Source organism: Aegilops tauschii, chromosome 4 (genome assembly GCF_002575655.3).
Source record: "Aegilops tauschii subsp. strangulata cultivar AL8/78 chromosome 4, Aet v6.0, whole genome shotgun sequence".
NCBI classification, from domain to species: Eukaryota; Viridiplantae; Streptophyta; class Magnoliopsida; order Poales; family Poaceae; genus Aegilops; species Aegilops tauschii.
The window spans coordinates 288899592-288971680 of record NC_053038.3 but is presented as its reverse complement, the minus strand read 5'-3'; the positions used below and the strand labels follow the sequence as shown (position 1 = coordinate 288971680).

The 72089-nt window shown below is 51.4% G+C and overlaps 1 long non-coding RNA gene across 1 annotated transcript; it reads left to right on the top strand.

Moving 5' to 3' along the window:
• Positions 1-47782: 47782 nt before the first annotated feature.
• On the top strand, positions 47783-50184 carry LOC120962850 (uncharacterized). Its single transcript, XR_005753951.3, has 2 exons — positions 47783-48173; positions 48473-50184. It is a non-coding gene; the product is annotated as an uncharacterized lncRNA (long non-coding RNA).
• The last annotated feature ends 21905 nt before the right edge of the window (positions 50185-72089 follow it).

Here is a 72089-nt window from a genome sequence, read left to right as displayed (position 1 = left end):
TCCAGAGGCTGATGCGTATCACCCTGGGGCCCTAGATGGGAAGAAATGCCGATGCCTACATCGATGACATCGTCGTCAAGGTTCGCGAAGTGCGCTCCCTCATCGTGGATCTCGACGAAACCTTCGCCAACCTGCACAAGGTCAACCTCAAGCTCAACCCCGACAAGTGCGTCTTCGGAGTCCCCTCAGGCAAGCTACTCGGCTTCTTGGTCTCCCACCGCGACATTGAAGCCAACCCCGAGAAGATCAAGGCCATTGAGGAGATGTGGCCCACGCGGAACCTCAAGGAAATGCAACGCTTGGTAGGATGCATGGCCTAGCTTGGGAGCTTCATCTCCAAGTTTCGCGAGTGAGCCCAACCGTTCTTCAAGCTCATGAATAGATCAGGCCCCTTCAAGTGGACTCCTGAAGTTGATGTAGCCTTTGAGGACCTTTAGAAGTACCTGATGAGCTCTCCTATCATGGTCACCTCGTAGCCTCGTGAGCCCTTGCTCCAATACTTGGCAGCCACCCCCAAACCGCTAGTGCGACCCTCGTGGTGGAACGGGAAGAGCACCTCCCCGCCAAGAAGAAGCCTCCGGCGCCTGCACCTGTCGAGACCACCTTCGAGTTTGCGGAGCCCGCGCTGGCGCCTGCCGAGGCCCCGCCTCCGGAGGCCCCTAGCGAGCCACCTGACGGGCCTCCCAAGGCACAAGCTCCTGCAGCAACATGCCTCGTCGAGCACCATGTATACTTCGTCAGCACGGTGCTGCGAGATGCTCGCGAGCGGTACCCCATGCAGCAGAAGCTTCTCCTCTCGCTCGTCATTGCCTCCAGGAAGCTGCACCACTACTTTCAGGGTCACCCCATCAAGGGGGTCACATCCTTCCTGCTGGAGCCGATTGTCGGTGTCAAAACCAACGGATCTCGGGTAGGGGGTCCCGAACTGTGCGTCTAAGGTTGATGGTAACAGGAGACAGGGGACATGATGTTTACCCAGGTTCGGGCCCTCTCTATGGAGGTAATACCCTACTTCCTGCTTGATTGATCTTGATGAATATGAGTATTACAAGAGTTGATATACCACGAGATCGTCATGGCTAAAACCCTAGGAGTCTAGCCTGTATGATTATGATTGCCTCTACGGACTAAACCCTCCGGTTTATATAGACACCGGAGGGGACTAGGGTTGTACAAAGTCGGTTACAGAGAAAGGAATCTTCATATACGAACGCCAAGCTTGCCATCCACGCCAAGGAGAGTCCTATCCGGACACGGGAGAGAGTCTTCTACCTTGTATCTTCATGGCCCATTAGTATGGCCCATGTCCAATAGGTCGGACGCCCGAGGACCCCTTAATCCAGGACTCCCTCAGTAGCCCCTGAACCAGGCTTCAATGACGAGGTGTCCAGCGCACAGATTGTCTTCGGCATTGCAAGGCGGGTTCCTCCTCCGATTACTCCAAAGTATCATTCGAACGTGTCCGTCTCTGCAAAACAAGTACCACACATTACCGTACAGAGTATAATATTTCACGAGTCCAATCTGCTGACAACTTTTGTAGCATGAAATCACGTCCTTGCCCAGTCATTATTTCAAACAGTTTTTTAGCCTCCCGCTTCCATATTTCAAGATGCGGTTTTATTGGCACGTCTTGTCAAAGCAGAGATCGTGTCCCCTTATTGCGGGATTCTCATCAATACGGGCGTGGGTAACCCAACCATTCCGTTGGCATGATCCCTTGGAAATAGGCAGGCTTTAAGGCCTATGAGGAGACGTTTGATATTCATCGCCTTTATAAAGGGGCACGGACCCGTCTGTCTCCTCTACGCTTACCTCTTCCTCAGCCTTTCCAACCTCAAGTTCTAGCACTCAGGTTTCAACTTAATTGCTCCGTGCCTCCCAGCCATGTCTGGACCCAGCCCTCAAGGCCGGTGGGTAGCCTCCTCTGTCACAGAGGAGGATATCGCGAAGCTCTGGGCGGCAAGATACCTGACCGCAGAAATCCTCCACAGGCTCCCTGCTAAAGGGCAGGTCAGTCCTACTCCCAGATCCGGCGAGAGGATCATATTCATCCCCTACTTCTTCCGGGGGCTAGGGTTCTCTCTCCACCCCTTCGTTCGCGGACTCATGTTCTATTACGGGCTAGACTTTCACGATCTAGCTCCGGACTCCTTTCTTCACATCTCAGCATTCATTGTCATGTGCGAGGCATTTCTCCGCATTCCCCCACACTTCGGCTTATGGCTCAAGACCTTTAATGTGAAGCCGAAGGTAATCGAGGGGAAGCAAGCGGAGTGTGGCGGTGCTACGGTGAGCAAGCTCACCAGTACTCCTTGGCCAAAAGATTCTTTCACGGAAACTTCCAACCTATGGCAGCGGGAGTGGTTTTACATCACCGAACCCCGTGGTACCAAGTGGTCACCTACACCTGCGTTCGATCTGGCCCTCCACTATGGCTCGCATCATGGATTAATAAGGGGCTGGACTGGGGATCAATTGATGAAGTGTAGACGCTACAAAGCTGCATGCGGAGCCTCCTCGAAAAGGACACCGACCTTATCAATGTAATCCAGGTAATGCTAGTCCGCCGGGTCCTACCGTGCCAGCGAAGGCCCCTTCGCATGTGGGAGTTCAATCCGGAAGGACCACGGACCCTTCAGCACTTCTTCGGCATGACGCACAGAGGAATGTGGAAGTTATTCTTCAGGACACGAAAACAGTGGCCGGATACCACCGAAGACATCGGCCTCGACTGCAACCATCCGGATACCACGGTAAGCACTCGACTCCCGAACACAGCTTAGTTAAATATCCCATAATAATAAGATACTGATAAAACAATCTTTGAACAGGGCTGGATAAACAAGGCGGAACGAATTAGGTGTTTGGCCCCTCTTCCCGAAGACTCAGCTGATCCTGTGTTAACAAGGATGCTGGCTCCAGCGCCATATCAAGTGCCGGCGAAGGAGAACAAGGAGGAGAGCAAGAAGGCCAAAGGTGGCGTCCATTCCAAAGGCACACCTGACACTATGTTCAGGGAGATTGGAACTCCCTCTTCAGAAGACAAAACAGAAGAAGAAGCTAACATCCCTTCCCCCTATGGGAAGAAAAGGATCGCCTCCGAAGATTTGGAGGTAAAGGCTCCTAAGCGAGGGAAAATGTCCCTGTCAGGTGGTTCGGGCTCGGAACACGACGTTGTCGCGCAGTTCCTCCGTAAGGACAAGCCCTTAGCCGAATATTAAGTGAACAAGGGTGTCTTAAACATATCCCGTTCCTTTCCGAATACAAGGGTAACATCTAAAATATATGTTTGCAGTCTGGCACGCAGTCTTCCTCAACAGTCTTCCTCCTTGGGGGATCTTCTTCCGAAGATGATGGAAAGCGAGACGCCCCCACAGACCTTCTCGCCCAATAGGGCAGACGACTTCGAGGTGTCGTCCCAGAGGATCTCTTCCGATCCACAAGTGGTGTGAGGGGCGATGAAGACCACGCCCAAAGGTGATACTTCGGTAGTCCAGGGTCCAGGGCGTGCGGCCCCTTCGGGGACCAACATTAAAGGCCCCGAACTATCTGGTTTACAGCTAGAGATGACTCTAGGGTCGAGTGAACATATCCCTTCGAAGGGAGTCCGTACTCCCGCAGCCGCTTCCAGGAATCCGGAGGCGCCGGATACATTGATGGACATGTTGCAACATGCGTCCATCTCAGAGGAACAACGTACCTTAATGGGTACGGTAGTCAAGAGGATTCTATCCGCGAGAAGTGAGTTGAATGAAGCCTGCACGGGCCTCCTAAGAGGCTTCGAGGTATGCAATGTAATATCTTCAATTGCACTGTACGTGCAAAAATGCACCTGTGTATAGATAGTAGCCCCTGAGACTGTGGTTGGCGTCCAAAGGGAGGCGATCAGAGGATCAAAAAAGAAATGTCCAGGAAATAATCTAATTAACTAGAACACAGGTTGTTACATCCATGGCGACTGCCCATGCTACAGAGGTTGCAGGTCTGAAGCAGAAACTTGATGTGGTGGATGACGACATCATGCTAATTAACAGGCGGCTCGACGAGGCGCAAGGTATGTTTTGGGGCAGTCAGTATATGTATCTATAATAACATGAGCACGAAGCTGAGAATTATATACTAAGATATGCATAACTGTAGATAGTGCTGCCGCGGTTGAGACCCTTCGGGCTGAGCTCGCACGAAGCTGAGAATTATATACTAAGCCAGGATGAGTAGTGCGGTTGCCGAGAAGGCAGCTGCTGAGTTAAAGGCCGAGCAGGCTGCTCGGCGCAAGTGCGAGGAGAGAATAACTACCATGGCGCTCGAGCTAAAGGATGCCACTGTCGGATGCTAATTCCTCGATAAGGATAACAAAGCCAAAACGGCCGATATCGACAAGGCCTTAAAAGAGGCGAGAGAAGCACGGTCCGAGTCTAGAGTGGCTCGGGAGGAGATCCGGCAAGCTGGGGAGATAGCAGCTAGTAAGCCCTTCTTATTATAGACTAAATTCGGCGATCCGAAGTATGCCTCACTTAATCAAATGTGGAGTTCTCCAAACGCATTCTTGGATTTGCCAAAGAATGTCTCCGATGCGGCGCAATTTTATCAAGCGCAAGAAGGACATGCAACAGAGAAGCTTTCCTGGTCGCAATTCAGCATGCCAAAGCGTCCACTATTGCTGAACGAACAGATGGCCCAGTGGGCCGAGCTCCACAAGATATCCGGATCTGCCATGAAGGACGTCGTGGTCCGGCTGTGGCCGACTGAGCCAATTCTGAAAAGTTATTTTGGTTTGGTGCAGTGACTTGTTGATGCGGTGCCGCGTATCGACGCTGTTAAGGGGTCAACGTGCATTGAAGGTGCACGGATGGCCCTTGCCCGCGTCAAGACGTACTGGGCGAAGATGAAGGCCACCGATATTGCAGCAAAGAGCCCACCCGGGGGAAAGGACCATCACACGCTGGAGCATTACTTCGAAGATGTCCTAGAGGGTGCCCTCTTGATAGAGGGTCAGTGCTCGAAGGATATGATATTAGAGTGAATGGACCGAAATTGTAAAAACAATATTATGATATATTACAGGCTATGTTTTTTTTCCTGACATTTTTGATTCCTCCTGTGTGGCCGTTTTTTGTATAATCTGAAAGTTTACCAGTCGTCGTCTTCGGCCCCCTCGCATATAATACGGGGGTGTTTGGAAAAGCACGTGACCACTCTTGACCCAACGTCTTGGTCCGTGAAGGAGGTGTGAATGCAGCGAACTAGGCAACCGGACTATAGGGCTTTAACACTTTCACTTAGCCATAGGAGTTTGACGGTTGGTCTATGATATAGCCCCTGGTATGTACGCGGTTATTCGAATACGGTGCGTTACATAGGTGACCAGAAGAATGGTCCTTCGTGTAATACGGAGGGAATCGCAAAAGATTCTGATAAGTCATCAAGTGGTTGACCAGCTCTCGCCGCATCATGACAGCCAGTTTTCGGCTTTCTCTACTGAGGCGCTTGACCAGATGAACCGGAAACGCAATCGCAGTAGTTCTCCCTTTACTACCTTAGCCGATAGGACGGAACGTAAGGTAGTAAGCACAGGAGCCGGGCATCCCAACTATTGACCAAAGACATGATTCAGAACTGATGCATATAAGGCCAATCTCGTGACGCCGACGTGTGCTATAAAGCTGTTTGGAATTGTCGGCAACTCATATGTTGCCAAATCGAGCCCCTGGCAATATGTGCCGAGGTGCATGCATGAAACAGCCGAAGAATCAAAAATCAGTTTTTAGAAAAAGCAAATACTGAATACGGACTATGTTCACTGGAATCTGATTGACACGTCAAACGCGATCTTGCAGATTATAACACTGCTACCCGGGCTATTTAACATGCCTCCTGTCGCACGTCTGCGCTGCCTTGCCTCAGCGAAAGGACTCCTTGGTAGGAATAGCCTTTGATTATCTATACGAAGCCCAACTCAGAAAGAGTCCGTAAGATGACTAGGCTTTGAGTCACCTGTGGTAAAAGATAAAAAATAGTTAGAAAAAGGGGAAAAGGCGATGCAAGTGCGGACCGTATTGTAGGCATGTCCGTATTGTGACTCCGCCGATGACCAGGGTATTTTAAGTGCATAATTATGTATGCGCGGTACAAACTTCGCGGCTGTATGAGGCGAATGACAGAGGCCGAACTGCTAATCCAGCTTTGAGATTGATCGGTCCTGTTTAATAGAGACCGACGGCTTCATGGCCGATGAGATACGCGGCTTGATGAGGCCGCTCTGTGCTTCGGCTGCCGTAGCCGTAGCATGCTCCTCTATACGGAGGGAGCGTTCCGTATTTCCGTTTACCGTGATGACGCCATGTGGACCGGGCATCTTAAGCTTTAGATAGGCGTAGTGTGGGACCGCATTAAAACGAGCAAAAGCGGTACGCCTGAGCAGTGCATGGTAGCTATTGCGGAACAGGATGATATCGAAGGTCAAGCTTTCGCTTCGGAAGTTTTTTAGTGAGCCGAAAATGACTTCCAATGTAATTGAGCCCGTGCAGTGAGCTTCTATGCCGGGTACTGCTCCCTTGAAGGTAGTTGTGGTGGGCTTGGTTCTTGTGGGATGAACGCCCATCTTGCGGACAGTGTCTTGGTAGAGTAGATTGAGGCTACTGCCGTCGTCCATAAGGACTTTTGTGAGATGGAACCCATCGATAATTGGGTCGAGGACCAGAGCTGCCGATCCTTCATGACGGATACTGGCTGGGTGGTACCTGCGATCAAAAGTGATCAGGCAGGCCGCCCATTGGCTAAATTTTGGGGCGACTGACTCTATGGCGTAGGCATCCTGTAGTGCGTGCTTGCGCTCCCCTGTAGGGATGTGCGTCATGTATACGATGTTTACTATTTTTACTTCGGGGGGAAATTGCTTCTGACCCCCGGTGTTCGGTTGGTGTTGAGGATATAGACCTTAGAGTCACCCGCCAGGAGGGGCCGGGTTACTCATAATGGTCATTGCCAGAAGCCCGGCGCCAAGCTTGAAGACGGTGGGCCAAAGATGGGCTTAAGACCCGGATATGGCTTAAGGCCCGTAGTTATAATCATTATTATGGTAGAACTTGTAGTGTAAGGCAAGAATAGTTGAGAGTCCGAGCCGGACACTCTTATGAGCCGGCCGGGACTCTGAGAGCTGCTGGGCGTCAGCCTCCCTATATAAAGGGACGACCTGGCAGCGGTTTAGGGACAAGAAAGATCTAATCAAGAGCCAGGCATAGCAGTTAAGCTCCCTGGTCATCGAAACCCTAATCAATACCACCTCAACTGGACGTAGGCTTTTACCTTCACCGTAAGGGGCCGAACCAGTATAAACCCTCGTGTTCCTTGTCCCGTTAACCCCTTCAAGCTTCCTAGCGGCGATGGCTCCACGACTAAGTCCAAGCTTAAGGACATCTGCCGTGACAATTCCACGACAGTTGGCGCCCATCGTGGGGCCAGCGCACGGTGGATTTGAGTTCTTGAAGGGCAGCTTCGAAGGGCTCAAGGGATACGCTGTGGGCCGGATGACCAAGAGTCGTCGCGGCAAGCTCTACATCGATGATGCAAACTGGGGCCCCGACGCCGGCTCAATTGAGTACGGGTACCGGGTCCCCTTTGGCGGAATTCATGTTTTCATTGGCAAGATTGGTGAGCCGGGCCCTGAGCCAGATCTCTGCGCCGATCTCATCGAGACGGCTCAGCGCGCACGACCCGCCTGGGTCCGGCCTGCCTTAAAGCATGCTTTTGTGGGATGTATCCATGGAGGGCTCTCTGATCGATCTGGATCTTGTGATGAGACGGCCGCCGGCTCCGATGGCGAGTCGTCCATAGATGAGTCAAACTCGTTGTATCAACTTCAAGATGGCAGGCTCATGGGTTGTTCCGATGGTGATAGTATTCCGGACCCGTTTGAGCCGTCAAGTCAGGTTGGAGTCTTTATGGCCGGTGCACAGCCTATTCAAGACCCTGCTGCTGAAGCGGGAAACCCGGTGCCCGCGCCGGCTCAGATGCTGATGGATCTCACGGACAAGATGACGGCCCTGTTAACTGCGGCGGTTGACCCGGCGGATCAAGCTCAGCATGATGCGGAGGTGGCGCAATTAAAGTTAGATCTAGTGAAAGCTAAGGAGGACCTGGCAGCGGAAGGGATCAGGATGGCTGCGGAGAGGGCGGCTCTCGACGCCCAAACTCAGTTGATCCAGGCGCAGTCCTTCCGGCTCACGATGGATCAGAACGCGTCCAATGAGGTCATGAGAAGGAGGCATCAGAAGGCCCAATCTCGGCTCCCTCCGGTTTACGATCCACGAAACCTCTTCAACACGCCAGGCGCAGGGTCTAGTAACCCGCCAAGGGTCATAGTGCCCGGGTCTGGGACCCCTATTCAGCCACAAGTGATGGGGCCTCCCCAGGTGCCCCCTGCCCCGCCTCAGTACGTGCCAATACCACCGGGTCATTATGCTAACCCACTGGAGAACATGGTCGCCGCGGCAGCACGGCTGGCGGCTCTCCCAACTGATGGCGACTCTCCGACGGCTATTGAAACCCGCCGGGTCAGGGAACTCCTTCAGACAGCACTGGCGCAGCAAGAGGCGTACTCCTACAGCCGGGACAGGATCCACTCGACCCCTCGTCCAGGCCAGAGCCTGAGTTACAGCAGACACATGGTCTCAGCGACCGGCTCAAGTAACGTCCGACGCCATGACCCGCCCCCTGGCCATGGCCTGGCTCATAACGGAGCCTTTCACGCAGCAGACCAAGACAGAGCGCGGCAAGAGGCGGATCAGGTGCCTCAGTTGACGGCTTACCAGACTCCCCCGGCTTATCCGACGACGTCCGTCGACGTGGGTATCCCTACCAGGACTGGGGGTGTCCCTTGTTTAGTGCCAGCTATCCGCAATGAACGTCTACCCAAGGACTTCAAAGGCCCTAGGAAGGTGCCTAATTACACGGCCGACTTACAACCCGCGGCCTGGATCGAGAGTTACGAGATGGCCATGGAACTACTGGAGGTCAGTGAAGCGGCAATGGCCAAATACTTCACCATGATGTTGGATGGGACTGCCCGCACTTGGTTGAAAGGGCTACCACCGAATTCCATTGGGTCTTGGGTTGAGCTGAAGGCCCGGTTCATCCAAAACTTCAAGGATACCTGTAGGCAGTCTATGTCAATTGTGGATTTGACTAACTGCAAGCAGCAGGAGGGTGAGTCTACGACACATTGGGTTCGCCGGGTTAAGGAGATAATACATTCCTCTGATAAGATGGATGCCGGCTCTGCAGTCTTAATGTTGGAACAGAATTGTCGTTTTGTGCCCCTGAAGATGAAACTCGGGCGGCTTAAGCGCGACTGCAATGATATGGGTACACTGATGGCGGCTCTTGTCAAGTACGCCGATTCTGATGGTACCAAGGACCCCGCTTCAGATGATGAAAGGACAGGGAAGGGAAAGAAGAACGACAATGGCAAGGGTCCTCAGCATAACCCGGGGAACCAAGGAGGTGGCAAGCGCAAGGCCGATGGCAGCCTAGAGTTCGTAGCCAACGCCAGCTCACAAGGTAATAACCAGCGACGCAAGGGGAGGGGGCCCCCTCCCCGAGCCGGCGGGTCAGGCCCGACGCTGGAGCAGCTGTTGAATGAGCCTTGTCCAAGGCATGGCTCTAGAGAGAAGCCAGCTACCCATCTATGGAAAGATTGTGCAATCATGAAGGCCTTTAAGAATTACAATGTCCCGGGCGGCGGCTCAGGCGCCGGCGGCTTTCATGGCCCGGGCGGCGGCTCAACTTCTAATCCTCAGAATGGTCAAGGGGGCTTCAATCAGCAGTCTGGCCAGGGTCATCAACAGCAGTAGGGGGGTTATCAGACCAATCCAAAGCAGCTTAGCGGTGGACAGTATCATGTGTTTACCACCAGTCTGTGTAAGCGAGATCAGAAGCTTCATAAGAGGGCTGTGAATGCTGTTGAGCCGGCGGTTCCACGCTACTTGCGGTGGTCTGAGCAGCCTATAGTGTGGAGTAGGGAGGATCACCCTCCCCGGGTGGATAACCCGGGTCACTTGGCCTTGGTGGTGGCTCCTCAAGTGGGAGGATATAAGTTCACTAAGGTGCTCATGGATGGAGGCAGCAGCATCAACATCCTCTATTACGAGACTTTCCGTCGTATGGGGTTGATTGATAAGAACCTCAGCCAGTCAAACACTATTTTCCACGGTGTGGTACCTGGTAAGTTGGCTTATCCAGTCGGCAAGATCGAGTTGGAAGTGGCCTTTGGAGATGAGCACAACTACAGGGTGGAAAAATTGACCTTTGAGGTGGTCAAGATACGAAGTCCATACCATGCCATATTTGGGCGGCCGGCTTACGCCAAGTTCATGGCACGGCCGTGTTACGTGTATTTACAGCTCAAGATGCCGGGTCATAATGGGACCATTACGGTTCACGGCAGTCGGAAGGTGGCCCTGGAGTGTGAGGCGGGTGATGCAGCTTATGCAGAATCTGTTTGCGCAACGGAGGAGTTGAAGTTTTACAAAGACAATGTTGACCCAACAGATATGACCTCTCTGAAAAAGCCGACTATGGAGCATGAGCCGGCAATGAAATTTAAGTCGGCTGATGAGACTAAACTTGTTGATTACGTTCCAGGTGACTCATCTCAGCAGTTTAGCATCAGTGCCAATCTGGATCCAAAATAGGAAAGCGCGCTCATCGAGTTCATCCATGAGAATAGGGACATCTTCGCATGGAAACCTTCTGACATGCCAGGTGTACCTAGAGAACTCGCTGAGCACACTCTCAATGTTGATCCGAAATTTAAGCCGGTCAGGCAGTTCCTTCGGCGGTTTAATGAAGAGAGGCGGAAAGCTATTGGTGAAGAGGTGGCCCGGCTCTTGGCGGCCGGGTTTATCGTTGAAGTCTTTCCCCCAGAATGGTTAGCTAACCCAGTTCTCATACTCAAGAAGAACGGCACTTGGCGGATGTGTGTGGACTACACGGACATAAACAAGGCGTGTCCGGCTGACCCTTTTGCCCTTCCCCGTATTGATCAAATTATTGATTCTACGGCGGGTTGTGCGCGCTTAAGTTTCTTGGATGCTTATTCCGGATATCATCAGATTAAAATGGCAGTTAAGGACCAGGAGAAGACGGCGTTCATCACTCCCTTTGGAGCCTTCTGCTATGTGTCTATGCCCTTTGGGCTCAAGTGTGCACAGGCGACTTATCAGCGTTGCGTGCAGAACTGTCTTCATAACCAGATTGGGCGTAATGTTCATGCTTATGTGGACGATATTGTGGTTAAATCCATAAAGGAGGAAACCCTGATAGATGATTTGAGGGAAACCTTTGATAATCTCCGGGTCTACAAGATGATGCTTAACCCAGCCAAGTGTGTTTTTGGTGTTCCTGCAGGCAAACTTTTGGGTTTCTTGGTTTCTGACATAGGCATTGAAGCTAACCCGGAGAAGATCAAGGCCATCACCTCACTGGATAAGGCGGCGTGTTTAAATGACGTTCAACGCTTGGCGGGTCGCATCGCTGCTTTAAGCCGGTTTATAAGCCGTTTGGGTGAGAAGGCCATGCCATTATATCAGTTGATGAAGAAAACTGATAACTTTGTCTGGAATGATGCAGCTAATACTACTTTTGAGGATTTGAAGAAGCAGTTGGCAGAGCCCCCAGTCCTTGCTACTCCGGTTGATAAGGAGCCCTTATTACTATATGTGGCGGCGAACACACGAGCCGTCAGTGTGGCTGTGGTGGTGGAGCGCAAGGAAGAGGGTAAGGAGCATCCGGTTCAGCGGCCGGTTTATTATGTCAGCGAAGTGCTCATCGAGTCCAAACAGCGGTATCCACATTGGCAGAAGCTTGTTTATGGTGTGTTCATGGCTAGCCGGAAGCTTAAGCATTATTTCCAGGGTCATCCCATCACTGTGGTCAGTTTTGCCCCTCTTGGTGATATCATTCAAAACAGAGAGGCCACAGGAAGAGTGGCTAAGTGGGCCATAGAGCTCGGACCTCATGGTCTGAAATATGTGCCACGCACTGCTGTTAAAGCTCAGGCCTTGCTGGATTTCATCAATGATTGGACAGAGTCACAAGTGCCCGAGCAAAAGCCGGATAACACATATTGGACTATTCACTTTGATGGGTCCAGGCAGTTGGAGGGCTCGGGGGCTGGAGTCGTGTTGGCTTCCCCTAAGGGTGATAAGTTCCATTATGTGCTACAATTGATGTTTCCTTGTACCAACAACACAGCTGAATACGAGGCCTTGCTCCACGGTCTTCGGATGGCTAAGGAGATGAGCTTGAGCTAGGTAAGGTGTTTCGGTGACTCAGACGTGGTGGCTCAACAAGTGTCAGGCAAGTGGGACTCTAAGGACCCTCTCATGGCGGCTTATCGCCGCGAAGTTGATGCCATTGCTGGGCACTTTCAGGGTTACCAAGTAGAGCACATTGATTGCAGGAAGAACGAGGCGGCTAATGCTTTAAGCCGGCTGGGCTCTCAGCGAAAGCCGGTGCCGCCTAATACTTTCCTGGATGTCCTGTATAACCCTTCTGTTAAGTTGCCTACAGAGGAAGACTTGGCTGTCCCCGACCCGGAGGCACGACTGGTGGCGGCTCTCCACATCATACCGGACTGGACAATGCCCTATCTGGCTTACATGACCCGGGGAGAGTTGCCTGAGGATGAAACTTTGGCCAGACAAATAACCCGGCGGGCTAAGTCAATGATTGTTATCAATGGCGAGTTGCATCACCGCAGTGTTACGGGAGCATTCCAGTGTTGTGTCTCCCCTGAGGAAGGTCAAGAGATCTTGCGTGAGATTCATGAAGGGGATTGTGGCCATCACGCCGGCTCAAAATCTCTTGTGGCCAAGGCTTTTAGTCATGGTTTTTATTGGCTGACGGCTCATGCTGATGCGGAGGACTTGGTCAGTAAATGTGATGGTTGCCAAAGGTTCTCACGACGGGCTCATGTGCCGGCTCAGGAGCTGAGGATGATCCCAATTACTTGGCCCTTTGCGGTCTGGGGGCTTGATATGGTTGGGCCTTTTAAAAGGTCCAAGGATAAGAAGACCCACCTCTTGGTGGCAGTTGACAAATTTACCAAGTGGGTTGAAGCGGAGCCAGTTAGCAAGTGTGATGCAGCCACGGCGGTTCAATTTATGAAAAAGGTGATTTTTCGCTTTGGCTTTCCGCACAGCATTATAACTGACAATGGCACCATTCTGTCCAAAGGTGCCATGGAAGAGTTTTGTCAACGAGAGCATATCCGACTTGATGTTTCCTCGGTGGCTCATCCTCAATCCAATGGTCAAGCTAAGAGAGCTAATCAGGAGATTCTGAAGGGCATCAAGCCCCGGCTTTTGGTCCCTTTGCAACAGACACCGGGTTGTTGGGTGGAGGAGTTGCCCTCCGTGTTATGGAGCATCAACACTACTCCTAACAGGTCTACAGGTTTCACGCCTTTCTTCATGGTTTATGGGGCAGAAGCAGTCCTCCCCAGTGACATCCGTCATGACTCGCCTCGAGTGGCGGCTTATGTTGAGGCGGATATTGAACAGGCGCGCCAAGATGCTCTTGACTTGTTGGACGAACAGCGTGATGTGGCAGCAGCTCGCTCAGCGATTTACCAACAAGACCTGCGCTGTTATCATAGTCGCCGGGTTAAATCCCGGGTCTTCCAGGAAGGTGATCTCGTGCTCCGGCTCATCCAAGATCAAACCGATGCGCACAAGTTATCTCCACCTTGGGAAGGGCCCTTTGTGGTCAGCAAGAATTTGCACAACGGGTCATATTACCTCATTGACATTCGGGAGCACAAAGATTCACGTAAGTCGGAGGAAGAGACCCGTCGGCCGTGGAACATAGCTCAGCTTCGGCCTTACTACACTTGAGCCACCGGCTCTCATAATGTACATATTTCTCTAAGCCATATATATATTATGATAAGCAATAAAGCAGGACCTCTGTCCTTTTTTCTCCTCCAAATGTGCGCGTGTTGTTTTCATCGCAAGATTACATGATAATTTGAAGGAGGATCCGGCTTATGATCGTATTCGAATCTAGCCGTAGGCAATAAGGTCACTTGGCGGCTTCCTGTTCAAACATAGGTCGTATTCGAACCAAAGAGAGCATAGCTGTCGATACCCATTTGATTGGCAAAGTGCCGAGCTCATTGGGGAATTTTCTTTGATCATATTTGAATATTAGTTTACCCCTTTGGGAACCGACGTGGATCGTATTCGAATCAGCGTCGTTAAACAATTCTTAAAATCACTTGGGGGCTTCCTGTTCAAACATGGGTTGTATTTGAACCAAAGAGAACATAGCTGTCGATACCCTCTTGATTGGCATCGCCACACCCACTAGGGGCTATATGGTCGTATTCGAATCTTAGCATAACCCCTTTGGGACGGGTCTCTGGTCGTATTCGAACTGGAAGCCCCTAAGTTCTTCTGATTTATAGCAAGTTTCTTCTGATTATTTCAAGTATGAACGGCCGGGTCTCACTTTGCCGGCTTAACTTTGATTTAGAGTGCTAGTTGAATACCACCGGTGTCATTAAGACTGGTAAACCGGAATTGAGGTGCCAACCTTATATCCCGGGTGATATAAGCCGGTAGTGTGCTTGCAGGCTGGTAAGTGTGTTGTTATGGTTATATCAAGGGCATAACTGAGGACCAGTCTTTTTTGATTCATATTCCGGGTTATATGTTTAAAACTATGCTTCTCAGTGCGGTAAGCCACCTCGAGACTTGTGATTTGTCCTTTTATGCAGGATAGTTAAGGGCAATTATTTTGAGCTTAAGGAAAATGAGTGATCAACTGTAACCCAGAGACATATGAGGAAGCAACTTTCATAAGGATTCAGCATTCAAAACGTGCACGATGGCACGGCACATTTAAAGTGTTGACCCTATTCTATTACAAGACTCGTTGAGTCCAAAAGGGTGAAGCAGTGTTTCACATAAACCGGCTACAGAGTTACGACGCTTGCTGGGTTGAAGTCTCCGGCTCATCCCTCTCTTCTCCTCCGGCTGTTCCCAAGACCTGGAAAGTCGACGACTTCTAGTCGATGCCGCTTAGAGCTTCAAATTGAGCTTCCTCGTCAATTAACCCCGCCGGGTCAATCTCCGGGGCGAAGGTGTGCTTGCGAGTCGGCGGGATTAAGCTGATGGCTTCATAGCGCGGAGTGGGGATCCTCTGATTCTCTGCATCGTAACCCGGCTGATACTTAGTCAGGTCTGTATCATTGCCAATCAGAGTGGCCACCAGGCGTACGATCTTCACGCAAGCTGCGAAGTCCTTCTGGTCGAAGGCGGTGCCGTCTTCCTTCAAACTGGGGTAGCCCAGAGCGATGTCCGCCGGGTCTAGCTCTGGAAGGAACGCCTTAGCCCGGCTTAGAGCCGCTATGGCTCCGGCTCTTGCAGAGGCCCGTCGCAGCTCTTGGATGCATTGAGGAAGAACGGCGAGCCGGCGAAGAACCTCAGCCAGGTGAGTCGGCATCTCGTTGGATAGGGCCACCACAGCCAGAGCACGCTGTGACCCGGTGTAGAGTTGCTCCACCAGGGTGTACACGGCTTTCAACTTGGTTACCACGCTTTGGTTGAGGTTGGTGCTTCTGGGACCTGTTTAACAGAATAAGATAAACCGCCGACAAGGATGAGTTATGAGATATAAAGATTCTAAACTTGATGAAAGCTAGTGAGATGACTTACCGAAGATTGCGGCAACCATCTGGGACACTTGGCGCTTTAAGCCGGAGAGTTCGGCGGTCTTCTCTGAGAGAGCCTTCTCCGCCTGTTCGGCCCGGCTCACCAGAGTGGCCTTCTCTTCGGCCCAGGCTCTCCGTTCAGCATCAAAGTCTGTCTTCAGCTTTTCTTGCGCGGCAATGCTGGACACAAATTTGGCGTTTGCTTTCCGGGTCTCCGTCTCTTGCGTCTTCAGACGGGTCTTGAGATCAGCGATGTCAGCTTCAAACTTTTTGCCAACAACCTACATAATTTCTGGGTTATAGCATGAACAGTTACTATGCAAATTTAAAAGTCCCAAGCGTTTTCCAAGCAAAGACACTTGGCACTTGGGGGCTAATGCGTATCGAATGTTCCTATCTACAAATTTCCGGTTCATGGAAGTAAGCCGGAACTTAAGTCTACAACATATTCAATCATAAGTCGTCGACTTGGGGGCTAGCATGGTAAAGGTAACTATGCAGTAAGTAAGAAGACAGAAGAGTGATACCTCAGACTTCTGCTGAATCTGGTTCACCATGGCGATCTCTAAGTCCCGGCTCTTGTGCACTTGGTTGATATAGCCGGAGATGACCTCTCCGATGCTCAGATTGGCATAGTCGGTGAGGTCCAGATTGGCCCGGTGGCGCCCTAGCAACTCCTCCTTAGCGGAGCACTTGGCCAGCGCAGTAGGTCTCCCCGGCTCAACCAATTCCGTCCGGGTGATTACCACATCCGGGTCATCTGCTGGTTGAGCCGAGCTGGAGGCCTCCGGGTTAGCAGAAGCTTCTGCTATGGGTTTGTTGGCTGGAGCGGCAGCCTCAGGACCAGAGGCAGCTGGCGGTTCTTGAGCGGCTACCTCCGGCTCAGGCAAGTCCGGCTCATCGGCCGGCTTGTTCTTCTTCGCCCTTTTGCTGAGTTTTGCTTGGGCACTGAAAAGACAGAAAGATTAAGCACAATAGTGTAAATAAAGACAAAGTACAACATGAGATGATCATCATTACCCGGGCACGGTCTTGAAAGCCGGCAGATTCGACTGCATAGAGTCGCCGGAGGAAGGGGATGTTTCCTGATAATTGGAGTCAGAAGAATTGAGCGGTTGACGTATAACACCCGCCAAAGGATGAAAAGGGTACAACTTTGAGATCACCTCTGTCCGGCGTTTCCTCGATGCGTCAGGTAACCCGGAGGAGAGGTCAGTGCCTTTGTTGGTCCGGGTGTGCCGCCGGCTTTCATGAACCTGTCGCTTCAAAATAAATTGAGGATCTTGATAAGCTAAAGGATGTGAAAAGCTTACTTTCCGGGTTACCCTTCGGACTTTCAGCCTTGGCAAGGGCTCCGAGTCGGAGGAAAGTGACATTACCTGTTCAACCACCGGGTTACTTGCGCCGGTGTCATCCTGTTGATGAATAAGTATTGATAAGGTGGACAGAAATAAATAACAGATATAACAAGAGTTTGCAGGTTCAGGGGTTACCTCTGACTCGGAGTTGTCGCTTAGTTGCATCAGCTCTGAAGCAGAAGGCCTACTTCCCTTCTTGCGGGGAGCGGCTCTCTTGGCGGCTTTCTTCGCCTTTCTGGCCTTCTTGGCCGCCTCATGGTCATATTTGACCTTCCAGAATTTATCATCAGCCTGAAAAATACAATGACGATTTCTTAAAGATTCAGATGAAGGTTATCTGCGGACGAAGATAAAATGTTCGAATCAGCGGCTTACTGCTGGGGCTGGGTTGATCATGCAGAAGGGGGCTAACCCGGTCCTCCCGCAGTGTGCCAAGCTCTCGTTCAAGAGAGCCTTGGTCATATCCTCAGCAACGTCTTCAGGAAGATCGTTGCGGTTGTGTCTCAGGGGGTCATCCTTTCGGCCCGTGTATTCGCACATTAAGCCGGGGCGGCGGCTCAATGGGATCACCCGCCACGAGATCCAGACCCGGACCAGATCGATTCCGTTGAGACCATTGCCCAGGAGAGCCTTGATCTTGTTTATGGTGGGGAGCAGAGGTTGGCGCTCCGCCTGAGTCAACTTGTCAGACAGAGGGTGAGTTGGTTCCAGACGTGAAGGGCGAAAGCCGGGCAGCGGGCTCTCGTTAGCCGGCGATGTGTCTTGGCAATAGAACCACGTCTGGTTCCAGTCTTTTGGGTGACTCGGCAGCTCGGCGTAAGGGAAGAGGCAGTCTCTCCCTCGCTGAATGGAGATTCCGCCGAGTTCCAAACTTGGCCCGTTGGCGCACTCATTCTGGCGGTTCAGGTAGAAGAGCTCTCTGAAGAGCAGCAGGCTAGGCTCTTCTCCAAGATAAACCTCGCAGAACACTTGGAAATTGCATATGTTGGACACCGAGTTGGGTCCTATATCTTGTGGCCGCAGGTCAAAGAAGTTCAGCACGTCTCTAAAAAACTTTGAGCCGGGCGGTGCGAAGCCCCGGCTCATGTGATCCGCAAAAATGACCACCTCCCCGTCCCTTGGCTGTGGTCTCTCCTCTGATGGGTCGGGGGCACGGAAGGACATGACGTCCTTCTTGGGCAGGTAACCTGACTTGACAAACTCCGCTAAAGTCTCGTTGGTGACATTGGGCCTCATCCAATTGCAAGTGATGGAGGCTTTAGGAGCTTTGGGAGGCATGGTGAAAGTCGGCAGCCTATGATAAAAGGAAACGTCCGGTTTAATTATAAGCCAGAGGAAATTTATAGTTCAATGTTAAAGTGGCGGCTTATGAAGGGGACTAATGACATATATCTAAGTGCACCGGGTTATTTGAGCCGCCCGAAGTATTGAGAGTAATTCGATTGTCTACGGCCTTATCACAGATGAGCCGGAAAATACTATGGCACATGGTCTCCTTTGAGTCGGAAGGTTCTACGGCGCGTGGTTTCTTTAAACCGGAAATGTAAACCGCCATGACTCAATGAGTGCAGTTTTTTACTAAGTGTGGTGAAAACAAGTTTCACACATTGCAGTAAATAATTTGGATCAAAATGGTCGGTCAAAAGGAAAGTTTCTAGACCTAAAAAACAGACGCAGGGGAGTTCTTGAGCTCGAACGAGGCCTTTATGCAGTAAAAAGAGGTCTACTTGCATTTGAAATGAGTACTAAACAGCCGCCACACTGGTTCTATACTATCCTAAGATCAAAAAGAGGCAGTAAAAAGGAAAACTACCAAGAACTCACGGGCGGTGGCGAAGAACACGGAAGAACAGGATGAACCTACTGCAGATCTGTTCTACGGGGTAGTCAGAACTTACAGGTGCTGGTGAGTCGCGGAGGTCGCCGCCGTTTTCTCTGGACACAACAGGTTGATGCAGCGGCCGGAGTTGGTGAGGAGGAGGAGACCCGCGGCGGCGACGACAACAGAGCTTGAGCGGAGGAACAGTGGCGCGAGGTGGAAGAACGGGTGGCTGAAGGACCGAGGGACCGGGCTATTTATAAGGGCGAGCTCATAAGTGGCGCGAGAAATGAGGAGACGACGGCATGGTTATCTCCCCATGCAACGCCTCGATTTTCGGGATGGCAGTAAAGATAAGATCCGTTGCGGATCAGGTGGAGTAAAAAACGTACTTAATGGAAGATGATGTCACGGCGGATTACCCGGAGTCCAGAGGATGACGTCACGCCGGGTTATGGCCTTCACACAATTATAAGCCGGAGATTTTTCTGTCGAAAGGATTGAAGATTGACATGAGCCGGCTCAAATCAATCTGGGGCCTAATGTTGAGGATATAGACCTTAGAGTCACCCGCCAGGAGGGGCCGGGTTACTCATAATGGTCATTGCCAGAAGCCCGGCGCCAAGCTTGAAGACGGTGGGCCAAAGATGGGCTTAAGACCCGGATATGGCTTAAGGCCCATAGTTATAATCATTATTATGGTAGAACTTGTAGTGTAAGGCAAGAATAGTTGAGAGTCCGAGCCGGACACTCTTATGAGCCGGCCGGGACTCTGAGAGCTGCTGGGCGTCAGCCTCCCTATATAAAGGGACGACCCGGCAGTGGTTTAGGGACAAGAAAGATCTAATCGAGAGCCAGGCATAGCAGTTAAGTTCCCTGGTCATCGAAACCCTAATCAATACCACCTCAACTGGACGTAGGCTTTTACCTTCACCGTAAGGGGCCGAACCAGTATAAACCCTCGTGTTCCTTGTCCCGTTAACCCCTTCAAGCTTCCTAGCGGCGATGGCTCCACGACTAAGTCCAAGCTTAAGGACATCTGCCGTGACAATTCCACGACAGTTGGCGAGTCTCTTCGTCGTCGCTGTCACTGGGAGGCCCCTTCCCCTTGTGTTCGGCATTAAGCTTGCCGGCTTGTTTAAAGACCCAACAACTTCTGTTGGTATGATTGGCCGGTTTATCGGGGGTGCCAGGAATCTGGCAGGGTCGATCTAGTATCGTGTCTAAATTGGATGGTCTGTCTTTGTTTGCCTTAAATGGCTTTTTCCGTTGACCGGGTTTGGAGTCGCTGAATATGGCGTTGACCGCCGTGTCTTGCGTTTCTTGATTGTTATTTCGACGCTTTTGTTTATTGCGTCGTGGCTTGCCGTTGCCGTCTCGAACTTCGGAAGTGCCCGGATCACTGGTGCTGTTGCTTCTACGAGCGAGCTAGTTGTCCTCTCCCGTGCAAAAGCGGGTCATCAGAGCGGTAAGGGCTGCCATGGATTTTGGTTTTTCTTGACCGAGGTGGCGGGCGAGCCACTCATCTCAGATGCTATGTTTAAAGGCCGTGAGGGCTTCGGCGTCCGAACAATCAACAGTTTGGTTCTTTTTAATTAAGAACCTAGTCTAGAGCTTCCTGGCTGACTCTCCGGGCTGTTGGACTATGTGACTTAGGTCATCGGCATCCGCGGGTCGGACGTATGTACCTTGGAAGTTATCGCGGAAGGCGTCTTCTAGGTCCTTCGAGCCGCCAATGGAGTTTTCAGGCAGGCTGTTGAAGCAGTGCCGAGCTGGTCCCTTGAGCTTTAGTGGGAGGTATTTGATGGCATGAAGATTGTCACCGCGGGACATATGAATATGGAGAAGAAAATCTTCGATCCATACCGCGGGGTCTGTTGTCCCATCATATGATTCGATGTTCACGGGTTTAAACCCTTCTGGGAATTCGTGATCCATTACTTCATCAGTGAAGCAAAGGGGGTGTGCCGCCTCTATATCGGGCCACGCCGTGACGTAGCTCAGATGGAGTCCGTCTGCGGTTTTCGGCCCGGGCGTGATTATGCTTGTCACGTCTGGCTAGATAGCCATCGTCGCGTGTCGGGGCATGCCCCCACGATCCGTAAATCGATCTGGTCAGTCCTGCTCTACTGTCCAGGTCCTGCCGCAGGTCATATGTATATCCCCGAGCTGTTTTATCTCTGCATTTACAGTGAGGTAGTACGGGCTGGTGTTCGGCTTGAGTTGCCGCTTTGTCCCGGCCATGTGGTGGTCGGTCAGCCGCATTACACACTGATGGTACGGGCTCCAGCACCTCGTCATCGAATTGAGGTAGCAATTTGTGCTTCGGGTAACTTTTGGTTGGGCGCTCGAGGCCGTATTCCTCGACTGCTAGGAGATTATCCATCTATCGTTGAGCAGGTCTTGATCAGCTTGAAGCTGCTGCTGTCAGCGTCCTGGGAACGGGGGTCCCCAGACTTGCCTGCCTGCGGCCCACAGCGTGGCTCCATCAGCGGCCCTGTACGGCCCATCTTCACTAGCAAACACTCAAGACCCTCGCGAGGGGCCAAGCCTCGCGAGGCGGACGGCACAAGACCTCCTCCGGGGCAGCCTCACCAAGTTGGCTCGCGAGGGGCGGAGAGATCAAGGCAAGGGACACCTCGCGAGGTTTCAGTGATGCAAGCCATGACAACTGGAGCCAGGCGGGCGCCAGGCGGGCGCTAGCACGCACAGTGTCCTTGCTTCCTCTTTGCTGCTAAAGAGGCAAGCGCAGGCGAGGAGTCCCGAGGCATCAGGCAATGGTTTCCATATCGGTGCAACGAGACCAAGACCAGCAGGACGGCGGGACGGAGGTCACCGTGGAGCACAAGACGGCGTCACCACCTGAGCCTTTGGCAGGCGTAGACCACCTTTAGTCAGGATAACTTGTACTGGTTGTCTCCCTTTGAATTTGGCCGTTGTTGGATCCCTTTCCGCTCAATATTTGGGGAGAGGACCAGGGCCTCTATAAATAGGACTAGCCACCACAGTAGGAGGCAACTGATCAGGGATCACTCAGATCACCCTCAACCACACAAGTTCACCAAGCACAAGAGCACCTCTCCTCAGGAGGCTGTTCTTCCCTTATAACTGTTCATCCTGAGCCCAAGAGGCAATCAACCACACCACACCGGAGTAGGGTATTACACCACATCAGTGGCCCAAACCAGTATAAACCCTGGTGTCTCTCTTTCTGTGGGTTCGTCGAGCTAGGTTTTGAGATCACGGTGAGAGTGAGGGCGTGATTAGGTAGGGAGAGATCTTCGTGCGCACCCCAGTGTTCGAACCTCAAGGGTTTCGCCGGAAACCGAAATCCGACATTTGGCGCGCCAGGTAGGGGGTGCGCCAATGCTTTCCTTCCGTCGATCCGCGTCCCGTCGCTTCATCGCATCCATGGCGGATGCTCGCCGAGCCCGCGCTGAGCGTCGGGCCGCCCGCGTCGCTCAGACCGCTCCTGTCGGCGGGCCTCCCCGCCGTTCTCCGTCGCCCGCCGCCAACGCCGCCACCGGCCCGGCGGGAAACGAGCAGCAGGCGTTCTCGCTCCACCCGTCGGTGCGGCGGGACGGCCGCACCGCCACTCCATCGCTAACCCCAGCCGGCTCGTCGTCTCATGCTCGTCGCGCTCCCACGGCCGCGCAGGCCGCGCTGCTCATGGCACGCGAGCTCCTGCGCTACCGTCCAGTCGACGACCTCTACGAGGACTGGCTCAACCTCATCGCCGAGCTCGTCAGTGCCGCAGGGGGCTCCCCTGCGCCATCCCTCTCGCTGCATCGCCCTCCGCCAGCTGCAGGCGACGTGGCTCAGGAGCGCCTCCACCACCTCTGCACCAAGACGGCGTTCTGGCGCCAAGGCGTGCGGCCCCCCGGTGTGACCCACCTCGCCGGGCGCCCGCGCGAGAAGAAGGAAGCTGCCAAGAAGTTCCCCGGCCGCAGGAGAATGCGCCCGCACTCCCAGCACCACTGCGACAAGACCGCGTGCTGCCTGCGGCGGCAGTGTGCGGGCATCAAGGGCAGGCTCCGCATCAGGAAAGGGTCCCGGTGGCCACCGCAGGCTGCCGCGCCTTCACTCCTGAGTTGCGTAGCGTCGCCTGGCCGGGCAAGTTCAAGCCAGACCTACCTCCTCGCTACGAGCTGAGCATTTGACCCCGCGGAGTTCTTGCAGCTCTACGAGATGAGCATCGAGGCGGCCAACGGCGACAAAAAAGTCATGGCGAACTGCTTCCCCCATTGCTCTCAAGGATGGCGCTCGCTCGTGGCTTGTGAACCTGCCTCTGGGCTCGATCTCCTCCTGGAACAAGATGCGCGACCGCGTCGTCGCCAACTTCCAGGGCACTCGCGACCACCCTCCGGCCGTGGGTGACCTGCGCCGCATAAAGCAGCAGCCAGGAGAGACCCTGCAGAAGTACATCCAGCGCTTCAACAATGTTCGTCTCAAGATCCCCATGGTGACGGACGAGGTCATCATCTCCGCGTTTTCTGATGGCGTCCGCGGCGTCAAGATGAAGGAGGAGCTCGCCATCCACAAGGAGCTATGCACGCCCTTGGAGCTGTTCAACCTGGCGACCAAGTGCGCAAGAGCTGAGGAGGGGTGCCTTTCCCTCCTCGAGCTCCCGGCTGCCGACCTGGAAGAGAAGAAAGCCAAGCCCAAGGACGTGAAGTGCAAGGGAGTAGCCGTGCTCGTGGCGGAGCCAGACACGAAGCGCGGCCAAGACCATCCCGAGTCATCCAAGAGCAGCCGACCGTTCTACGCCTTCCACAACGTACACAACCACAACACCAATGACTGTCAATAGCTCAGGGCCATTCGAGATGGACGCCTCAGTTGATGCCCCGAGCGCAACGACCGGGGCTATAGCCGAGGAGGACGTGGCAGAGGACGCTGGGACGACCACGGCCCTCACCAAGAGTGGCGCGACCGGCCTCGCGAGGACCGCTGGCAGGACCAGCCTCGTAAGGGCACATGGAGGGACCAGCCTCATGAGGACCGCCCTCAGGGGAACGCTGGCCTTCCTCCGCTGCCGCCACCGCCAAGAAGGAACGACGACCACCATCGGGACGAGGGGACTGGGGGCTTCCAGGAACCACGTGCTATCGCCTGCATCTTGGGCAGAGCTCAGGCCCCAGCTTCTCAACGCATCTTCAAGCAGTTTGCTCGCGAGGTGAACGCAACCCTTCCCAGGCTCGAGGCCACGCACCCGCTCAGGTGGTCCAAGTGCGCCATCACTTCCAGCTCAGCATACCAACTCAAGTGCGCGGCCACTGCTGGCGCCCTCCCGATACTCTGCTCACCCGTCATCAGCACTGTACGAGTCCTCAAGAGCCTCATCGACAGCGGTGTAGGGTTTAACGTCCTGTCCATCGAGACGTTCGACAGCCTCCAAGTGCCATACGATCAGCTTCAGCCTACCAAGCCTTTCTCAGGAGTGACCGACGGCTCCACCACACCGATAGGGCAGGTCCGCCTCCCTGTCACCTTCGGACAGCGCGACAACTACCGCATCGAGCACATCGACTTTGACGTTGCCCACATCCGTCTGCCGTACAATGCCATCATCGGGTATCCAGCCTTAGCCAAGTTCATGGCGGTGACACACCATGGCTACAACGTCCTCAAGATGCCAGGAAGGGGCGGGATCATCACCATCCCCTGCGAAGAAAGAGATACAGTGTGTTCCCTCAAGCGCGCCTTCCAAGCTGTATCAATCGAAGACCCCGACAACAATGCAGGGCAGTACCCTCCTGAGGCCATCCCCAAGAAGAAGAAGCAGCTACTCCACATAGGGCCTCAGGGGGACGGCGCCTCAGGCGGTGCAACATCAGGATCGACGCCCGCGCCTGGCGCGCCTCCCTCCCTCGCATAGGAAGGCGCGCCTGGCGCCCTCTTCGGGCAGGGCTCGGGGGCCCTCTTCTGGAGGGCCTCAGACCTAGCCCACATCACGAGGGAGGCACTTGGGCACCACTTGGAGGCATGCTTCGCGACATGTTTCCCTCAAAAGGACACCAGGCGAGGAACGCCTAGGGCTCAGGAGTTCATCAACAAGGCCGCTCAGGAGCTGCAGGATGCAAGAGCCATGCGCGGCGACCGCCGCCCACCTGGCGCAGCTCCTCATCCAGGCAAGGATGGCGGTCTACGCATCTGTGTGGACATCCCAGGGCTCAACAGGGCCGCATCTCATGAGCTCTTCTGGCCTTCGCGCGTGGGACGCTGCGAGGGACCACCTCACAGCTATGTTCGCATGCCATTCGGCCTGCCGAGCATGGCAGCTGCCTTCCAGCGCAACCTGCAGAGCGTCCTGGTGGCTCAGGAGGCTAGGCATCACGCAGCCCTGGCGGAGATGCAGACGGTCCTAAAGGAATCGCCCGAACTCCCAGAGCCTCCCGAGGCTCAGGGCCCCGGTGGCTCATGAAGAGGATCCCCTTCGCCACGCATCTTCAGCTGCCCCAACACCCCTTCGACAACGGAACCAGGTGACATTTTCCAAGTTTATTTAGCTGGGAGCGCCCCCCGGGCTGCAACATTCCCAGGCCGCATGGGCCTGTCCCTGCGTCATGTATCCTTTTACGTCTTTAGCATTGCTCTGCTGGGGGCACCCCTTGGGCTGCATCATCCCCAAGCCGCTCTGGTCCGGCCTAGTGGCATGTATCGTTCTTGCATTTACCTGAGCTAGTCTGCTTTACATGCATAATCTGTCTATGGTTATCACCGCGTGATTGTCACCCACCACGGGAGCTGCACACGCTGGCACAGCGCTTGTGCTCGGGTCCATCCCTGCAACGTCAACAAATCTGAGCAGTTGAGCTCTGGCTCACGGCACGCCCCGCGCACGTCACCTCACCAGGCCCTCAGTGCCTTCATCTTCTTGAAGAGCGACCTGCGGCAGACTGGCAATCATCATGGCAATCCATGTCCCTCCTCGCGCTAACCTGCAAGAACCTCCGGAGGACGACAGCGGGCGGTACTACGGGCTCCTTCTTCTCCCATGCGATTCGCTTGCGTGTTAAAATGGGGGCTCCTGAGCATCGCGACTCAGGAGCTCCTACTGGCTCTCCAGCACCCACCCTCTGGCCATGACCACGGCATCGCGACCTGGCATACCAGCGATGGCTGAGATTGCTCGAGGGCCGGGACCTGAGGACGTAGAGCACACAGAAGAGCGTGGTGGAGAGGGGGAGGCTCGCATGGGCCTAACCTAGCTACCATACAGTAGCCGACACTCAAGTCTGGCACAACACAAGGAACCTGCTCTGGACCGCCAAAATAAGTTTCATGCCTGGATCAACCCAGCACTACCGCATAGGATCCCCACCTGTGGCAGCCTTGTTACGGGAACGTCGCCACCCTTTCCTGCCTCTCGGTAGTTGCTTGAGCGCTAAAGGGGACCTCTTGAGCATCGCGCCTCAGGAGCTCTTACTGTACCTCGGGCCGCTCACCTCCTGGCCTTGACCACAGCATTGCGACCTGGCATACCAGCGACTGTCGGATGTGGGGTTCCGGCAAACCCTTAAGGTTCGAACACTGGGGTGCGCGCGAAGTCTTTCCCTCCTACCGATCTACGCTCTAGCTTGCTAAGATATCGCAGACGAACTCGACGAACTCGCAACACAGAGAGACACGAGGTTTATACTGGTTCGGGCCACCGTTGTGGTGTAATAACCTACTCCAGTGTGGTGGTGGATTGCTTCTTGGGCTGATGATGAACAGTACAAGGGAAGAATAGCCTCCTGAGGTTGAGGTGTTCTTGTGGCTAGGCTCTCGATCGGGTTGGATCAAGCTAAGATGAGATGCCTCTACTATGGCGGCTAGCTCTACTTATATAGGCCCTGGTCCTCTTCCCAAATATCGAGCAGGAAGGGAGCCAACAACGGCGGGAGAATTTGAAGGGGGACAACTAGTACAAGCTATCCTGACAAAAGTGGTCTTCGCCTGCGAAAAGCTCTGGGGTGACGCCGTCTTGGGCTCCACGATGACCTCCTCCTTGCCGTCCTCCTGGTCTTGGTCTCGTTGCACCAATATAGCAACCTTTGCCTAATGCCTCGGTACTCTTCGTCTGCGCTGGCCTCCTTAGCACCAAAGAGGAAACAAGGACGCTGCGTGCGCTGGCGCCCGCCTGGCGCCCGCCTGGTGCCGTTTGTCATGGCTCACGTCACGAGAGCCTCGTGAGGTTTGTCCCGCCTAGATATCTCCGCTCCTCGTGAGCCTGCCTGGCTAGGCCACTCCAGAGGAGGTCTTGTGTCGTCCGCCTCGTGAGGCTTGGACCCTCGCGAGGGTCTTGGATGCCTTGTTGATGAAGATGGGCCGTACGACCTGCTTGCTTAGCCACGCTATGGGCCGCAGGCAGGCAAGTCTGGGGACCCCCGTTCCCAGAACGCCGACAGTAGCCTCCGGGCCCAAGGTGCACTCGGGCTTGGCTTGGCGGCGAAGCCAAGGGTCAAGTTCGGAGCACCGCGGGCCCCAAAAGCCTGCGGCCTCAGTTGACGCGTGGCGGTTGATTGGACGTGGGCGTCTCCGCTTCCCCATGCTGCCTTTGAATCCGCCTGGCTATGTGGCCCCTGCAGCCTACACAGTTATTCCTCCGTCGCCTGCGCCTTGCTTCCCCAGTTCCCATGCTTCCTTGAGACTCTGTTTCTCTTCTCCAATCTGACTTGCGCGCCGCCTGCTCCACTGCCATGGCGCCGAAACAAGCTGAGAAGGGGAAGAGACCTCTGTCTCTGCCAGCTGCGCCTCCATCCTTCGCGCCGGCGCTCGGCCGGTCTCGGGTGCTCAACGATGAGGCCATGGACAAGGTGCGTCCGATGCTTGCTTCCAGCTTCAACGAGTGGGGTGAGATGGTGGCTTGGCCCACATCTCGCACTCGCACGGCTCAGACGGCCACCGAGGTCCCAATCTTCATAGATGCCCTCTGTGCTGGCCTGATTCCTCCCTTCTCCGCCTTCTTCAATGCGGTGCTTGAGCATTATCAGATCCACATGCTGCATCTCGACCCTCAGTCTGTGACTCTTCTTGCTGTCTTCGCCTTCGTGTGCGAAGCCATGGTGGGCATCGCTCCTTCAGTGGCCCTCCTCCGTCACTTCTTCTCATTGCATCTGGCTGACCCCTGGCAATGCTCGGGATGCGTGAGCTTCCAGGCCGTGGCTGTGACAGCGGGCGAGGGGATCGACTCTGAACTTCCTCCATCCACGAGCGAATTCCGGATACGATGGGTGTTCCTTGATGCCGGTGTGCTCAGTCCTCTGCTCCGTGCTCCGTCGGGGCCCGCTGTTCCTAACTCCGGCTGGAGCCATCAGCGGCTCACGAGCCCCGGCCTTGCCCACGTCTCGCTCAGGTTCAGGTTGCTGAAAGATCACGGCGTAACTACTCCGATGGTGGTGAAGGAATTCGTCCAATGTCGGGTCGCTCCGCTTCAGCGCCATTCTCGCCCAATGTGGACCTTGCTCAGCAGCCAGGACCACATGAGGTGCAGGAGTCCAGGCTCCTCCTCGGTATGGGGCGAATAGTGCTCAAGGTCCTGACGGGTGTCTTCCTGCCGGCCGAACTGCCTGGGAAGAACTGTTTGCTGTACTGCTGCAAGAACAAGGATGAATTTGTAAAGAACATGCCTCTCTTCGGTGAATGGGGGCCGCGGCTGAACGGCCTGGAGGGGCCTCGTGAGAACCCCGTTGTCATGGTTCCCTTCCTTGCCCCTGATGCTGAGCTCGCCCCAAGTGACGGTGCAGGTGGGTGAGCTCCAGCGGAGGCCGGTGGCTCGAGTGCTGAGGAGCACGTGCTGAGTGGTGATCCTGGGGCCTCGTCCTCAGGAGCCTGCCACTCCCCTCCTGAGGCGTCGGTTGCTGAGGAGATGCTGCATGCGACTCCCGAGGCCAGGCTCCAGGAGCCTCGGGAGGTCGTGGTGAAATGGTGCCCGGCTGTTTGCCGCGACCGGGCACCCCTGAAGATATTCTTCCGGGCTCCTCTTCGGCCCCGCTGCGCACCGGCCGTCACGTCCAGCGTTTTGGTCGTCTTTGTGTGGCCTTCGAGGAGCTCCGCAAGAGGAAAGGATCTCCCAGTGCCAGCAACATCTTTGGACCGCTGAAGCGGAGGAAGTACATCGCCGTTGACGTGTAAGTATCGTACTACTGTGGCTCCTTGTGTGCTGTTCTTCGTCTCCTGAAGTCAGTTCTTCAGGGCTCCTTCCGTCGAGGCGGCTGCGCCTCCTGAGAAACGGCCTCCTCCTTTCTTAACTCTTCCGCCGGCCTCGAGCGCTCCGAGTCCGCTGGTTGCCTCTGGAGCAGGGTTGGTTGAAGGGGCACTCCTGCCTTCCTGGCGCGCTGAACCTGCGGCCTCGTCGCTCCTCCCCCTTGGTCTGGCGTGGAGCTTGGCAGGCGTGCCCAAGACTCCTCCGCTGGTCTTTGAAGGCAACTTGTTGGCTTCGATCTTTGGCTCCTCTTCAAGCAGCGAGCCCCAGCCGGCTTGGGCTTCTCGCGAGGATGGGCTGGTGTCGGGTGTGGCGCCAGCCCCCAGCCCCCTGCCGAGGGGTGGCGCGCCGCTTGGCACCCCGCCCGCAGCCCCTGAGGTGGAGGGCGAAGAGGGTTGGGTGTTCGAGCTTGAGCGCGAGCGGAGCGTCGTTCGCCATGAACTCTTCCAGGAGGCGGTGAACGCGATGAGCCGACTTGGTGAAGAGCTCACGAGTGTCAATTCGCGTCTTGAGGCTGGAGATCTCCGGTTGGCGGAGGAGCGGCACAAGCTAAAGGTGGCCATCAACCTCGGCCGCTATCAGCGTGACCTTGAGAACACGAAGGCCGAGGCGTCTCTCAAGGTTTCCCATGAAGCCCGCTCACGAGCCTTGGAAGAGGCTCGCGAGGCTGATCGCCGCCGCGAGGTTGTGGAGAAGCACGCGTGGGAGCTCCAGGCCTGGGGCGCGTCTCTTGAGCCGCAGGTGGAGGCGCGCAGGGCCGCTCTTGCGTCGCTGAGGGGGACGCCCGCGGAGGAGGAGGAGGTCCGGAAGCGTGAGGAGGCGCTAGTCCTTGAGGCCATGGAGCGTAGCCGCGAGCTCGAGCAACTGGAGACGAGGGAGCATCAAGTTGCCCAAGCAGAAGACATCGTCGGGGCTCGCGATGCTGGAGTTGAGGACGAGGTGAACCGCCGGGTGGCCGAGGTTCGCGCGGACCTAGAGGGCAGGTATGACCTGAAGCTGAAGCTCGCAGGCGTGGAGGATGAGGGCAGGGCCGCTGCTCTCAGGCCCAGGTTGGACGAGGCTGAGAGGCGCGCGGAAGCCACGGCCGCTGCCCTGGTCACGGCACAGGCGGACTTGGCCTCCACCCGCGCCGAGCTACGTTCCCTCCGGAGGCGGGTTGACGACGCAGAGGCCGTCGCGAGGCAAAACACGGAGGAGGTGCTCCAACGTCGAACGCTGGAGCGTGAGCATGCCCCTATGCTTCAGGATCTCTGGAACAGGGCCAATATCGCCCTGGGCCATATTTGCGACGTGGAGGCGCCGACCCATCACTCAAATGATTATGCCAGCCACCTGACCTTCTTCACCGAGGTGGTGACGCGCCTGGAGGCTCGATCTACCAGAGCTCGCCAGCTTGTGGAGGAAAGGGGGCGTGGCCTGCTCGAGCGCATTTTCTCCCGTGTCTTTAGCCACCTCCTGAATGCCGACCCAAACTTTGACTTTGACGCTGCCATCGCCCCCGTACCCACGGCTGTCCGGGGCGACCTAGCGCACTGGGTTGAGGACAATGTGGACGCGTTGGTCAGGGCCATCGCTTCAGAGGATGACGCGGTGGTGGTCGTCACAGACGAAGGCGACGTGGTCGACGATGGTGACGGGGGCGTTGCCGATGGCGGCGATGATGCCGATGAAGACGACGACGACGCGAGTGACGCGTCTGCGGATGACGCAGCGAGCGACATTTCTGGCTGATCCCTTGTTCTCCTGTCATTTCTTTCTGCGCACAAACTCAGGCGTGGCCCTTGGAAACTTGTAAGAGCATTTTGAGAGGGGGAGCCCCTCATGTAAGCAAATTGCAGTTTGTACTTTCCCATGCGATGTGAGTTTGTGTCCTCGTGAACTTGTGAATCCTGATGCGAGTTTTCTGCCTTGGTTTACCTTAGTCAGCGCCAGCTTTGAGCTGAGCTGCGATGTGTCGAGTTCCTGAGAACCTTGCAGAGCTCGTCGCCCCGTCGGAAGGGGCCCCACGAGAGGTGAGCACCAGTTGCAGTGCTAGCGCGCGCTTGGCGTGCGCGTGCTTCGCGCAGTCTCGCTCGCGAGGAGCTCGTGAGGGAAAGGCGACGGACATGAGTCCCAGACAAAACAAGATTCAAAAGGCAAGAAATTTCTCAAACGAGAAAAGGCTCCCCCGCGCGCATCAATAAAACTCAGCTTCAACTCAAATCCAGATCCAGAAAGCAAAGCTACAGAAAGAGAGAGATCCAAAGCAAAAGGCCGCGTCTGGCACCTAGTCTAGTCTTCTGGTCTTCAAGTCTTCTCACTAGCGCGGAGCTAAGTGCTGCCACTAGGCGTGGGAGGGAGCCCCAGGGCCTGAGGCCGGCACCCCTGCGACTCCGGGGCGTGTACAGCCCCAACTCATTATTACGTGGGAGTGTCACGGGCGGCGAGCTTCACAGGCACTGGGCCTTCTTCACTGCTACCGGCCTTGCTTCATATCGCCAGACGAGGGCCCCGCCTTGCACCACCCTCGACCTCCTCTGAGCCGACCGGTCACTAGGACGACATAGAGGAGGGAAAGAGGACGCCAGCGGTTCCCTCGGCGACCACAGGTCCTCTGCCGGGGGAAGGGTTGTCAAGGCCTCCCCGGCAGAGAGCCTACCTTCGGGTGTCGTCAGGCGTCGCGTGCTGCGGGGAGGGGCCTTGCTTCTGGCTCCCTCTCGGTGGCCCCCAGTGTGTCTCCCTTGTTGGAGCGGGTGCCGCCGTGCCTGGGTCGTCGATCGATGCTGCAACCTCATTCATCTGTAGTCCATGGTTAGCGTAAGCCTGTTCCTGAGAGACTAGCGGTACCCTGTAGTTGTCGTTGCCGGCGCGATCGTTGTGGTTCTCCGTTGGTTCTTGGAAGGCTTCGGCTCCTAGCGCCCCCTCTCCCCAATCTTCTCCAATGAATGAGCCAAGGTCGTCCTCTGGTGCGTATCCTTGATCCATCATGCGGGGCACGTAGGCTTCCGGGGCCGTCACCCGAACACCTCGCCGTGGTGCCCCACGCTCCATGTTGCTTGGCCCAAGGTGGCGTCTTGAGGATGGTAGCGCGGCATCCGGCTGGGACCATGAAGGGCGACGCTTGCACTCGTGCTTGTCGAGGGCGGCATGGGGGAGTCGGAGCCCCCCTATGCCGCCGGCCGTGCTGATGTTGATGAAGCCCCCAAGCGTAGTTGATGGCGCGCGGATGTGGTGAGGTTCGCCGCGCGGCCCTGCAGTGGCCTGGGGAGGAAGCCGATAGCAGAAGGGTGGTGCTCCCGACGCCGCTGCATCCAACAGCTCAGCAACACGTTCCAGCAGCGTGTCCCGGCCGCTTTCCATCAGCCTACACCGCAGCAGCTCCCTTGCCACGGTGAGCGCTGCCCGCATGTTTGCCTGCTCTCGCCGTGAGTGCGGCGCCGTTGCTGCGACATGACTCGCCGCTCTTGCCGCGGCTCGTACTTGCCGCGAGGTGAGGGTGGATGACGCCTGGCCGCGCTGTCCGCGCCTGGCAGAGTTTTGCGGTGCTCGCGCCTCCTGGAGTGCGGGGTCGTGATCTTCATGGGCAGGCGGCACTGGCCGGGCTGGCCAGGCTGCCCAGCGATCGGAGCCGGCCCTCGGGTCGCCGGACATCGTGGCTGTGGAGCGTCGGCGAGCTGGTTGGTGGAGAAGAAGCTCCGGCGCACCCCTACCTAGCGCGCCAAATGTTGGATGTGGGGTTCCGGCAAACCCTTAAGGTTCGAATACTGGGGTGCGCGCGAAGCCTTTTCCTCCTACCGATCTACGCTCTAGCTTGCGAAGATCTCGTGGACGAACTCAACGAACTCGCAACACAGAGAGACACGAGGTTTATACTGGTTCGGGCCACCGTTGTAGTGTAATACCCTACTCCAGTGTGGTGGTGGTGGATTGCCTCTTGGGCTGATGATGAACAGTACAAGGGAAGAACAGCCTCCTGAGCTTGAGGTGTTCTTGTGGCTCTCTCGATCGGGTTGGATCAAGCTAAGATGAGATGCCTCTACTATGGCGGCTAGCTCTACTTATATAGGCCCTGGTCCTCTTCCCAAATATCGAGCAGGAAGGGAGCCAACAACGGCGGGCGAATTTGAAGGGGGACAACTAGTACAAGCTATCCTGACAAAAGTGGTCTTCGCCTGCGAAAAGCTCTGGGGCGATGCCGTCTTGGGCTCCACGATGACCTCTGCCTTGCCGTCCTCCTGGTCTTGGTCTCGTTGCACCAATATAGCAACCTTTGCATGATCCCTCGGTACTCTTCGTCTGCGCTGGCCTCCTTAGCACCAAAGAGGAAACAAGGACACTGCGCGCGCTGGTGCCTGCCTGGTGCCCGCCTGGTGTCGTTCGTCATGGCTCATGTAACGAGACCTCGTGAGGTTTTCCCCGCCTTGATATCTCCACTCCTCGTGAGCCTGCCTGGCTAGGCCACTCTAGAGGAGGTCTTGCATCGTCCACCTCGCGAGGCTTGGACCCTCTTCCTCCGGAGCACTCAGCCTGGGCGTACAAAGGCAGCGGGTACCCGGGAGGAGGCCACTCGTACCAAGGCCTTGACACCTCCGGATTCACGACCATGTCGCGGCGGTGGCTCGACCTCTTCTTCGGCGGATGTGGCCCAGGCTCGTCGCGGGGGGGTTTTTCCCTTCTCTGCGGCCGAGAACCTCCGAATAGGCGCCATGGGAGTCAGTACTAGCAATGAAGCGAGGAAGAAGAAGCAAGCGGAGCAGGAAGAGATGAGCGACGGGGCCTCCGTCCCCTCCTCATTTATAGCAGGAGAAGGCCAACCGGCGATCCCCACGATCACAGCTAATGATGATTTTTCTCTGCATGCAGCAGGGACTCATCAAGTCAGGCAGTTGCCGAGGCAGCGTGGGGAAGCGGAGACGCCGACGTCCAATCAATCGCCACGCGTCAAGCGGGGCCGCATGCTGTTGGGGCCCGCGGCGCTCCGCACTTGCCCTTTGGCTTCACCTCGAAGCCAAGTCCGAGCGCACCTTGGGCCCGGGGGCTACTGTCGACGTCCTGGGAACAGGGGTCCCCAGACATGCCTGCCTGGGGCCCACAACGTGGCTCCATCAGCAGCCCTGTTTAGCCCATCTTCACCAGCAAACACTCAAGACCCTCGCGAGGGGCCAAGCCTCGCGAGGCGGACGACACAAGACCTCCTCCGGGGCAGCCTCACCAGGATGGCTCGCGAGGGGCGGAGAGATCAAGGCAAGGGGCACCTCGCGAGGTTTCAGTGATGCAATCCATGATGACTGGAGACAAGCAGGCGCCAGCCGGGCGCTAGCGCGCACAGTGTCCTAGCTTCCTCTTTGGTGCTAAAGAGGCAAGTGCAGGCCAGGAGTCCCGAGGCATCAGGCAACGGTTTCCATATCGGTGCAACGAGACCAAGACCAGCAGGACGGCAGGACGGAGGTCACCATGGAGCCCAAGACGGCGTCACCAACAGAGCCTTTGGTAGGCGAAGACCACCTTTAGTCAGGATAACTTGTACTAGTTGTCTCCCTTCGAATTTGGCCATTGTTGGATCCCTTCCCGCTCAATATTTGGGGAGAGGACCAGGGCCTCTATAAATAGGTCTAGCCACCACAGTAGGAGGCAACTGATCACGGATCACTCAAATCACCCTCAACCACACAAGTTCACCAAGCACACGAGCACCTCTCCTCAGGAGGCTGTTCTTCCCTTGTAACTGTTCATCCTCAGCCCATGAGGCAATCCACCACACCACACTGGAGTAGGTATTACACCACATCGGTGGCCCGAACCAGTATAAACCCTGGTGTCTCTCTTTTTGTGGGTTCGTCGAGCTAGGCTTTGAGATCACGGTGAGAGTGAGGGCATGATTAGGTAGGGATAGATCTTCGTGCGCACCCCAGTGTTCGAACCTCAAGGGTTTTGCTGGAACCCGAAATCCAACAACTGCTGCTTCTTTTTCAGGCTCCTTGAAGTGGCTATTAGCCGGCGTTTAAAGCGCTCCTGATCGAGAGGTTCCTCAGGTACGATGAAGTCTTCATCACCGAGGCTCACCTCATCCTCGGAGAGTGGGAGATAATTACTGTCCTCCGAGTCTTCGTTTATGGCCTGTTCATCAGGCCTAACTTGCCCATCTTCCCGATCGTCCTTTTCAGAAGTTGGCTCGAAGGGGTCTTCTCTGTCTTCGGCATCATCCGGAGTGTTGTTGTCTCCTGTGCCGGTATTGTTGTCTTTTCCACGGCGTGATTTAGAGCGGCACCACTGTCGTCGGCACTTTGGCTATATCTCAGGAGGATTATCCTCAACTGGATCTTCCTTGTCATCGCCGCTATTCTCTTTGGGTGTATCCACGATGTATACGTCATATGAAGAGGTGGCCGTCCATCGTCCGGTAAACGGCGGGTTTTGGGCCTCCTCTTCTCTGGCATCGTCGTCCATACCGTCGATGTTTTCGGAGTCATAATCGAGCATGTCTGTTAAGTCCTCGACAGTGGCTATAAAGTGGGTGGTGGGTGGGACGTAAAATTCCCTGCTCTCAGCCCCTAGCCCGGGCTGGGCATAGCTCGGATGTTGCTCCCCTGTAATGATAAGGGATTGCATTAAGTCCAGATCCTCGCTCAAAGGCAAGGTTTGATCAGAGAGAATAGAGTCCGTGGAGTACAGCGGGAGGGAGACCCCCTGGTCGAACTCACACGATGTTGGTCCTAAGGATTCACAGCCAGTATCCGGGGAAGGGTCCGGCTTCACGATGGATGTCAGTGACACTACTTCCTCCGCCTCTTCGTACTGGGTCTAGAGGCCGCAGATGGTCCGGCGAGCTCAGGGAGCCCGTCTTCGGATCTAGCGACACGCTCCAGATCTAAGGACAGAGCGGAGGTTGGGGCGCAAATCCTTGGAGATCAAGTCTCCTCGGATATCCGCGACATAGTCCAGATTTCCAAAACTAATCTGGTGGCCTGGGGCGTAGCTGTCGATCTACTCTAGATGGCCTAGCGAGTTGGCCCGCAGTGCGAAGCCGCCGAACACAAAGATCTGGCCGGGGAGGAAAACCTCCCCCAGGGTAGCATTGTTCTAGATGATTGATGGAGCCATCGAACCTTCTGGTGACGACGCAGCGAAACTCTCAATGAAAGGACCAATGTCGGTGTCAAAACCGGCGGATCTCGGGTAGGGGGTCCCGAACTGTGCGTCTAAGGTTGATGGTAAGAGGAGAGAGGGGACATGATGTTTACCTAGGTTCAGGCCCTCTCTATGGAGGTAATACCCTAGTTCCTGCTTGATTGATCTTGACGAATATGAGTATTACAAGAGTTGATCTACCACGAGATCGTAATGGCTAAAACCCTAGGAGTCTAGCCTGTATGATTATGATTGCCTCTACGGACTAAACCCTCTGGTTTATATAGACACCAGAGGGTACTAGGGTTGTACAAAGTCGGTTACAGAGAAAGGAATCTTCATATTCGAACGCCAAGCTTGCCATCCACGCCAAGGAGAGTCCTATCCGGACATGGGAGAGAGTCTTCTGCCTTGTATCTTCACGGCCCATTAGTCCGGCCCATGTCCAATAGGTCGGACGCCCAAGGAACCCTTAATCCAGGACCCCCTCACTGATCCTGCGAGCTCCAACTCCACTGGCCACGTCACCAAATGGAACACTGAGCTGCAACCCTTTGAGCTGGAGTTCCTCACCACGAGGACGATCAAGGGCGCTACACTCGCAGACTTCACGGCGGAATGGACGAATCCGCACCAAGAGGAATCTCGCGAGGAATAATCCCTTCCGTCTGGAAAAAACACCCCTGGCGGCTGGATCATGCACTTCGACAGCGTGTTCCCACGACAAGACATGGGGACTAGCATCATGGTCACCTCACTAGCAGGAGACAAGCTATACTACGCTATACAACTCTGCTTCAGGCATGATGACAAGGTCTCCAACAACATCGCAGTGTATGAGGGCCTCATGGCTGGCCTCAAAGGGTCCCCTTGGTATCAAGCGCCTCCTCATCAAGCGAGACTTGCAGCTCCTCATCAACTTCTCCAACAAGAGCTGCAAACCGAAGGACGAGCACATGGCCACGTACCTCGAGGAGGTGCGCAAGCTCGAGAAGTGCTTCCTGGCATGGAGCTCCAAAACATCCCTCGTTGCGACAACAAGGAAGCTGACAACATCGCCAAGCGGGCATCTCATCGTGAGCCCCAGAGCCCTGGCGTCTTCGCGGAGAGGCTCCTGAGGCCATCTGCAACACCTCCCGAAGCCAGCACCATGGTGCCTCATGAAGTGCTCCCACCCACACCCTCCTCAGGCGCACTAGACTGCGGCCCACCTTCAGGCGCTCAAGCCGCAAACTGAGAACTGGGCCACGAACATCAAGCCTTACTTGGAGAGTGGTACCCTTCCCGAGGACGACACAGAAGCGGAGCGAATGGCATGCCATGCTGGGCCTTACTGATTGAGGGAAGACAACCTCTACTGCAAGTGCCCCAATGGAGTCGTGCTATGCTGCACCCCGGTAGAGCAAGGGCGCGAGCTGCTTGCTGACATACACGGAGGAGACTACGGCCACCACTCTTCGTCGCACACCCTCGCCGGCAAGGTCTTCCACAACGGCTTCTACTGGCCCACTGTGCTTCATGACACTGAGGATCTGGTCCAGTACCACGAGGCTTGCTAGTTCCACGCCAAGCAGATCCACCAGGCAACGCAAAGGGCTCTAGACCATTCCCCTCTCATGGCCCTTCATGGTACGGGGGCTGGATATCCTGGGCCCCTTCCCTCGCGCGCCTGGCGGCTACCGCTACCTCTATGCCATCAACAAGTTCACCAAGTGGGCGGAGGTGGAGCCCGCCTCCAACATCCCGGCATGCTCAGCTGTCAAGTTCATCAAGGGTCTGGTGTGCTGCTTTGGCATCTTGAACCGCATCATCACCGATAATGGCACACAGTTCACCAGCGGCCTCTTCAAGTCTTACTGCGCCAACATTGGCACGCAGATCTGTTACGCCTCTGTGGCTCACCCGCGAAGCAACGAGCATGCCAAGCACGCCAACGTTGAGGTCCTCAAGTACCTCAAGAGAAGAAGCTTCAAGGAAAAGCTCACGACCTATGGCAAAGGCTAGCTCGATGAGCTCCAGTCTGTGCAGTGCTCGATCCACATGACAACCACCAAGCCTGCGGGCAAAACACCCTTCTTTCTCTTCCATGGGGTAGAAGCAGTCCTCCCCGCCGAGCTCAAGCACGGGTCCCCGCTGGACCTAGACTTCGACGAGATCCGCCAGAATGGCCAGCGTGAGGCTAATCTACTCCTCCTCGAGGAAGCACGTGACCAAGCTATCGTCCGGGTAGCCAGATATCAGCATGCACTACGTCGCTACAACAGGCACAATATACGCCGAGTACCCTTGAAGCTAGCGACCTTGTCCTGCGACAGATCTTCTCCAGGGAAGGATTCCACAAGCTCTCACCCATGTGGGAAGGCCCTTTCAGGGTGGTGCACGTTTCCCAGCCTAGCATAGCACGACTGGAAACATAGGAGGGTGTTTCGGTACCAAACACTTGGAACATCCAGCACCTCCGCAAGTTCTACCCATGAACTCACAGGCACGAACGAAGTGGAGCTGTACAGGCTCCGGGGCCTCTCTTTCCGCGTTGCTGCTGGCTGCGAGGGCTCCCACCCACAACCTAGTGGGGCCCCATGCTCAGACATGGTAGACTGATTACCTCAGGGGCCGTTTGGCCATCACATCGTCAAGCTGACCCGTGCGCATCACGACAACATGTATCTTTTTGATTATGTAATAAGACCTCTTCAGGCATCAGTAAAACTTTATTTCCTAAGTATTGTGTACTTGGTCAGGAATTTGCTTCATGAGGCACGCGCGCTCGCGATCTCCTTGTGCGTATCACCCGAGTGGGGGCTAGACACAGTGCCTGGGCCTGGGTCAGTCCTGGCGGCACCGGTAAACCCAAGTGACTGAGTTGTGGTTCGTGGGCCTGCTCTCGTTCACGTCACCTCACCAAGGTCCTTGGCACTTTTGTCTCCTTGCGTGACACCTGCAAGCGACCTCACGAGGGTGCTCTGCCGCATTACTTACAAAGCTGCTGGCAATCGCTGTCAGTGACGCAGGGCACATGAAGGCTTCACAAGCACTCCTCCTCGTGAGGTAGCCTATCGTGCCGTCTCCACCAAGTATCCACAAGGGGCTTCACGAGTAGACACCCCTTGTGAGGCTCATCATGCGGGCGGCGGCACGTCAAGTCGTATACTTAGAGAAAGGTAAGTCATAATTGCTTCATGAGCTTTTCTTAGCGCCTTGCGAGCACTTTTTGCCTCGTGACCTCGCTAGGTGCCCTTCTTTCCTAGACACAAGACACTTGCATGTCAAAGGGGGGTGGGCTCCCTGAGGATCGTGCCTCAGGATCCCTTTCCACCTCGCTGAGCCCTAAACCCTCCGGCCTTTTTAAGCGCATGCTCTAACATACCAGCGACGGTCCTGGCATGCTTGGGGGCTAGGTCCTAGAGACATAGAGCACGAAGGCACGCAAAAAGGAAAGAAGGCCTCACGAGGAAATGAAAATGGCAGGAAACATATACTGGCAATGTTATTAGAAAACATAGCAATGTTTGCAAACCCCACAGGGTCGCATCTACTTGATAAATAGGATAAAAGGAGGGAGGGCCTTGGTGGAGGAGGCACTGTCGTCATCGTCATTGCTACCGTCATTGGCATCCTCCTAAGAGTCGTCGTTGACAGGCACGAATCGCTAGATGTGGGCCACCACATGGTCCCGCACCTCCTTCTTGAGCCCACCGCACAGCTCCGGCGGGACATGGGCCATCACCCTCTTGAAGTCAAAGTCGGCGTCACTTCGGAAGAGGTTGCTGAAGATCCCTCGCCTGGCTCAGGAGGTCGCGGCTCTCCTCCTCGAGGGTCTCGTTCACCTTCGCAGCCTCCTCCTCCATCTTCTCCACGAGCTTGGTATAGAATTCAAGGTAGCTAGTGTTGTTTTCGTCAAGGGGCTCCAAGGTCTTCTCGTTGGTGAAGCGCGCAACAGCCGTGCACGCGCGCTGCATGAGGGTAGGGAACATCTTGTTGCGCGCATGCTGCTGCCCTGCTACCACACGCGGTCGTCCCTGGCCCTCTCGACGGCCTGGATACGCCGCCCACCTACATCCAGTGGGAGCCAGCTCCCGCTCCAGGTCTGCCTTAGCCGACAGCGCCAACTGCCGCGCGGCCTCCGTGTCCTCCAGCTCCTTCGCAAGGCGAGAGTTCTTAGCCTTGAGCTCGCTCTGCTTCTGCATGAAGCTATCCTGCTAGAACTTCAGCTTCTCGCGACGGTCCTTGACAAGAGCCTCACGCTCCGTCTTGACCTTGGCGCCAGTGTCCGCCTTGTACTTCTTCTCCCACTCCTCGAGCTGGGCGTTGGCCTTGGCCATGCGGGAGTCGTAGGAGGCTTGGGTAGCCGCCACCTGGCGTCCAACGTTGCCAAGCGCTCGTGCTCGGCCTCCTGCTCCGAGGTGGTCCTTGCGAGCTCCCGCTCCTGGATCTCTAGGCCCCCCTCACAAGCCGCGAGGGCCTCCTCACGCTTGGTGAGCTCCTACTCGCAGGAAGTGAGTTGGCCTTTGCAGGCCTCCTCCCACGTTCAGAGCACCTGCTCCTTGACCTCCGTCTGCTCCTAGAGCACCTCCCCGCGGGCCTTAGCATCGTCTCGCCACTGCCCAACCTCTGTGGCATCCTCAAGGGCTCCCTCGAAGAGCTCCTTGGTGTACTTCATGATCTTGTCTCGTTTCTCCCGCGTGGCCTCGTCCTACAGATGGCCCAGCTTCATGGTCACGTTAAGCTGGCGCCACCCATCCGCTAGGCGCTGGCGCTCCTCCATGATGCATGCCTCCTCTGCCCGGAGGTCTTCCTTGAACGTGTCGAGGGCCGCCTTGGCGCTGCTGATTGCCCCACGCTTAAGCACAGTGCTGGTGCTCACCAGCACCAAGGCCCAACCGGGCTGCGCCTCCTCGCCGCCTGATAACCCACAAGTATAGGGGATCAATTGTAGCCTTTCTTGATAAGTAAGAGTGTCAAACCCAACGAGGAGCTAAAGGTAGAATTTATATTCTCTTCAAGTTCTATCGACCACCGAGACAACTCCACTCACACTAAACGTTCGCTTTACCTACAACAAGAATAAAACTACTTTGTACGTGTAATAGGATAAGTTTGCAAGAATAAAACTAGAAGTACTTAGCTAGAATATAACTACGAGTAATTTGCAAGATAATAAAAGTTAGTTGTTTAGTAGAAAGCTTTTTGTAACACAAGAGAAGGATGTGTCCCTAGGCAATTGATAACTAGATAGGTAATTATTATTGCAATTTTATACTAGGCAGATGCATGAGCTAACATACTTTCCGTACTGGGATCATATGCACTTATGATTGAAACTCTAGCAAGCATTCGCAACTACTAAAGATCATTAAGGTAAAACCCAACCATAGCATTAATTAACAAGTCCTCTTTACTCCCATATGCAACAACCCCATACTCGGGTCTCTGTTCCCGTCACTCACGCAACCCTTTATGAATGTATTGCCACACATTACAGCGGTAATCACACATGCTTGCGTGACATGGAGGGCATCATAGGACATCACCAAAAAAACATACAACTAAAACCAATAACTATCATCAATCAACCCATAGGACAAAATGAATGTACTCAAACATCATAGGATTGCCACATATCATTGGATAATAATATATAGCAGTAAGAACCATGTTCAAGTAGAGACTACAGCGGGGAGAAGAGATGTTACACCGCTGCATAGAAGGGGAGACAGTTGGTGATGACGGTGGCGAAGTTGTTGGGGTAGATCGCCATCACGATGATTGCCCCGGCGGTGTTCTGGCGCCACCGAGAGAGAGAGGGAGAGAACTCCTCCTCCTGGCGCCCCTCGTTCTCCGACGCCTCATGCATCTCCAGCTCCCTCTCGGTGATCTCATGAGGAAGCAAGACTCCATGGCCTCTGCCAAATTTTTGGATGTGGGGTGCATGCTAGATTCTGAGGTGGCATGGAATATCTTGGCGTGGGCATCCTAGATATTGGTGTGGATGGTCTCGACCCGAGCCAGGGCAACACCGGCGACATGGAAGGCTGCTCGAGCGCTCTTGGCGTATTTGCCGTCAGAGTAGCTGCTGCAGCCGCCTCGGCTGGTGCAGCTGCCCTGTCGGCTATTGCAGACGCCCTCTCGGCAGATGCGGTCACGCTCAATGCAGATGCGACCGCGCTCTCGGCTTAGGTGGCCGTGCTCGAGGAGGACACGGTCTTACGGGCCCTCACAAAGCATCTCCATGACGTCATTCTTTGCAAGAAGCGGTTGGGGAATGGGGATCGGGGACTCGTGGATTAAGGGGCGGCCGACACTTGAGCAGACGAAGCTGACGAAGCTTATGGAGGAAGACATTAATAGACCCATGAATTTTCATCGCTAACGATTCCTATAACCAACTGTGTGTAATGTAATTGATTTTTTGTATTAGCTGCGGAAGACGAATTTGGAGTACAGTTGCAACGGATGGTTTTTTAAATGTACGAGAAAATTGTGTGCCGTTAACATGCACTAATACCATTGTCATGTTAAAATTTGGAAATTTTTAGGGTTCATTTGACCTTTTTAAGACATCAAGTGAGTTTCTAGCCATTTAATGGCCGTAATTCAAATTTGAACTACATGTACATGCAACTGCAAACCATCATGGGGTGGAAAATCATATTTGTGTACTTGTGTGCAAGTTGATTCCATGTGTAGTAAATTGGAAGGAATTTTCAAACATATCGGTGTCACAACTTGGACACAAACATTGAGTAGCATGCCTTTTAAATTCCAAAAAAAAGATTAGAAATACATGAAACATTGCTTGATGTACTGGCATGGCACCAAGATGATGTGATAAAAAATTGGGCTGTTTGACGAAAGTTTGGACATACACCCCTCACAAATCGGAGCATCTCACTAGAAGACTCGTGGTTCTGAGAGGGAACAATGCATGTTTGATGATGAACCGGTGGTAGCTTCCTCTTTTGGCCTTGAAACTTTTTGTACCGTTAACGTGCACTAATACAACTGGCATGCTAAAATTTGGAAAATTTCAGAGGTCATTTGGCCTTTTTAAGTCATTTAAGTGATTTTCTAGCCATTTAATGACCGTAATTCAAATTTGAAATACATGTACATGCAACAGCTAACCATAATGGTTTAGAAAATCATATTTGTGTCCTTGTGTGCGAGTTAATGCCCTGTGCAGTAAATTGGAAAGAATTTTCAAACATATTGGTGTCACAACATGTACACAAGCATCAGGTGGCATGGCTTTTAAATTCCAAAAAATTCAAAAATGATCAGAAATACATGGAACCTTGCTTGATGTAATGGCATGGCACCAAGATGTTGTGGTAAAAAAATTGGCCTGTTCGACGAAAGTTTACAAAAAAAGACACGTCCGTGACATTTTGGGCCGAACGGACTTTTTTCTGTCATGCGTATGACAGTTCTATGACGATAATTGTGACAAGACACGGTATGATCATAGATGTGGTGGGCTCCTACTTCTATGACAAAAATCATGATAGAAAATGGGCTTTTTGTCCTGGGCAGGCCGAAGACACAGCTGCATGACATTCTTTGGGCCGTCCATGACAGAAAAAATCATGGTAGAAGCAAGGGCGAGCAAAATATCACGGATTTCCCGGTTACGATGGGTGGTCGGGGCGAGCGATGCACTTTGGTTTGCATGTGTCTCTCGTGTACGCGCGTGTGTGCGAGGCGTTGGCTAACTGAACCCGAGCGATCGCACGTTACTGAACCCAAGCGATCGATCCCTTGCCTATTAACTAAACCACAGCGATTCATTCACTGTTGATTGAACACGAGCAATTCCTTCGTAGCTGCGGCTAACTGAACCCGAGCGATCGATCATTGATGCTGCTTATTGAAGCCGATCGAGCCCCCGTGCGAGACGTAGCCAACCGGTGTTGGGTTGCCTCTCGATGAACAGTGACCGTTGCTAACATGCGCGCGGTATGTAGAACGAGTCGAGACGTGGTGAGTCGAGCCAGTTGGTTTGCTGTGGATGAACAGTTCCCGGTGGGGGTTGGATGACTAGGACCCCGTGGTAGTAGGCCATTGCCGCTCAATGAACAGGACCCCGAGGAGGCCGCCGCACCCCAGCCGGTTGGGGGTGGATGAACAGGACCCCGTGGAGGCTCTATGAACAGCAGCCAGTGGAGGCTGGATGAACAATTGTCGTGGATGAATAGTAGCCTGTGGAGGCTGGAGGAGGTCGGCGGTGGATGAACAGTAGCCCGTGGAGGCTAGAGCGAGGCAATAGACGGTGAATGAACAGGACCCCTTTTTTGACCCTAGGCTATCCAACACAAGTCTGTTTCCTCCTTTTTGTGGTACACCACACCCCTCTCGATCAACAGGACCCCGTTTCGACTGTAGGCACTCGAACACAAGTCTGTTTCCTGCATTTTGCGGTACGCCAGACCCCTCCCGATGAACAAGATCCCGTTTCGGCCGTGGCCGGTCGAACAGAAGGCCGTTTCCTCCATTCTGCGGTACGCCAGACCCCGTTTCGGCTGTTCTGTCCAAGTCGGTTGGCTCCCGTTGAACAGGACGCATTCCGACCCAGTCGGTTGCCTCCCAATGAAGAGGAGGTTGTTTCTCTATTCCCACCCAGCCGGTTCGCTGCCCGATGAACATGACGCCGTTGCTACCGGTCGTTGCCTCTCCATGTACACAAGCCCTGGCCGTCCGTATATAGGCGCGAGTACGTGCTCGAGATCCCGCCCGTATGTATGTACGTGGCCGCATTTTTTCCCTGTGGTTGTACGTACGTGTACAGGACTTAGACGGGACTGCGTGAACTGATATGTCAAGTGCTCTACAACGACACCTGCCGCTACTTACTCGGCCACGGTTCATACTTGGAGAGAGACCGATCGACCAGTATGTACGTACACGTTCGCTACCAGATAGACAACGCTACGTACGCTTTGACCGGGCGGGTCCCAGGGGTCAGGGAGGATAAGGATGCACTTCCTTGGGTGCGAAGATATAGCTGGTCGGTCCCAGCTGTCAGGGGGAGGAATCGTTTTTATTTTGCGAGTAATAAGGAGGCACTTCCTTGTGTTCGAAGATGTAGCTAGTGGGTCCAGCTGTCAGCCTCACCGCCTAAAGTCCTCTTTCGATGGCTGTCCTTCATTGACCATGTTGACCACACTGCACCGAGAGCACCAAGGCGGTGGACGACGGAGAGGCCTAGGAAGGGAACGACACAGAGCCAAGGAAGACGCGATAGTGGATGCCCACGCAGAGGGGAGTATGCGGGTTGACTGCTTCGGCTGCGGTGTGAGGCTGCCATCACCGGAGAATAACAGGAGGTGTGGGTGAGTATAGAGGGATAGCATGGGTAGTGTTGGCAGCACAGCCGGACACGGGAGGCAGGAGCAGGCGGCAAGGCCGGCCCTGGTTTGGGCGGCTGGAGCAAGAAGACCAGAGGTTGAAGAAACACGACGGCCGTTGGTTGGACATTGTACGGTCACTGTAGCTAGAATCATTTATATTGACTAAGTTGACAAAGCCCTTGGTACGCGTCAACTTAGTAGGCCCATAGGCCAGCCTCTGAAATGGTGCACCCCAGATGTCAGGGGGAGGAATCATTTTTTGGGTGGCTGAAGCAAGAATATCCGAGATTGAGGAAGAAGCATGACATCCGTTGGATGGACATCCAAGAGCCACTGCTGCTAGAACTGTGTGTTGACTATAAGTTGACAAAGCCTTGCGTACGCGTCAACTTAGTAGGCCCACAAGTGTGTGGCAGAGAACATATAGCCCATTTGCGTTTTGTAAGAATGTACATCCCATTTTTGAATTCTAATGGAATTTACAGCCCATTTACAGTTTGTTAAAAGTACAGCCCATTTTCTAGCTAGGACAACAACTAATAATTTCAACCAACCGCTCAAAATAGAATTCAATAAAATCTCCCACATTTTGATGGGATCCGAAATATTTTTATCCCGAAATTTATAGTCAGATTAAATATAAATAAATGTGTATTACGTAAAAATTCAACGAAATATTGCGCGCGCAACAAGTAATGGAATTAAAATTTTCAAAAGCCAATAATAATAATTTTTTAAAGTAATCACGTGTTTGGTGCATTTTTTTATAATTACTACCTAGTTTTTATAATTACATCCCATTTATTATTTCGTCAAGCCCAATTTCTTGGTAAGCCTAATGCATCCCTCATATGAAAGATCTGCAGCCCTGCGGGGCGGAGAATAAGAAGTTGACCTTGCCTGGGTATTCCTAAAAAAAGTATAGCTGGGCTAGCCATTTTCAGCTTGCAAAAATTAATATCTGGCCTAGGCTAGATGGGCCACAGCCCACCCAGTTGATACCCTGCTCTCCTCTGAACAACAACAAAAACATCGCTCAAGAAAAACTCTGCTCACACCTCAAAAACACAAATACTGCTCGAGCTGCTTGGTCCCAGCTGTCGGCCGCTCCTTGTGCATTTCTCTCGTTTATTGACTATATAGGTTGAAAATGGTGTGAGACTGTGATGTAAAGAAACCAGGAGGAATAAAAAAAATTATAGTTGTATATACTAATGAGGCACTTGCGTACGTGTGACTATGGCCCTGGTGGGTCCCCACTGTCATCCTCTCCAAGTAAAGTCATCTCCTCATTCCTCATGTCCGTTGACCATGTTAACAACACGAGACAGCGGCACCGCGACGAGCGCAACAACTCGAAGGATGACGGAGAGGGCCTCGCGGGCCCTACGGATGGTCTGATACAGTGCCCGCTGCTCTTTCAGGAAGCCAAGATCATAGGGCCACATGTCCGCGACGATATTGTCGTTCGCTTGTTCGCCGGTGCTCGATGAGGAGACGGAGGTTGCAGCACAGGTCCTCCTGCGCTGGTAGCTCTTCTGCCATTAGGGCATCGAAGTGCGGCTGCACCTGCTCTATGGTCAACACGTCACCCTGTGCATTCGGTTTTCTCGGTTTGATTCGGTTCGGTTTATATGGTTTTTGGTTTATATGGTTTTTATACTTCGGTTTATACGATTTTATACATAGATACGGTTCGGTTTCGGTAATAATCATTTAATTTCGGTTTGGTTTCGGTAATAACCAAAATAACCAAAGTTGACGTGAATTTTTGAACGACAAATATTTTTTTGGTCACATGATTCAGTTCATGTATGTAGGATAGATTTTTTCTTGTGTGCACTGTGTACGTAGATTGGATCGTTACATGATGGACACGATTTAGTAATAAGCATTAGGTGGCAACAAATATGAGAGATTAGGCAGGTTTTGGAGGTCCATGTGACTTTTTCCTAGGCATTACTAGTAGATGGCAGCACATTAAGGACAGTATAACCGCACCTTAAACGAGCCCTCACATCGATTTGAATTTCGGCCGTCCGTTTTCGTGATCTGGGAGTTCCTGGCCGTCAGATCTGAATGCACTTCCGCCTAGGCTAACTACGCAGATTAGTAGCCCAACTGTCCTAGGGGCTGCTGCTCCCATAGCCAAATCTGAGCCCTCTGGTAAATTGGGCCGCCTCTCGCAGCCCAGTTAGCTAACCAACCACAGCCCAGCTCATCCAAACCGCCGCCCCTCTCCCATGAGGGCACGACCACCTCCACCCCGTCGGCCCTCTCTCCCACGCTGCCGTCGCTCCCCACCGATGTCGCTGCCTCCCGCCGCTCCAGGAGAGCACTGCTCTGACTCTTCGGCCATGCGCCGGCCCTCCTCTTCGCCCTAGCCACGAGCGCTGCCACTCCATGGCGGGGTCACATCACCTTCCCAGATGCGGCGGAGGCTTCATATCCATGGCGACGGCGGCCTGGAGCTCCTCCCACTCTGCTCCTCACCCTGTTACTGTCCTGTGCCCCTTCCCCTGCTCCATGAATGGATTCTCTGGAAACTGCGATATGACTCAATATTTCCTATAGCCCTACTCCATAGCGCTGATGGATTCACCTCCAGATGGATAGCAACGATCTCAGGATGATGGTGAGGTTCCCGATTAAACCCTTGGCTCTATTCGTGTGGATCTGGTCATGTGCATTTGTAAATTTTATCCAAGTACAACTATTATTTTGTCTAGCCATTGTGTTCATTAGATTTGATAAATAGAATTTTCTTAATCTGATTACATTGGGATTTTATGTCGACATGAAATTCTAACTGAATTTGCTACTCAGCTGTCAATTCTAATAATTATATGTACTGTATATGCATGTACAGTGTTGTCTAGACAACGGCAAGGTGCATATGCTCCTCCTCACACCCACGTCTTCCTCCTATTGTAGCCAAAATCTTAAATGATTAGCGTGGGCGGAGCGGCATATTAACGCTCACGAACCTGCCAGGTCACCGGCTGTCGGGCAGATGCCGGTCATTGGCGGCCGAGACGACGAACCACAGGGCAGCGGGGACATCCTTGGTGGTGTTCATAACCATCACCTTAATCTTCTCGTCTGTAGGCATCTTCTTGAATCCGCATCACAAATCCAGCCGTACTTTTTTTGTTCGGACACTGAGTTTTTCATGGTGTCACAGATGTAGGATAAGAAAGCAATCTCGCTGGCCCTCGGCAGCTCTTGGATTCTTTGCTATCTTACCTGTCCTCGCTGCTTCGGTCGCGTCCCTCACCTTCTCCACTAGGCTATGGCTTAGTATGCATGGTACTCTGTTATCGAAGCTTCAAACTAAGACATGGAAGGATTTGGGCCTACCTTACAAAGTTGAAGAGACTCAAAGTCTAAACAGTCAAGTGTCCACTGGGCATTGCTGGACGAGTAATGGCACGGTATGTAGATAAAAGAAAGCTGACTAGAAAGATCTCTAAAATCTCTCTACAGTTATTTTGGTAGGCTAATGACTATATTTCTGATCATTTTTAAATGTTAGTGATTTGGCTGGGGCCACACATGCCCATAACTTTATAGAATGACATTACATCAAGGGTATAGACCTATTTAAGTGTGCCTCCCATGGCATTGTTGTACGAGTAATGGAAAGGTATGTAGATAAAAGAAAGCTGACCAGAAAGAGCTCTGATGTACATACTATTTCCTGGACTAGGTTTTCTATCTTAAGTCGGACAATAAGATGTTGAGTGTGAGCATTGTGTAATACTTCATATCCAATTTCCTGCCTATTAATTCATAATGATGAGGTCTCTCAATTTCTGTTATGTCACTTGATAGGTCAGTGATGTTCTGAACTTTCTGTTATCAGAACTTGTCCTTATTTTCTCAATTATGTATTTGCTAAAACAAATAGTCTCTGAACTCATGTTGACTAGAGTAATGTGCAAGCTCAGATGAGAACATTACATGCTTTCCTTTTTCTAATACTTGCCACTGAGGGTTTACAGAGTCTGGACATTTGCATGCATTTTTTATTGTTGTTGCCCATCGGTATCTCCTAAGATACTTTTTAGTTTCTATTTTCTATCTGTATTGCAGTTCTGAAAAGAAAAGGGCTGTTGCATTAGGCTCGCCTATTTTTTCTGTTTCCAAACACGGTGGCTCTTCTGGAGAGGCATCTGAAGATTTCATTAATGCTCCATGTAAACAATCTGCTACTTATTATTTTTCTTGGTAGTATTGATTACTTGTATTTACTCCATACAATATTGTGTATTTTGTCGTACCAATCATATTTCTATGTGTAAACCTTGCTTTTATCGATTATATATGAGATTTCTTTGATCACTGGCTAATATTTAGTTATGTTTATTGGAATTTATTGTGCTTCATGTAGTCATCTATTCAAGAAAATTCCTATTATTTGTATTGTACAAATAGACGGGCGCAGCAACACGCCACATCATTGTGTTCTAAAATTTTGTAATGTCCCTTTAGTTTCCACTTACCGGCCATTTACGGAGCTAGGGATATACTTTGCCACTGCAAACAAAATGTTAGATTAGCATAACCTTTGGTCTCCACTTACTGGCCATTTTGTAGTATATGTTATGTTCGCAGTTCTTCTAAAATTTAATCAAAAATAAAAATGGACAACAACATCTCAACCTCTCTTCTGCAATCCCTCATTTCAAATAAAAAAGAAACCTCATATTGTTACATAACTTTCTAATACTATCAATAACATTCAAAATGGACGGGCGCAGCAACGCGCACCATCAATGATCTAGTAAGACTGATTACAAGAAGGAAAGAGGAAGCAGCAAAAAGAGGAAAGAGAGAAAATCCAGCGCATCTTCAATGGCCACGAGGCCATGACCCACCTGGTGGACCCTCGCCAGGCCGATCCTCCAAAGTCCTGACAAAATTGTTCAACATTTGTTTTTAAAGGTGACAAAATAGATCGGCTGCCTGTTTTTTGAGAAATAATAGATCGGCTGCCTGGAGGAGATGAAACGAAGCACTCCGCGCATGGCTCGCTTGACAAAAGCTGCCTAATGGGCCGGATAGTTTGAGGCCCAAACAAGCACTGCATGCGATAAGAGGTGCTCTGGTCGGTTGGAGCTGCTGAGATTAGTACCACCTCGCCACTCGAGCAGTAGTGCAGTGGGCTGAGAGCTATAAAAGATGGGGTCCCTGAAGGTTTGGACTCGTATCATAGGTTATTAAATCAGACTTCCGTTATTTCAGTTTAACCGAATGGTTTTCAATTTCTAACCGAAAAAACCAAATGCTAAATGGTTTCTAGAATTGGAAACTGAAACCAGAAACTGAAAAAACCGAAATTTCGGTTCGGTTTGGTTATTTTGGTTCGGTTTTCGGTTTGGTTTTGCACACCCTGATCAACATGGCATGAACCGGCTTGGACGGTGGCACCGGCTCCTGGTCGGATGCTATGTCCATTGTCTGATTGTCGTCGCTGCGAGCCAGCATGTCTGGCTGCTGGACCGACCTGCTGCCAAGCACGAGTCTGACCGCCCTGGCCCACCCAGACCACCTCCATCGCCTGCGCACGCTTTCCACCCGAAATGGTCAGCGCCACCCGCGCCGCTTCTCGGTGCAGGCTATTGCTCCGCGTTCAAACGACACAAGTGCCGTCCTTCCATTCATCTGCCGCCCACATTAATGATACGCGGTTGCTGAGGCAGCTACTCCGGCACCACCCGTCCATCCCTCCGCCACCCACCATTGCTATATAAACTGCTGCGCCGGCCATAGCCGCAGTCATCCGCCTCCATTCCCTTTCTCCTATCCACACCACTACTGCTCACCATGGTTTCCTCGCGCTCCAGTGCTCTTCGGGACGGGCGGACGACGGACCACAAGGAGATGGAAGCCATTGCTGCCGACTGGCTGGCCGACAGGCAGCCGGAGGACGATGACGTCCCAATGGAGAACATGGTAGTCGACGATCCGGCGCCAACCCCCTCCTCCGCTCCATCCTCGCCGGTGCATTGCACCATGACCATCGGTGAGGCCTGTTCCTAATACATGGACACGGTGAGGCAGAAGCGTCAGGAGCAGTTCCGGGAGGCGCAGGCCGCCGCCGCCTACAACCACCATCTCCTCCAGGAGCACCTGCAGGCGTAGGAGCAGATCAACGCGGAGTGGGCGGAGTAGGAGGCGCTGCTCGAGTCATACCGCTCCGCCCGTGAAAGCCGCCTCGCGCACTGGCGGTACCGCATGCGGGTGGCGGAGCTTGTGGCCGCCTACAAAGAGGGCGATGAAGCGGGCGAGGCGCTGTTTCGTGAGACCGACGACGAGGCGGACGACAATGCCAGCTCCGCTGAGTCCTCGCTCCGCTGGCGCCGACAAGGCCCTGCTCCGTTGGGGCCCCGCCACTCCAACAAAAGGGGAGAGGACACCGCTGGCTCCACCAAGGCCCCGCCCCGCCGGCACCGAGGTAGAGGACTTTGCTGACTTTGGCGAGTCCCTGCTCCGCTGAGGCCCCACCCCGCAAATGACGAGGCAGAGGTAATCGCCGGCTCCACCGAGGTCCCGCTCTGCCGGCAAGGAGGGGAGGATTTCCCCTGCTCCGCCGAGGTGCCGCTCCGCCGGCAACGACATAGAGGACATCACCGGCTCTGTCGAGGCCCCGCCCCGCTGCCAACGAGGCCGCGCCACACAGAAAACGGGGAAGAGTAGAACACGGTACGTCGCCGCCGCTTGGGTCCAAGTAAGGCCACCGCTGCTACCCTACGGGTGAAGCCAAGCTTGGCGGGTTGACCATTGACGGCCGATTAGCTTCTTGGCGGCAACGTGGAGTCAGAGAGCTGTGCTGGAGAAAGACGCTTCTTCAATGACTTAACTACAGTGCAGTTGGGTCACTGACATGTGGGCCCAACCGGCATCTGGCCCACATGTCAGTGACCCAACTGCAACAGCAGTTAAGTCACTGAAGCTTCTGTTCGGCTGAGCCGGACACGGGTGGGTAGCTTCGGTTATTAATTATACCTCCAGTGCACCCCTTTTTAGTTGATGAATGTATGAAATGTAATGAAATCCGACATGTTTATATTAAATCCGGCCGTGTATGAATGAATTTAGTTTGATTAGTTCGAATTCTTGTATCAATGGCATTGGATGAACATGCAAAACAATACGTACTAGCATTGATCACCTCGTTTGCAGCAGTTTCACACGTACTCCCTCCGGTCCTTTTTAGTCTGCATATAAGTTTTGTCTGAAGTCAAAGTATCTCTACTTTGACAAATCTTATAGAAAAAGTATCAACATTCACAATGTAAAATCAACTGACATGAAAGAAATCTAATATACGAAGTAAAAAGGAACAGAGGGAGTACAAAAAGTTTGACCAGCTTTTTAGCGTTCCTGTACATTGCAATCAAACACACAGGCTTGGCAATTCATAGAGAACATTCAAAACAATCGATGATTATGCATCTCACCAATTCACATGTCTGAGCCAATATTTACTTCACAACTAAAGAATAAAGAAAAATCGATCGATGCTGCTGACAGCAAAGGGCATCCCATTCAAAAATATCAAACACGTGTCTTCTTGCTAACATCAATGGGCAAAATTTGACAAGGTTGTCCCATTCCAAAATGTCAAATGCGTGTTGTTTTGCATACATCAGTGAGCAAACTTTGACAAGGTTTTCGCATTCTAAAATATAATATGACTACGATTGTGGAATGAGCAGGGTTTGCCATCAGTTCGGGCATTCACATGGCACCTCGTGCTAAATAAACCAGCTGTTCTTTTTGTGCAGTTCCACCAAAATCAACCAAATTCGCACGTAGCTTTTATGATTTCGCCTTTTATATGTCGCAATGCCTTGAACATATCGGCACCTCCTTTCTTGTGGTGGAAATGAATGATTCGAGAATATTTGATGTATTCAAGAACATTTTGTGCAGTTCCCATTGAAATCAAGCTGAGTACCCTTGCTTGCATAAATACAAAAGAAGTGATTAGTATAAAGCAAACTATACTATGAATTGACGGTTTAAACAGGCAACCTACATCATCCATGCAGATCACACATTTAAAAAATGGAACTCACCGGGAATAATCCTAAAACAACAATTAGCCATCACAACAACAAAGATGGAGATCAGTGAGTCCTTATGAGCTGAAGTTAGTTTGTTCTTGTGGGCAGTAATATAACCATCCTTCAACTGCTTCCTTCTGTTATGAAGAGGATGATCCTGTTGTGCAAATGCAAGAGAACATCTAAATGCTGCATCCCTGTTTGCTCGAAAAAAAGGAAAGGAAATAATTAAAACAACACAGATGAAGTACTTCTCGAGGACAATACCACTTTCTCATGACAGTATCTAAACAGTAGCACACCACCAATAGAGATGACGAAGCTCAATCATATGGATGAAATCCATGGGCCACTGCCAACCTTTGTCAGGAGGCTTATTGTGTAGAGCATACAGATGAAGCACTTCTCCGAAACCATCTGTTGTTATCTACTGTGGTTGCCATGCTTAATATACACTCCTCGATTAGTTTAATGTTTCCAACATCTTCATGTGCAGTTCCACTAAAATATATGTTATCTTCAAAGAAGATCCCTCTTTGCACAAATAGAGATAATTACATATTACATTAAGAGTGGCATCAAATCAGTGGCAAAAGAATTGCTCGTTCCAGCCATAACAACAAATTAAGATGCTAAACTATATCATTACTTGTGTCATCACAGTTCCAGTGCGTCACTACAGCACCAGGAGTTGATTTTTGTTTTTCTTTCGCTTGTTCTTCCACTGCATCACTTGGTTCAATAACAGACAAGCTTCACCTTCAATGTAAGATTTGGCATGTCAATTAGGGAGCACAAGTATAACACTAAACAACGACATTAATTTTCTGATGACAGTAGCAAAATACAGGCAAACAGTTGTGAAATATCATTATCTTACCTCAATGGGATATTATGGTGAACATACAGATTGGAAGTCTTGTCTCCATTTGTGCAGTTCACTAAAATCAAGCAACATTACCGTATAAGTAGCACAACATATGATAGCACACTGCACAATCATGTGAAAGAAGGCTAGTACTAACCTCTCATGACGCGGAATTCAAACAACTCACAAGAAGAAGATCTGAAACAAATTTGCCAACATGGATAGGAAGTCAGATCTCCTCTTGTGCGGTTCCACTAAGATCAATGAATCAAGCAACATTGTCGGTGTGACATTTTGGTTAAACTGCACAAAACCCTCTTAAAACAAAAGTGTTTTGTGCAGTGCAACAAAAGGTCGCAATATCAACGAGGTGAAGTAGATAACCCTTTTTACAAAGAGGTGCAAAGGAAACAACTACTGGTCAATAACGGTGGATGACACAAAAGCCCACAAAAAGAAGCACCTAACTTATCTAAATGGGAAAGAAAGCAAGACAGTAGCATTTCTCAAACATTGGCATTGATTCATATTAACAGAGAGATTATATTAACCATAAAATTTGTTAAACATGTAATTTGCTTTAAATGTGGCATTGCTTCAATTTTCCAACGGCATTATTAGAGGGTGTTTGTATACAGGGACTTTTTGGTGTAGGGACTAAAAAAAGTCCCTTTTAGTCCCATCTAAACCAAACAAGAGGGACTTTTAAGTACTAAAAGTGGGCATTTGGGACTAAACAAAGAAGACCCTGAGGGAGAGTCTTTTTGGGACTTTTTCCAATAGTTGCCCCTGCCCCGCATTTCACCTTATCTCTATTAGTTCATTACTAGGGGTAACATGGTCTTTTAGCATGTCATTTAATAACCTCTAGTCCATGTTTAGTCCATGGAATCAAACAGGTAGGGACTAGGGACTTTTTAGTTGGGACTAAAAAAAGTCCTAGGACTTTTTAAGCAAACATGGCCTTAGATTAACAACAGCTAAAGAGTTGTACGGGACAGTGAACACCAGCACCATGTGTATCTACTGATGTATAAAGGGGTGATGCACAGTCTGTTGCAATAAAGAACAAACAACCAAGGAGCATATTTGTGTTGGTCCCAGTTTTCTTATCTTTACACACATTTCCCTATGTGAGGGCAGCAAATCTAGTCCTACTCAAACTCTATAGCCTTGTGCCCCAAAACAGAAAGATCAGTTTGTTACAGATGTGCGTAGTGCATTTGTCATTGTTTTCCCTTTTCGACCAACGTATGTGCCGGATAGCCAGTCTATACTACTTTCCCCCTTCCTTTCCTCTTTGAACCACGTCCTAGAATCATGCTATAGAACTTTCCCCACTACTTTCCGGTTTGATCCAACACCTAGATTCGAGTGCAAAAGCAGAAAAAGCCCACATGCAGCTAGAGCAATGCATGTGAAATAAGTAAATTATACCTTAAGGTTCTCGGGGTGTGGCTCAGTGGGCGGCCGGAGGCCGATCTTCCCACACTATGTACGTCAGCAAGGAAGAAGGGGTCGGAGGCCCTCCCACACCGCCGCTGGGTGAAACAGAACAACTGCGCCGGTAGTGGATTCCCTCCCTCACCGAAGGCGACAGTGTTAAGCCTCCTTCCCTTCCCGGTGGACGGATACTACCCGCTCTTTGACCGGCAGAGACGGGAGAGAGAGAGAGAGGCCAATGAAGTCTTATTTAGATCTGGAGAGGGTGAGAGAGTGTGAAGAGAGCAACAACAAACGCTGAGGCTCCAGCGTGTATATATAGTGGAGAGAGAGTGTGAATAGAGCAAACCCTAGAAAAACAAGCGTCGAGGCTGCAGCCTATATAGATGGAGTGGTTTCCTTTTTCTCTCGGTAAAAATCTTATTAAATTGTGCATGAAACGGAACTCTTTGTTTAACATAGTGATGAAAAATACTAGGGGCAATGCTAGTACGTTAAGAAAATTTAACACTCGAAGGAGTCAACCCGCAATTGACGCTGCACGCCTCCCGGTGGCACTTACTAACGTTCACGTGTGGTTCACGACCCTCCGAAGTGAACAACAACTGAACCACACATGGTCAAAATATCAGAAAGGTGGCCTGCAACATCCTCCAATTTTAAATATTTTGGGCACTTGTATTCGTCCTAAGTCAGTATGCCACCGTATGTACTAAGGGTTACATGGGGTGCTAAGAAACTAGGGCATATTGACATTAATTGCCATGCCTTTTATTTGTAGGGTCACTTGCAAACTGTGAAACTCACGCAAATCTTTTGCCTCCTTTTCGAAAAAAGCGAGAAATTCAATTTTAATTATTTAGTTTGTACAATTTGCTCTCTTCCAATAATTTTGGGCACTTGTATTCGGCCGAAGTCAGTGTGCCACCGTATCTCATACTACTCCCTCCGTCTAGGTGTAAGTCATGTTAGAAGGTGCAGCGGGACCAAGGTGCAAGCAGATTGGAGGAGAAGGAGAAACTTGTCCGGTCCTTCCTCCAATCAAAGCCCTGATTTCTGTCTCTAAACGCAACAATTAATCCCAACAATTAAGAGATGCCATTTTAGCTACCATGCAGGGCCACGTATTAACTCGCATGCAAGCCAACTTTGATTCCTTGACTGATCAACGCGTAGTTGCGCTCCATGCATTGGGTTTACAGGGGAGATAACAAGGCAGAGTAAGTAACAACGCTCGCTAGCAACGAGGCTAGGAGGGGATTGAGATGTGAAGTTAATGGACGACGCCTAAACATTTTGGGAATATCTGATTTTCGTAAGATGACTTAACACCTACACGGAGGGAGTGCTACTCCTCAGTCCAGGTTTGATGGAATATTCATCACCTCTTCTCTTCTCGTACGTACTCCATTTATCTCACTTCCTGTGGCTTCCCACTCGCACGATATTCCTATTCGATGAACCTGTGTGTGCGTGCGTGTGTGTGTGTGTGTGTGCGTGTTTTAACAACGTGTGTGTGTGTTAGAGAGAGTGATACATCGACCTACTCCTATAGAGAAATGGTGTGTATTGTATGATTTAGCCGCGGGAGTCGGTGCATCCTCTCGTTTCCGGGCGTCCAGTCGGGACAACTGCCATACCCGCTCCTGACCAGCCTGGCCCACCCAAAGCCCCTCCATCGCCCGTGCATGCTTCCCGCCTGAAACAGTTAGCGCCGCTCCAGAGAATCGGTGCCGCATTCATGCCCGGGCAGAGCGGACGCCACCTCTCACTGGCGCCTGCATTGAGGGGAGAAGCGGATTCAAGAGTGATGGTTGCTTCGTCCGTCCAACTTACTGCCAGTTCCATGTGATTTGACGGCTCGTTGGTCATTATTACTGAGGTGGTACGACTGCTGGATGTCCCACGTTTCGGCGAAAGGAGGTAGATTACAATTTTATCCATTCTTACAGCAGAGGAGTGCGAAACCAGTGAAAACACGCAAGCTCAGTGATTACATGGCCCACCTCACACTATCACCATATTTTCTGGACACGTGCGACACCTAACTCTTTACATAGTAGTATAGTATGTACTGTAATTTCTCAGCGAGATAAATTTGTACAATGCTATGAAGCTTCCAGCTTCTATCTTGCGTCCAAGGTTGCCCCATTGCCACATTTCATCAAATACAAAGGAGACTAACGTGCATGCTATTGCATCTCAATGAAAGATCATAGTCAATATGTACTCCCTCCGTTCCAAAATAAGTGTCTCAACTTTATGAAAACTTTAGTCCAAAGTTGTACTACTACTAAAGATGACACTTATTTTGGAATAGAGACAACTAAAGAAAAAAACGATCCATGCAGTCCCTAGCCCTTGTAACCTAAACCATAACCAGGATTTAATTTGCTGGCGACGTTGAACCTTCCGATGAAATGAGGTTTGCAACCCTTTGACCATCATATCATTTTGTGCAGTTTCACTAAAATCAAGATGAGCATCCCTATGGCAAAGAAATTGAAGAAGCGTGATTAGAATAAGATTACCGGGACTAGTTGATGAGACATAAACTTATCACAAATATAGTAGAAGCCAGTAGAGGTACGTGTGGAGCAAAGAAGTAGAGAAATATCCACATGGAGCGACATGGCCAGCTGGGGCAGTGGTGCAAGCCGGTTGTAAAGGAAGTTGTACCCGAGGGATGTCGGGACGTAGCTCAACCTAGAGGAGGGCGACGGGAGGCGGCAACTGCCCACGTCACGGTAGTGAGCAACGGATGAAGGCAACCGCACCGGCTTTGTGAGAGAGAACAGTGGAGACCCCTGATCGGGACGTGCCGACAGTGGGTTTTCGCCGTCGGCGACGGTGATCGCATCTACACAAAGCATCCACCCCTTCCCTCGGCGGGCGTGATTTGCCCGGATGTTAGAGATGTGGCCACAATCGGTTTGTGCGAGAGAGTGTGAAGGGAGCAACCCCAGCAAGCAACTGTGTAGGCTCGTCCTGGCACTACAAAAAAAAAGACACATCCATGACATTTTGGTCCGAACGAATTTTTTTCTGTCATGCTTATGACACTTCTATGACGATAATTGTGACAAAACCTGGTATGATCATAGATGTGGTGCGCTCCTACTTCGATGACAAAATATCATGATAGAAAATGGGCTTTTCGTCCTAGGCGGGCTGGAGACGCAGCTGCATGACATTCTTTGGGCCATCCATGACGGAAAAAACCATGTTAGAAGCAAGGGCGAGGAAAATATCGGGGAGTTCCCTGTTATGGTGGGTGGTCGGGGGTCGAACGATGCACGTTTCTCTCGTACACGTACGTGCGTGGGTGCAGGCGTTGGGCTCTAACTGAACCCGAGCGAGGCGTTCGCCTACTGAACCCGAGCAATTGTACTCAAGGCTACGTGTTACTGAACCCGAGCGATCGATCGATCCCTAGATGTTAGCTGAAGCGATCGAGCGATTCCTTCGCTACTGCTGCTAACTGAAGCCGATTGAACCTGCTGCCTCTTGATGAACAGTGAGCGTTGTTGGGGGGGGGGTTGGATGAATAGTTCTCGGTTGGGGGTTGGATGAGCAGGACCCTGTGGCAGTAGAGGCCGTTGCCGCTAGATGAATAGGACCCCAATCGATCGAGCCGGTTGGGGGTGGATGAACAGGACCCCGTGGAGGGCGGGATGAACAGGACCCTGTGGAGGGCTGGTTGAACAGTAGCCGATGGAGGGCTGGATGAACAGTAGCCCGTGGAGGGTGGTTAAACAGGACCCCGTGGAGAGGGCTGGTTGAATAGTAGCCAGTGGAGGAGCGGTGGAGGCTAGATGAACATGAGCCCGTGGATGAACTGTCGCAGGTGGAGGCTGGAGGAGGTCGATGGTGGATGAATAGTAGCCCGTGGAGGCAGTTGATAGTGGAGATGAACAGTATCTCGTGGAGTCCCGTTTTGCGGTACGCCACACCCCTCCCGATGAACAGGACCCCCGTTTCGACCGTAGCGCTCCAAACACAAGTCTGTTTCCTCTGTTTTGCGGTACGTAACACCCCTCCCGATCAACAGGACCCCGTTTCGACCATAGGAGGTCCAAGAGAAGTCTGTTTCCTCCGTTTTGCGGTACACCAGACCTATCCCGATGAACAGGATCCCATTTCGACCATGCCCGGTCGAACACAAGGCCGTTTCCTCCGTTCTGCGGTACGCTAGGCCTCGTTTCGATCGGTTGTTCCGTCCAAGCCGGTTGTCTCCTGATGAACATGACGTATTCCGTTGCCTCCCGATGAACACGATGCATTCTGTTGTCTCCCCATGAACACGACGCAGTTTCTTCGTTCCGACCCAACCGGTTGGCTTCTGATGAACAGGGTTAGTCGTTGTACGCGTTAAAGACCCCGCCCGTATGTGCATACGTAGCCGTATTTACTATGTTGCAGCGTGGCCGTACGTACATGTACACGATATAGACGGGACTGTGCGACATGCTAGGTCGGCGCCTCTATTTCAAGACGTGCCACTCCTTACTCGGCCATGGTACGTCGCTGCAGAGACACCGATCGACCGCTATGTACATACACGTTCGCGGACGGACAGATAACGCTACCTTCGCTTCAACCTGGTGGGTCCCAGCTGCCAGGGGGTAAGAAGGAAGTTCCTTCCGTGCAAAGATAAAGCCATTAGCTCCCAGCTGTCAGGAGGGAAACTTTTTTTCACGAAATACAGAGGCCCTTCCGGTAGGTCCAAGGTGTCAGGTGGAGGAATCATTATTTTGCGCGTAATAAGGAGGCACTTCCTTGCGTGCGGCCATGGACCCAGCTGTCAGCCTCTCCACTTACAGTCCTCTTCTGATGGCTGTCGTTCATTGACCGCGTTGACGACGCCGTACCGCCCGAGGGCACCAAGGTGGTGGACGACGGCGCGACTGTGACGCCCGGATAATTAAGCTACAGTAACTCTCTACTAATGATGCCACGTCACCTCCATTACGGTTACTAATCTCGCGGTAGTTCGAAACCGATTCAAATCCAAATTCAAAATCAAACAAACAATAAAAGTTTTCCAATCTTGAATCTAAAATATTCGGAGAGAGACAAATAATGCATAAATAATAATGGTGGAGAAACCAACCTCTTTGAAAGTGTTTGATTGTCCTAAAGTAAATAAGATAGTAGCAAAACAATTAATTAAATGCTTTTTACAGTTAATAATGAAGGAAATATGCCCTAGAGGCAATAATAAAGTATTATATATATTTCCTTATATCATGATAAATGTTTATTATTCATGCTAGAATTGTATTAACCAGGAAACATAATACATGTGTGAATACATAGACAAACAGAATGTCACTAGTATGCCTCTACTTGACTAGCTCGTTAATCAAAGATGGTTATGTTTCCTAGCCATAGACATAAGTTGTCAATTGATTAACGAGATCACCTCATTAGGAGAATGACGTGATTGACTTGACCCATTCCGTTAGCTTAGCACTCGATCGTTTAGTATGTTGCTATTGCTTTCTTCATGACTTATACATGTTCCTATGACTATGAGATTATGCAACTCCCGTTTATCGGAGGAACACTTTGTGTGCTACCAAATGTCACAACGTAAATGGGTGATTATAAAGGTGCTCTACAGGTGTCTCCAAAGGTACTTGTTGGGTTGGCGTATTTCGAGATTAGGATTTGTCACTCCAATTGTCGGAGAGGTATCTCTGGGCCCACTCGGTAATGCATATCACTATAAGCCTTGCAAGCATTGTGACTAATGAGTTAGTTACGGGATGATGTATTACGGAACGAGTAAAGAGACTTGCCAGTAACGAGATTGAACTAGGTATCGAGATACCGACGATCGAATCTCGGGCAAGTAAAATACTGATGACAAAGGGAACAACGTATGTTGTTATGCGGTCTGACCGATAAAGATCTTCGTAGAATATGTGGGAGCCAATATGGGCATCCAAGTCCCGCTATTGGTTATTGACCGGAGACGTGTCTCGGTCATGTCTACATAGTTCTCGAACCCGTAGGGTCCGCACGCTTAAAGTTACGATGACAGTTTTATTATGAGTTTATGTATGTTGGTGTACCGAAGGAGTTCGGAGTCCCGGATGAGATCGGGGACATGACGAGGAGTCTCGAAATGGTCGAGACGTAAAGATCGATATATTGGACGACTATATACGAACTTCGGAAAGGTTCCGAGTGATTCGGGTATTTTTCGGAGTACCGGAGAGTTACGGGAATACGTATTGGGCCTTATTGGGCCATACGGGAAAGAAGAAAAAGGGCCTCAAGGGTGGCCGCACCCCTCCCCTTGGTCTGGTCCGAATTGGACTAGGGAAGGGGGGCGCCCCCTTCCTTCCTTCTCTTTTTCCCTTCCTCTTTTCCTATTCCATATGGGAGGTGGAATCCTACTAGGACTAGGGAGTCCTAGTAGGACTCCACACTTGGTGCGCCCCCTCCTAGGGCCGACCTCCTCCTCCCTTGCTCCTTTATATACGGGGGCAGGGGGCACCCCAGAGACACAACAATTGATCCTTGAGATCTCTTAGCCGTGTGCGGTGCCCCCCACCACCATATTACACCTCGATAATACCGTTGCGGAGCTTAGGCGAAGCCCTGCTTCGGTGGAACATCCTCATCGTCACCACGCCGTCGTGCTGACGAAACTCTCCCTCAACACTCGGCTGGATCGGAGTTCGAGGGACGTCATCGAGCTGAACGTGTGTAGAACTCGGAGGTGCTGTGCGTTCGGTACTTGATCGGTCGGATCGTGAAGACGTACGACTACATTAACCGCGTGTTGATAACACTTCCGCTATCGGTCTACGAGGGTACGTGGACAACACTCTCCCCTCTCGTTGCTATGCATCACCATGATCTTGCGTGTGCATAGAATTTTTTTTTGAAATTACTACGTTCCCCAACAGTGGCATCCGAGCCTGGTTTTATGCGTTGATGCTATGCACGAGTAGAACACAAGTGAGTTGTGGGCGATATAAGTCATACTGCTTACCAGCATGTCATACTTTGGGTCAGCGGTATTGTGAGATGAAGCGGCCCGGACCGACATTACGCGTACGCTTACGCGAGACTGGTTTCACCGTTGCGAGCACTCGTTGCTTAAAGGTGACCGGCGGGTGTCTGTCTCTCACACTTTAGTTGAACCGAGTGTGGCTACGCCCGGTCCTTGCGAAGGTTAAAACAGCACCAACATGACAAACTATCGTTGTGGTTTTGATGCGTAGGTAAGAACGGTTCTTGCTAAGCCCGTAGCAGCCACGTAAAACTTGCAACAACAAAGTAGAGGACGTCTAACTTGTTTTTGCAGGGCATGTTGTGATGTGATATGGTCAAGACATGATGTGATATAATTTGTTGTATGAGATGATCATGTTTTGTAACCGGGTTATCGGCAACTGGCAGGAGCCATATGGTTGTCGCTTTATTGTATGAAATGCAATCGCCATGTAATAGTTTTACTTTATCACTAAGCGGTAGCGATAGTTGTAAAAGCAATTAGTTGGCGAGACGACAACGATACTACGATGGAGATCAAGGTGTCGCGCCGATGACGATGGTGATCATGACGGTGCCTCGGAGATGGAGATCACGAGCACGGTGCTTCAGAGATGGAGATCACAAGTACAAGATGATGATGGCCATATCATATCACTTATATTGATTGCATGTGATGTTTATCCTTTATGCATCTTATCTTGCTTTGTTTGACGGTAGCATTATAAGATGATCCTTCACTAAATTATCAAAGTATAAGTGTTCTCCCTGAGTATGCACCGTTGCGAAAGTTCTTCGTGCTGAGACACCACGTGATGATCGGGTGTGATAGGCTCTACGTTCAAATACAACGGGTGCAAAACAGTTGCACACGCGGAATACTCAGGTTAAACTTGACGAGCCTAGCATATAACAGATATGGCCTCGGAACACGGAGACCGAAAGGTCGAGCGTGAATCATATAGTAGATATGATCAGCATAGTGATGTTCACCGTTGAAACTACTCCATCTCACGTGATGATCGGACATGGTTTAGTTGATATGGATCACGTGATCACTTAGACGATTAGAGGGATGTCTATCTAAGTGGGAGTTCTTAAGTAATATGATTAATTGAACTTAAATTTATCATGAACTTAGTCCTGATAGTATTTTGCAAATTATGTTGTAGATCAATAGCTCGCGTTGTTGCTTCCCTGTTTTAATTTTGATATGTTCCTAGAGAAAATTATGCTGAAAGATGTTAGTAGCAAAGATGCGGATTGGATCCGTGATCTGAGGATTATCCTCATTGCTGCACAGAAAAATTATGTCCTTGATGCACCGCTAGGTGACAGACCTATTGCAGGAGCAGATGCAGACGTTATGAACGTTTGGCTAGCTCAATATGATGACTACTTGATAGTTTAGTGCACCATGCTTAACGGCTTATAATCGGGACTTCAAAAACGTTTTGAACGTCATGGACCATATGAGATGTTCTAGGAGTTGAAGTTAATATTTCAAGCAAATACCCGAGTTGAGAGATATGAAGTCTCCAACAAGTTCTATAGCTAAAAGATGGAGGAGAATCGCTCAACTAGTGAGCATGTGCTCAGATTGTCTGGGTACTACAATCGCTTGAATCAAGTGGGAGTTAATCTTCCAGATAAAATAGTGATTGACAGAATTCTCTAGTCGCCATCACCAAGTTAGTAGAACTTCGTGATGAACTATAGTATGCAAGGGATGACGAAAGTAATTCCCGAGCTCTTCGTGATGCTGAAATCAACGAAGGTAGAAATCAAGAAAAACATCAAGTGTTGATGGTTGACGAGACCACTAGTTTCAAGAAAAGGGCAAAGGGAAGAAGGGGAACTTCAAGAAGAACGGCAAGCAAGTTGCTGCTCAAGTGAAGAAGCCTAAGTCTGGTCCTAAGCCTGAGACTAAGTGCTTCTACTGCAAAGGGACTGGTCACTGGAAGCGGAACTACCCCAACTATTTGGTGGATAAGAAGGATGGCAAAGTGAACAAAGGTATATTTGATATACAGATTATTGATGTGTACTTTACTAGTGTTTATAGCAACCCCTCGGTAATTGATACTGGTTCAGTTGCTAAGAGTAGTAACTCGAAACGGGAGTTGCAGAATAAACAGAGACTAGTAAAAGTGAACAAAGGTATATTTGATATACAGATTATTGATGTGTACTTTCCTAATGTTTATAGCAACCCCTCGGTAATTGATACTGGTTCAGTTGCTAAGAGTAGTAACTCGAAATGGGAGTTGCAGAATAAACAGAGACTAGTAAAAGGCGAGGTGACGATGTGTGTTGGAAGTAGTTCCAAGATTGATATGATCATCATCGCACACTCCCAGTACTTTCGGGATTAGAGTTGAAACTAAATAAGTGTTATTTGGTGTTTGCGTTGAGCATGAATATGATTTGATCATGTTTATTGCAATACGGTTATTCATTTAAATTAGAGAACAATTGTTGTTCTGTTTACATGAATAAAACCTTCTATGGTCATACACACCAACGAAAATGGTTTGTTGGATCTCGATCGTAGTGATACACATATTCATAATATTGAAGCCAAAAGATGCAAAGTTAATAATGATAGTGCAACTTATTTGTGGCACTGCCATTTAGGTCATATTGGTGTAAAGCGCATGAAGAAACTCCATACTGATGGGATTTTGGAATCACTTGATGCTTGCGAACCGTGCCTCATGGGCAAGATGACTAAAACGCTGTTCTCCGGAACTATGGAGAGAGCAACAGATTTGTTGGAAATCATACATACAGATGTATGTGGTCCGATGAATATTGAGGCTCGTAGCAGGTATCATTATTTTCTGACCTTCACAGATGATTTGAGCAGATATGGGTATATCTACTTAATGAAACAAGAGTCTGAAACATTTGAAAAGTTCATATAATTTCAGAGTGAAGCAGAAAATCATCGTAACAAGAAAATAAAGTTTCTACGATCTGATCGTGGAGAAGAGTATTTAAGTTACGAGTTTGGCCTTCAGTTAAAACAATGTGGAATAGTTTCACAAATTCATGCCACCTGGAACACCACAGCATAATGGTGTGTCCGAACCTCATAACCATACTTTATTGGATATAGTGCAATCTATGATGTCTCTTACCAATTTACCACTAATCGTTTTGGGGGTTATGCATTAGAGACAGCTGCATTCACGTTAAATAGGGCACCATCAAAATCCGTTGAGACGACGCCTTATGAACTGTGGTTTGGCAAGAAACCAAAGTTGTCATTTCTTAAAATTTTGGGGTTGCGATGCTTATGTGAAAATGTTTCATCCTGATAAGCTCAAACCCAAATCGGAGAAATGTGTCTTCATAGGATACCCAAAGGAGACAGTTGGGTACACCTTCTATCACAGATCCAAAGGCAAGACATTCGTTGCTAAGCATGGATCCTTTCTAGAGAAGGAGTTTCTCTCGAAAGATGTGAGTGGGAGGAAAGTAGAACTTGATGAGGTAACTGTACCTGCTCCCTTATTGGATCACAGAAATCTGTTCCTGTGACTTCTACACCAATTAGTGAGGAAGTTAATGATGATGATCATGTAACTTCAGATCAAGTTACTACCAAACCTCATAGGTAATCCAGAGTAAGATCCGCACCAGAGTGGTACGGTAATCCTGTTCTGGAGGTTATGTTACTAGACCATAACGAACCTACGAACTATGAAGAAGCGATCGTGAGCCCAGATTCCGCAAAATGGCTTGAGGCCATGAAATCTGAGATGAGATCCATGTATGAAGAACAAAGTATGGACTTTGGTTGACTTGCCCGATGATCGGCAAGCAATTGAGAATAAATGGATCGTCAAGAGGAAGACGGACGCTGATAGTAGTGTTACTATCTACAAAGCTAGAATTGTCGCAAAAAGGTTTTTCGACAAGTTCAAGGTGTTGACTACGATGAGAGTTTCTCACTCGTATCTATGCTTAAGTCTGTCTGAATCATGTTAGCAATTGCCGCATTTTATGAAATCTGGCAAATGGATAAACAAAACTGCATTCCTTAATGGATTTATTAAAGAAGAGTTGTATATGATGCAACCAGAAGGTTTTGTCAATCCTAAAGGTGCTAACAAAATATGCAAGCTCCAGCGATCCATCTATGGACTGGTGCAAGCATCTCGGAGTTGGAATATACTCTTTGATAAGTTGATCAAAGGATATAGTTTTATACAGACTTGCGGTGAAGCCTGTATTTACAAAAAGGTGAGTGGGAGCACTACAGCATTTCTGATAAGTATATGTGAATGACATATTGTTGATCGGAAATAATGTAGAATTATTCTGCAAAGCATAAAGGAGTGTTTGAAAGGAGTTTTTCAAAGGAAGACTTCGGTGAAGCTGCTTACATATTGAGCATCAAGATCTATAGAGATAGATCAAGACGCTTGATAAAGTTTTCAATGAGTACATACCTTAACAAGATTTTGAAGTAATTCAAAATAGAACAGTCAAAGAAAGAGTTCTTGCCTGTGTTACAAGGTGTGAAATTGAGTAAAGACTCAAAGCCCGACCACGGCAAAAGATAGAAAGAGAATGAAAGTCATTCCCTATGCCTTGGCCATAGGTTCTATAAAGTATGCCATGCTGTGTACCAGATCTATTGTATACCCTACACTGATTTTGGCAAGGGAGTACAATAGTGATCTAGGAGTAGATCACTGAACAGCGGTCAAAATTATCCTTAGTGGAATAAGGATATGTTTCTCGATTATGGAAGTGAGAAAAGGTTCGTCGTAAAGGGTTACGTCGATATAAGTTTTGACACTAAATCTAGATGACTCTAAGTCTTAGTCTAGATACATATTGAAAGTGGGAGCAATTAGCTAGAGTAGCTCCGTGCAAAGCATTGTAGACATAGATATTTGCAAAATACTTACGGATCTGAATGTGACAGAACCGTTGACTAAAATTATCTCACAATCAAAACATGATCACACCTTAGTACTTTTTGGGTGTTAATCACATAGCGATGTGAACTAGATTATTGACTCTAGTAAACCCTTTGAGTGTTGATCACATAGAGATGTGAACTATGGGTGTTAATCACATGGCGATGTGAACTAGATTATTGACTCTAGTGCAAGTGGGAGACTGAAGGAAATATGCCCTAGAGGCAATAATAAAGTATTATATATATTTCCTTATATCATGATAAATGTTTATTATTCATGCTAGAATTGTATTAACTAGGAAACATAATACATGTGTGAATACATAGACAAACAGAATGTCACTAGTATGCCTCTACTTGACTAGCTCGTTAATCAAAGATGGTTATGTTTCCTAGCCATAGACATAAGTTGTCATTTGATTAACGAGATCACCTCATTAGGAGAATGACGTGATTGACTTGACCCATTCCGTTAGCTTAGCACTCGATCGTTTAGTATGTTGCTATTGCTTTCTTCATGACTTATACATGTTCCTATGACTATGAGATTATGCAACTCCCGTTTATCGGAGGAACACTTTGTGTGCTACCAAACGTCACAACGTAAATGGGTGATTATAAAGGTGCTCTACAGGTGTCTCCAAAGGTACTTGTTGGGTTGGCGTATTTCGAGATTAGGATTTGTCACTCCAATTGTCGGAGAGGTATCTCTGGGCCCACTCGGTAATGCATATCACTATAAGCCTTGCAAGCATTGTGACTAATGAGTTAGTTACGGGATGATGTATTACGGAACGAGTAAAGAGACTTGCCAGTAACGAGATTGAACTAGGTATCGAGATACCGACGATCGAATCTCGGGCAAGTAAAATACTGATGACAAAGGGAACAACGTATGTTGTTATGCGGTCTGACCGATAAAGATCTTCGTAGAAAATGTGGGAGCCAATATGGGCATCCAAGTCCCGCTATTGGTTATTGACCGGAGACGTGTCTCGGTCATGTCTACATAGTTCTCGAACCCGTAGGGTCCGCACGCTTAAAGTTACGATGACAGTTTTATTATGAGTTTATGTATGTTGGTGTACCGAAGGAGTTCGGAGTCCCGGATGAGACCGGGGACATGACGAGGAGTCTCGAAATGGTCGAGACGTAAAGATCGATATATTGGACGACTATATACGAACTTCGGAAAGGTTCCGAGTGATTCGGGTATTTTTCGGAGTACCGGAGAGTTACGGGAATACGTATTGGGCCTTATTGGGCCATACGGGAAAGAAGAAAAAGGGCCTCAAGGGTGGCCGCACCCCTCCCCTTGGTCTGGTCCGAATTGGACTAGGTAAGGGGGGCACCCCTTCCTTCCTTCTCTTTTTCCCTTCCTCTTTTCCTATTCCATATGGGAGGTGGAATCCTACTAGGACCAGGGAGTCCTAGTAGGACTCCACACTTGGTGCGCCCCTTCCTAGGGCCGGCCTCCTCCTCCCTTGCTCCTTTATATACGGGGGCAGGGGGGCACCCCAGAGACACAACAATTGATCCTTGAGATCTCTTAGCCGTGTGCGGTGCCCCCCTCCACCATATTACACCTCGATAATACCGTTGCGGAGCTTAGGCGAAGCCCTCCGTCGGTGGAACATCATCATCGTCACCACGCCGTCGTGCTGACGAAACTCTCCCTCAACACTCGGCTGGATCGGAGTTCGAGGGACGTCATCGAGCTGAACGTGTGTAGAACTCAGAGGTGCCGTGCGTTCGGTACTTGATCGGTCGGATCGTGAAGACGTACGACTACATCAACCGCGTTGTGATAACACTTCCGCTGTCGGTCTACGAGGGTACGTGGACAACACTCTCCCCTCTCGTTCCTATGCATCACCATGATCTTGCGTGTGTGTAGATTTTTTTTGAAATTACTACGTTCCCCAACAAATAAATTCCTAAACTATTCTATTTAGTTGCCCAAACTTATGTGGCAGTAGTATAACTATTTAGACAAAATTAGGGACTACTTTTATAGATTATAAAACTAAAATAATTAGGAACTAAAAGATAACAGAAAAGAAAAATAAGAAAAGGGAAAAGACTAAAACAAAAGAAAAGGAGAAAAGCAAACCCCCCTCTCACTGGGCTTCGGCCCAGATGGCCACCGGGCCAACCAGGCCGGCCCAGCTAGCGCCCCCATAACCCCCAAACCCTAACCCCCGATCCCCACTACCCCTCACGATCCCCACCCGCTCTCCCGTCCTCCCACACCGCCGCCACCACATGCAACACACGCGCAAACGCACACGCACGCATCGTGCCTGGGGAGGGGCGCCCCTGCTCGATCCCCTCCTCCCGCATGGCCGCGCCCGACGCAAGTCGCCGCGCCGCTAAGGCCACCGCCAGCCGGGCTCAGCGCCGCCCCTCAGGGACTCCTCTACGCCCCCTCCTCTCCCTCGCGCGGTGCCCGCCTAACGCCGCGGCCTCGCCTCATCACCGACCCCGACCCCGTCGCACCTCATTGGCGCCTCGACGGCGGAGCCACCCCGCCGGCTTGCTTCCTCTCCGCCGCTCGTCCCCCTCCTCCTCCTCAAGCCCCACTACCCCGTACCCTATGCCCGCAGTGAGCTCCCTCCCTGCCCCTCTCTGTCCCGTGCGGCCATCACCGCGTCCGAGCCGCACTCACCGTGCCCGGCCGCGTCCCGCAGCTCCGCGCCGGCGCGCCGCCCGCGCCGTGCTCGCGGCCACCACGGCCCCTGCCGCGCCTGCTCGACCGCGCACGCGACCGCGCATCGGGACCCCTTCCCACGCCCGCGTCGACTGACCCGTGACGCCACGCCCGCGGCCACCTCCGGCGCTCCGGCGCCTACCCTGCTCATCCCCTTTTGCCCTGCCGTGGCCTCGCCGCTGCCATGCCGGCGTTTTCCCCCTCGCAGTGGCTCACTTCGGGCGCCCGCACCGGCACGCCCCAGTGCCCGTTAACGCGTGCCCGTGCCCGTTAAGGCCCATAGGGCCTATGACAGTGGGACCCCGCCCCAAGAAGGACTTAAAAAAAGAGATAAAAATAATAATAATGAATATAAATTTAATTAATTAATTAACTAAAGCTGTTTAATTAACATAATTAATTAACTAACCAAACTAATCTGTTAATTAAACTAATTAATTTGGTTAATTAGTTAACAGAGTATGACATGCGGGACCCACACGTCAGTTTGACTAAGTCAACACTCTGTTGACTGCTTACGTCAGGCTGATGTCATGATGACGTGAGCAAACACTATTCTGGATAATGTTGGATTAAAATAATTAAATAAATGCTAAAAAGTGATTTAAATCTTTTAAAATCAATATAAAATAAACCGTAGCTGAGATGAAAATACTTTGTACATGAAAGTTGCTCAGAACGACGAGATGAATCCGGATACGCAGCCCGATCATCCGCCACACCTCCGTAGCATAGCAAACTCGTAACTTTTCCCCTCTGATTCATCTGTCCGAAAACGCGAAACACCGGGAATACTTTCCCGGATGTATTCCCACTTCGCCGGTACCACCTCCTACCGCGTTAGGGCACACCTAGCACCACGCATTGTCATATCTTCCATCGTCATGCTTATGTTTGCATTATATTCATTGTTTCTTCCCCCTCTTCTCTCCGGTAGACTACGAGACCGACGTCGCTGCTGGTGCCCCGACCGACTACACTGTTGACGACCCCTCCTTCTTGCCAGAGCAACCAGGCAAGCCCCCCCCTTGATCACCAGATATCGCCTATTCTTCTCTATAGTCTTGCATTAGAGTAGTGTAGCATGTTACTGCTTTCCGTTAATCCTATTCTGCTGCATAGCCTGTCGTTGCCACTATTGTTGTTACCTTTACCTGCAATCCTACATGCTTAGTATAGGATGCTAGTATTCCATCTGTGGCCCTACATTCTTGTCCGTCTGCTGCGCTATACTATCGGGCCGTAATCACTTGGGCGGTGATCACGGGTATATACTTATATACCTTATACATGATACATGTGGTGACTAAAGTCGGGTCGGCTCGAGGAGTACCCGCGAGTGATTCACGGATTGGGGGCTGAAAGGACCTTTGTCCCGACGGCCCTCTGGGTGGATCTTTGTGGCGGTGCGACAGGGTAGGTTGAGACCGCCTAGGTGAGAGGTGGGCCTGGCCCTGGTCGGTGTCCGTGGTTACTTGAAAATAACACGCTTAACGAGTTCTTGG